Consider the following 72,089-nt stretch of genomic DNA (forward strand, 5'->3'; position numbering starts at 1 on the left):
TACCTTACACTATGCTAACCAAGATGCTTGGTGTTGTTGAGATCAAAAGGTCCTCAGTGCAATCCCTAACCCTAACCCTAACCCCAACCCCAACTCTAAACCTAACCCTAAACCCTAAACCCTAAACCCTAACCCTAACCTCAACCCCAACCCTAACCCTAACCCTAACCAACTCTTTTCTTTATGCCAAACCCTAACCCCAACCCCAACCCTAACCCTAAACTCCAAACCCTAAACCCTAACCCTAAACTTTAAACCCTAACCCTAACCCCAAACCTAACCCCAACCCCAACCCTAGCCAACTCTTTTCTTTATGCCTAATCCTAATCCTAACCCTAATCCTAACCATAACCCCAACCCAACCCTAACCCCAACCCCGACCCCAACCCCAACCCTAACCCTAAACTCTAAACCCTAACCCTAACCCTAAACCGTAACCCTAAACCCTAAACCCTAACCCCAACCCCAACCCTAGCCCTAACCCTAACCAACTCTTTATCTTTATGCCTAACCCTAATCCTAATCTTAAACCTAATCCTAACCCTAACCCCAACCCCAACCCCAACCCTAACCGTAACCCTAAATTCTAAACCCTAAACCCTAATCCTAACCCTAACTCTAACTCTAAACCCTAACCCGAACCCAAACCCCAACCCCAATCTTAGCCCTAACCCTAACCAAGTATTTTTCTTCATGCCTAACCGTAACCTTAACCCTAACCCTAACCCTAACCTAACCCAACTCTTTTTTTATGCCTAACCCTAACCCCAACCCCAACTCTAACCCTAACCCTAAACTCTAAACCCTAACCCTAACCCTAACCCCTAACCCCTAACCCCAACCCTAACCCTAAATTTTAAACCCTAACCCCTAACCCTAACCATAACCCCTAAACCCTAACCCTAACCCCAACCCCAACCCCAACCCCAACCCAACCATAGCCCTAACCGCAACCAACTCTTTTTCTTTATGCCTAACCCTAACCCTAATCCTAATCTTAAACCAAATCCTAACCCTAACCCCAACCCCAACCCCTACCCTAACCCTAACCCTAAATTCTAAACCCTCAAACCTAACCCTAACCCTAACCCTAACCCTAACTCTAACTCTAACTCTAAACCCTAAACCCTAACCCTAACCCTAACCCTAACCCAACCCCAATCTTGGCTCTAACCCTAACCAACTCTTTTTTTTAAGCCTAACCATAACCCTAACCCCAAACCTAACACTAACCCTAACCCTAAACTCTAAACTCTAAACCCTAACCCTAACCCTAACCCCAACCCCAACCCCAACCCTAACCCTAAACTCTAAACCCTAACCCTAACCATAACCCCTAAACCCTAAACCCTAACCCTAACCCCAACCCCAAACCCGACCCTAGCCCTAACCCTAACCAACTATTTTCTTTATGCCTAACCCTGAACTTAATCTTAAACCTAATCCTAACCCTAACCCCAACCCTAACCCTAACCCTAACCCTAACCCTAAATTCTAAACCCTAAACCCTAACCCTAACCCAAATCTAACTCTAAACCCTAAACCCTAACCCTAACCCTAACCCCAACTCCAATCTTAGCCCTAACCCTAACCAACTCTTTTCTTTATGTCCAACCCCAACCCTAACCCTAAACTCTAAACCCTAACCCTAACCCTCAGCCCTAAACCCTAACCCTAACCCCAACCCCAACCCTATCCCTAACCCTAACCCTAAACTCTAAACCCTAACCCCTAAATCCTAACCCTAACCCCAACCCCAACCCTAACCCTAGCCCTAAACTCTAAACCCTAACCATAACCCCTAAACCCTAAACCCTAGCCCTAACCCCAACCCCAACCCCAACCCCAACCCTAGCCCTAACCCTAACCAAGTCTTTTTCTTTATGCCTAACCCTAACCCCAACCCCAACCCTAACCCTAACCCTAAATTCTAAATTCTAAACCCTAACCCTAACCCTAACTATAAACCCTAAACCCTAAACCCTAACCCTAACACTAACCCCAACCCCAATCTTAGCCCTAACCCTAACCAACCCTTTTCTTTATGCCTAACCCTAACCCTAACCCCAAACCCAACCCTAACCCCAACCCCAACCCCAACCCTAACCCTAAACTCTAAACCTAATCCCAACCCCAACCCTAACCCCAACCCCAACTCTAACCCTAACCCTAAACTCTAAACCCTAACCCTAACCCTAACCCCTAACCCCTAACCCCAACCCTAACCCTAAATTTTAAACCCTAACCCCTAACCCTAACCATAACCCCTAAACCCTAACCCTAACCCCAACCCCAACCCCAACCCCAACCCAACCATAGCCCTAACCGCAACCAACTCTTTTTCTTTATGCCTAACCCTAACCCTAATCCTAATCTTAAACCAAATCCTAACCCTAACCCCAACCCCAACCCCTACCCTAACCCTAACCCTAAATTCTAAACCCTCAAACCTAACCCTAACCCTAACCCTAACCCTAACTCTAACTCTAACTCTAAACCCTAAACCCTAACCCTAACCCTAACCCTAACCCAACCCCAATCTTGGCTCTAACCCTAACCAACTCTTTTTTTTTAAGCCTAACCATAACCCTAACCCCAAACCTAACACTAACCCTAACCCTAAACTCTAAACTCTAAACCCTAACCCTAACCCCAACCCCAACCCCAACCCTAACCCTAAACTCTAAACCCTAACCCTAACCATAACCCCTAAACCCTAAACCCTAACCCTAACCCCAACCCCAACCCCGACCCTAGCCCTAACCCTAACCAACTATTTTCTTTATGCCTAACCCTAAACTTAATCTTAAACCTAATCCTAACCCTAACCCCAACCCTAACCCTAACCCTAACCCTAACCCTAACCCTAACCCTAAATTCTAAACCCTAAACCCTAACCCTAACCCAAATCTAACTCTAAACCCTAAACCCTAACCCTAACCCTAACCCCAACTCCAATCTTAGCCCTAACCCTAACCAACTCTTTTCTTTATGTCCAACCCCAACCCCAACCCTAACCCTAAACTCTAAACCCTAACCCTAACCCTCAGCCCTAAACCCTAACCCTAACCCCAACCCCAACCCTATCCCTAACCCTAACCCTAAACTCTAAACCCTAACCCCTAAATCCTAACCCTAACCCCAACCCCAACCCTAACCCTAGCCCTAAACTCTAAACCCTAACCATAACCCCTAAACCCTAAACCCTAGCCCTAACCCCAACCCCAACCCCAACCCCAACCCTAGCCCTAACCCTAACCAAGTCTTTTTCTTTATGCCTAACCCTAACCCCAACCCCAACCCTAACCCTAACCTTAAATTCTAAATTCTAAACCCTAACCCTAACCCTAACTCTAACTATAAACCCTAAACCCTAACCCTAACACTAACCCCAACCCCAATCTTAGCCCTAACCCTAACCAACCCTTTTCTTTATGCCTAACCCTAACCCTAACCCCAAACCCAACCCTAACCCCAACCCCAACCCCAACCCTAACCCTAAACTCTAAACCTAATCCCAACCCCAACCCTAACCCTAAACTCTAAACCCTAACCCTAACCCCAACCCTAACCCTAAACTCTAAACCCTAACCCAAACCCTAACCCCAACCCCAACCCTAACCCTAACCCTAAACTCTAAACCCTAACCCTAGCCATAACCCCTAAACCCTAAACCCTAACCCTAACCCCAACCCCAACCCCAACCCTAGCCCTAACCCTAACCCTAACCAACTCTTTTTCTTTATGCCTAACCCTAACCCTAATCCTAATCTTAAACCTAATCCTAACCCTAACCCCAACCCCAACCCTAAATTCTAAACCCTAACCCTAACCCCAACCCCAACCCTAACCCTAACCCTAACCCTAAACTCTAAACCCTAACCCTAGCCATAACCCCTAAACCCTAAACCCTAACCCTAACCCTAACCTTAACCCCAACCCCAACCCTAGCCCTAACCCTAACCAACTCTTTTTCTTTATGCATAACCCTAACCCTAATCCTAATCTTAAACCTAACCCTAACCCTAAATTCTAAACCTTAAACCCTAACCCTAACCCTAACTCTAACTCTAAACCCTAACCCTAACCCTAGCCCTAACCCTAACCCTAACCCTAACCCAAATCTTAGCCCTAACCCTAACCAAGTCTTTTTCTTTATGCCTCACCCTAACCCTAATCCTAATCTTAAACCCAAAACTCTAAACCCTAAACCCTAACCCTAACCCTAACCCCAACCCCAATCTTAGCCCTAACCCCAACCAAGTCTTTTTCTTTATGCCTCACCCTAACCCTAATCCTAATCTTAAACCCTAAACTCTAAACCCTAAACCCTAACCCTAACCCTAACCCTAACCCCAACCCCAATCTTAGCCCTAACCATAATCAACTCTTTTTCTTTATGCCTAACCCTAACCCCAACCCTAACCCCAACCTCAACCCTAAATTCTAAACCCTAAACCCTAACCCTAACCCTAACCCTAACTCTAACTCTAAACCCTGAACCCTAACCCTAACCCTAACCCTAACCAACTATTTTCTTTATGCCTAACCCTAACCCTAACCCTAACCCCAACCCTAACCCTAACCCTAAACTCTAAACCCTAACCCCAACCCCTAAACCCTAAACCCTAACCCCAACCCCAACCCTATCCCTAACCATAAACTCTAAACCCTAACCCCTAAATCTAACCCCAACCCCAACCCTAACCCTAACCCTAGCCCTAAACTCTAAACCCTAACCCTAACCCTAACCCCTAACCCTAACCCCAACCCCAACCCCAACCCTAGCCCTAACCGTAACCAACTCTTTTTCTTTATGCCTAACTCTAACCCTAATCCTAATCTTAAACCTAATCCTAACCCTAACCCCAACCCCAACCCTAACCCTAACCCTAACCCTAAATTCTAAACTCTAAACCCTAGCCCTAACTCTAAACCCTAAACCCTAACCCTAACCCTAACCCTAACCCCAACCCCAATCTTAGCCCTAACCCTAACCAACTCTTTTCTTTAAGCCTAACCCTAACCCTAACCCCAACCCCAACCCCAACCCTAACCCTAACCCTAAACTCTAAACCCTAACCCCAACCCTAAACCCTAACCCCAACCCCAACCCTATCCCTATCCCTAACCCTAAACTCTAAACCCTAACCCTTAAACCTTAACCCTAACCCCAACCCCAACCCCAACCCTAACCCTAACCCTAAACTCTAAACCCTAACCCTAACCATAACCACTAAACCCTAAACCATAACCCTAACCCCAACCCCAACCCTAACCAACTCTTTTTCTTTATGCATAACCCTAACCCTAATCCTAATCTTAAACCTAATCCTAACCCTAACCCCAACCCCAACCCCAACTCTAGCCCTAACCCTAACCAACTCTTTTTCTTTATGCCTAACCCTAACTCTAATCCTAATCTTAAACCTAATCCTAACCCTAACCCCAACCCCAACCCCAACCCTAACCCTAACCCTAAATTCTAAACCCTAAACCCTAACCCTAACCCTAACCCTAACTCTAACTCTAAACCCTAAACCCTAACCCTAACCCTAACCCCAACCCCAATCTTAGCCCTAACCCTAACCAAGTCTTTTTCTTTATGCCTCACCCTAACCCTAATCCTAATCTTAAACCCTAAACTCTAAACCCTAAACCCTAACCCTAACCCTAACCCTAACCCCAACCCTAACCCTAACCCTAACCCTAAACTCTAAACCCTAACCATAACCACTAAACCCTAAACCCTAACCCTAACCTTAACCCCAACCCCAACTCTAGCCCTAACCCTAACCAACTCTTTTTCTTTATGCATAACCCTAACCCTAATCCTAATCTTAAACCTAACCCTAACCCTAAATTCTAAACCTTAAACCCTAACCCTAACTCTAACTCTAAACCCTAACCCTAACCCTAGCCCTAACCCTAACCCTAACCCCAACCCAAATCTTAGCCCTAACCCTAACCAAGTCTTTTTCTTTATGCCTCACCCTAACCCTAATCCTAATCTTAAACCCAAAACTCTAAACCCTAAACCCTAACCCTAACCCTAACCCCAACCCCAATCTTAGCCCTAACCCCAACCAAGTCTTTTTCTTTATGCCTCACCCTAACCCTAATCCTAATCTTAAACCCTAAACTCTAAACCCTAAACCCTAACCCTAACCCTAACCCTAACCCTAACCCCAACCCCAATCTTAGCCCTAACCATAATCAACTCTTTTTCTTTATGCCTAACCCTAACCCCAACCCTAACCCCAACCCCAACCCTAACCCTAATCCTAAACTCTAAACCCTAACCCTAACCCTAACCCTAACCCCTAAACCCTAAACCCTAACCCCAACCCCAACCCTAACCCTAACCCTAAACTCTAAACCCTAACCCTATCCATAACCACTAAACCCTAAACACTACCCCTAACCCCAACCCCAACACCAACCCTAAACCCTAACCCTAACCCTACCATTCAAATTCCTATTTCATGCAATGGTCTCCCAAGTGGGGGTTCAATCAGCTCCACCAGTAAATTCCTACCCTTAATATAGGAGCCATGCAGCCTAATGACCACACCCGAGAAGACGCTCCGATTGGGAGCCTAAATGAATCTGGGATTAGACTTAGACTTAGACTTAGACTTAGACTTAGACTTAGACTTAGACTTAGACTTAGACTTAGACTTAGACTTAGACTTCTTTTTATTGTCATTCAAATGTGAACTTTGCAGTACAGATAATGAATGTGAGATGGCAGTAGGAATGGCTCCAGGGGCATACCCCAGTGGAAGCGGTTCTTAGAAAGTGGTGGACGGGCCTCTGATGAGCTCATGAGCAGATGAGCGGAGCCACATGGTATGTCACCCTGTTGGGTAAGTTCTTGTTCAAGCGCTCGTCAGCAGAGCAAGACAACTGTGAGATCTGGTGCACACATTCCCTCTCGGTATGCACACCCACACATGTCTACAGTTATTGTGGGGTTTTGCTTTTTTTCTGAAACGAACAGAAAACATTTGGGAACTTTTTCCTCGCTTTCTGGTCACAGAAAGCGGTCCTGATCCGTGGACAGGATAGAACTGGTCCAGCATTGATGAACACAGCCTGGGTCTGAAGCCAGCATGCATGAGTTCAGTCAGGATCTTCAGACCGTTGTTTCCTGCTAGATGCTTTCCCCTCATTTGGCTTTGTGTCCTGTACACAATCTGCAAAATACTTTCTGATCCTGGCTCAGATTACACTGGCACCAAATTTAATTTTTTTTAATTTTTTTGCTGTCAAGTGACACAGATCTGATTTAAAAATATATATATTTTAACCAGTCTAAATGCTCCAAAGTGCTTCAAAACTGATATTTTTTGTATCAACTTTGGATCACATCAATCCTGACTAGGGTTGTACGGTATACCGATACTAGTATAGTACCGCGATACTAATGAATCATATTCGGTACTATACCGCGTCTAAAAAGAACCAAGTCCAAATGCCGTTTTAGTTTTCTATTGTACTTTTATTTGTATTTACAGATAAATGAATGCATTCGGAAATGGATGAATTGTGTTCAACTTTGGAGTTGCCATTGTCTGTACGAGTATACTTTACCTTCTGACAAAACAAATGAGCAAACTCCTTCTAAAATTGCACGTGCTGATCCAGGGGTATATTTATGTATGTGCAAATATATATATATATATATATATATATATATATATATATATATATATATATATATATATATATATATATATATATATATATATATATATATATATATATATATATATATATATACATACACATACATATATATGCATACATATATATATACATATATATATACTATATATATATATATATATTTACATATATATATATACTGTACATATATATATATATATATATATATATATATATATACATACAAATATATACATACATATATATACATATATATACACATATATACATACATAAATATATATATATATACATACATATATTTTACATACACACACACACACACACACACACACACACACATGTATATATATGTATACATACATACATATATATATACATATACACATCTATATATATTTTAAATACATTTATATATATACATATATATATTTTACATATATATATATATATATACGTATACACATATATATTTTACATACATAGATACATATATTTATATATATATATATATATATTTATATATATATATATATATATATATATATATATATATATATTTATATACACACACATATATATGTGTATATATATATATATATATATTTATTTATACACGTATATATATGTGTGTGTATATATACACGAATACATATCCACGTGTGTGTGTATGTATATATATATATATATATATATATATATATATATATACACATACACACATAGAAAAAAAAATATATATATATATATATATATATATATATATATATATATATATATATATATATATATATATATATATATATTTTTTTTTTTTTTTTTTTTTTTTTTTTTTCTTTTTTACATAAGCTGCAAAAAATAATTTAATTTTACTTTAAAAACTGTCAGCTCAGTCACCAGAATTTTACTGTAAAAGCAGTGGGGTTTTTTCAGCATATAAAAAAAATGGAATGGAATGGAGAAACAATACCACTGTTTTTAGCGGTAAAATTCAAGCAACAGAGCTGCCAGTTTTTTTTTTTAATCTTAAAATCTTGTTTAATTTTTTTTGTTTGTTTGTTTAATGCTATAGTGTCTTACTGTATAGGGAAAAAAAACAGTACCAAAGTTGATTTTACGGTTAAAAAAACTCAGTCGACGGAATTTAACCGTAAAATATATTATGAATTTTACAGTCTACAATTTGATTGATCTTTTTTTTTTTTAAATCATAAGTCAAGCAAATATTTAAGTACAGTATTTATCTTTATTTGAACAAAAAACATTTTTGGAATACATGATAATATTTAGATTTTGATATTGAATTTTAAAAGATACGCAATTGCATGCAGTGCATGATTTTTTATGTCAAAAGAGAAAGAACAAATATATTTAGTAAGAAAAGATTAAGCATTTTATTAACGCATATTTTTTCCAGGCTTTCGTGGGCCACATAAAATAATGTGGCGGGCCAGATTTGGCCCCCGGCTTTGAGTTTGATACCTGTGTGGTAATCGTATAAGCTTGCTAGATGGGTGACAAGTATGTTGGGTATGACGGCAGACAGCCGGGAAGGTGTGTCATACAACTTCTTGTCGGATGTAATGTAGGCTGCATCGTCAATAACTGACACCGTTATGTCTGCGTTGCTTAAATTCTGGATTTAACACAGCAAATTAGGACACACGCTGTTGTTTTATCTTGGAAACATTATGACATAAAGAGCAAATGGAATTTTAGAAATGAATATTTGATGAGTTTGCTGCAGAAATGTACAAATAATTCTGGTACTGTGTTCTCCTCTTATACAAAATGGTGTGTGAACAGCCTAGAATGGAAGGGATTTGCGATATATCTTTAGCGCCGCCCTAGTGGCTCCCTGGACCTCTTTCAGAGATGTGTGAAAATAGAAAAAGATGAAGAAAAAAAAATGTTTTAATATATTTTCTGTAGGAGAACAAACATTACACAATAAATCCCACTGTTTATGTTAAACGTGCTTCACTGATGAGAGGATTTGGCAAGCGTCGTTTTGTCCTACTAATTTCAGCGATCCTTAAACTCATCATAGTTTGTTTACATGTATGACTTTCTCCGATGCTGCCACGGAAAGACGTGTTTTATGCCACTCCTTTGTCTCATTTTGTGCACCAAACGTTTTATTCTGTGCGCGAATACACAAAAGCGAGCTGTGTTGATTTAATTTATTTGCTGGAGTGCTAATCAGTGTTCAATCAATGTTTTTGCTATCATATAACAGGGTTTTCTTTAACAAAAGGGCATAAAAAAATAAGTAAATAGAAGATTACAACTTTATATCGACAGATAGATCTGAAGTTGATGCAAAGATTTAAGCGTTAAAAGTAAAAAAAAGAAAGTTTAAATAATGTACATTATGACTTATTTTTAACACTTTTGAGTAGGGCCATTTTGGATCCTTAAGAACTTTAGTGTAATGTTTTTTTTTAACAGTATTTGCTCAAAATATAATAATGAAGCATATTATGAATTGTTGAGCTAATTAAGGCTCCAATTAATTTCCAGCAAATATTCCACTTGAAATTTTTTTGGGGGAAAATGTTGCATAATTTGTGTTTTTGCTATAAATAAAAACAGGATTTTCTTCAACAAAAGGGCATAAAACATAAAATAATAAATATAATATTCCAACTTTATATCGACAGATAGATCTGAAGTTGATGTAAAAAGATTTAAGTGTTGAAAGTAAAAAAAACATTTTTAAGTAATGTACATTATGACTTATTTTTAACACTTTTGAGTAGGGCCATTTTGGATCCTTAAGAACTTTAGTGTAATGTTTTTGTTTTTTTTAACAGTTATTGCTCAAAATATAATAATGAAGCATAAAGAATGTTATGAATTGTTGAGCTAATTAAGGCTCAAATTTATTTTCCATCAAATATTCCTCTTGAAATATTTTTTGGGGGGAAAATGTTGCATATTTTGTGTTTTTTTGCTATAAAAAAACAGGGTTTTCTTCAGCAAAAGTGCATAAAACATAAAATAATAAATACAATACTACAACTTTATATCGACAGATAGATCTGAAGTCAATCTAGAGACTTAAACGTTGAATAATAATTTAAAAATTACTTATTTTTAAAATTTTTAGGACTGAGACCCTTCCGGGTTTCTGGGGCCAAACTTGAAGGGGGCCCTAAAGGTTTAACCAAATCTATATATTGTAATATAATAATGAAACATAAATAACGTTATGAATTGTTGAGCTAATTAAGGCTCCAATTAATTTCCAGCAAATATTCCTCTTGAAAAAAAATTTCAAGTGGAAAATGTTGCATATTTTGTGTTTTTGCTATAAAAAAAAACCCCAAAAAACGGAGGTTTCTTTAACAAAAGGGCATAAAACATAAAATAATAAATATAATATTACAACTTTATATCGACAGATAGAGCTGAAGTCAATCTAGAGACTTAAGCGTTTAATAATAATTTAAAAATGACTTATTTTTTTAACATTTTTAGGACTGAGACCCTTCCTGGTCTCTGGGGCCAAACTTGAAGGGGCCCCTATAGGTTAAACCATATCTATATATTGTAATATAATAATGAAGCATAAACAATGTAATGAATTGTTGAGCTAATTAAGGCTCCAATTAATTTCCAGCAAATATTCCACTTGAAATGTTTTTGGGGGGGAAATGTTGCATATTTTGTGTTTTTGCTATTAAAAAAAACAGGGTTTTCTTCAACAAAAGGGCATAAAACATAAAATAATAAATACAATATTACAATTTTATATCGACAAATAGATCTGAAGTTGATGTAAAGATTTAAGCGTTGAAAGTAAAACAAAAAATTAAAATAATGTACATTATGACTTATTTTTAACACTTTTGAGTAGGGCCATTTTGGATCCTTAAGAACTTTAGTGTAATGTTTTTGGGTTTTTTTAACAGTTATTGCTCAAAATATAATAATGAAGCATAAACAATGTTAATTAATTGTTGAGCTAATTAAGGCTCCAATTTAATTTCCATCAAATATTCCTCTTGAAATATTTTTTTGGGGGAAAATGTTGCATATTTTGTGTTTTTTTGCTATAAAAAAAAACAGGGTTTTCTTCAGCAAAAGGGCATAAAACATTAAATGATAAATACAATATTACAACTTTATATCGACAGATAGATCTGAAATTGATGTAAATATTTAAGCGTTGAAAGTAAAAAAACATTTTTTTTAAATAATGTACATTATGAATTATTTTTAACACTTTTGAGTAGGGCCATTTTGGATCCTTAAGAACTTTAGTGTAATGTTTTTTTTTAACAGTCTTTGCTCAAAATATAATAATGAAGCATAAAGAATGTTATGAATTGTTGAGCCAATTAAGGCTCCAATTAATTTCCATCAAATATTGCATATTTTGTGTTTTTGCTATTTAAAAAAAGGGTTTTCTTTAGCAAAAGGGCATAAAACATAAAACAATAAGTACAATACTACAACTTTATATCGACAGATAGAGCTGAAGTCAATCTAGAGACTTAAGCGTTGAATAATAATTTAAAAATTACTTATTAACATTTTTATGACTGAGACCCTTCTGGGTCTCTGGGCCAAACTTGAAGGGGCCCCTATAGGTTAAACCAAATCTATGTATTGTAATATAATAATGAAGCATAAACAATGCTATGAATTGTTGAGCTAATTAAGGCTCCAATTAATTTCCAGCAAATATTCCACTTGAAAATTTTTTTGGGGAAAATGTTGCATATTTTGTGTTTTTACTATTAAAAAAAACAGGGTTTTCTTCAACAAAAGGGCATAAAACATAAAATAATAAATACAATATTACAACTTTATATCGACAGATAGATCTGAAGTTGATGTAAAGATTTAAGCGTTGAAAGTAAAAATAAAAAAAAAATTAAATAATGTACTTTATGACTTATTTTTAACACTTTTGAGTAGGGCCATTTTGGATCCTTAAGAACTTTAGTGTAATGTTTTGGGGTTTTTTAACAGTCATTGCTCAAAATATAATAATGAAGCATATACAATGTTATGAATTGTTGAGCTTATTAAGGCTCCAATTAATTTCCATCAAATATTCCACTTAAACATTTTTTGGGGAAAAATGTTGCATATTTTGTGTTTTTGCTATAAAAAAAAACAAAAAAACAGGGTTTTCTTTAACAAAAAGGGCATAAAACAAGGGGCCCCTATAGGATTAAACCAAATCTATATATTGTAATAAAATAATGAAGCAGTCTTTTCTCAAAATATAATAATTAAGCATAAACAATGTTATGAATTGTTGAGCTAATTAAGGCTCCAATTAATTTCCATCAAATATTGCATATTTTGTGTTTTTGCTATATAAAAAAAAAAGGGTTTTCTTTAACAAAAGGGCATACAACATAAAATAATAAATACAATAATACAACTTTATATCAACAGACAGATCTGAAGTCAATCTAGAGACTTAAGCGTTGAAAAATAATTTTAAAATGAATTATTTTCAAAAAATGTTACGACTGAGACCCTTCCAGGTCTCTGGGGCCAAACTTGAAGGGTGCCCTAAAGGTTAAACCAAATCTATATATTGTAATGATTTTGAACATTTTAAATATCAAAATGACCCCCGCACGCTTTGATTTTCACCGACAAAAGTTCGGACCCCCCCCTGCATCAGACAAATATTAACGCTACATTATTTTGTAGATGTTAAAACAAAAAGGGCAATATCAGAGTGACTGTTCATAACTTCTGTCTTGTGTCGCCAACAATCGTGTGGTTTTTCCCCGCAGCTCCGTCTTATCAACAAGTCCTTGGACTGCCGTAGACTAAATAGTCTAGTTCTGTTTGACACACACTGCTTTTTCCCCCCTCCTGGTTTCCTCTCCCTTAATATGTCTGGTCAATGGCCTCGTGAACAGGTAAATTACCACCATCCCAATATTTCCTTCTATTGGACATCTGGTCAGTGAGACCAGGAAGATAGACGTGCGGGCTTCAAAAACCGACACATTGGCTGGAAGATGACAGAAGAACGCTGAAGGCAAAGGAGTACTAATATCACCACAATATGCTTTATCATCATCTGTGAGCAAACAATTGATGTTTAAGACTCAACAATGTGCCCTAAACTGCTCTGCTTGTACCGTGCTAACCTCAAATCTACTACTTTTGTGGAAAAAAAGCAGTCGGTATCTGGTGTGACCAACTCACCACCTCACACAGTGCAACACATTTCCTTCGCATAGAGTTAGTTGATCAGGTTGTTGATTGTGGAATGTTGGTCCACTCTTCAATGGCTATGCCAAGTTGGTGGATATTAGCAGGTGTCATGTCTGTGTAATCATGTTTTGTTTTAGTCATGTCATGTTTTGTTTTGTTCATTATTCAGACACTATTGAAATGCTCTCACATAAATAACTGAACTGTTTTTCTCTCACACACACTACTGAAACACTCTCATACACACTACTGAAACACGTATACACACTACTGAAATGCTCTCACATAAACAACTGAAAGGCTTTTCTCTCACACACTACTGAAACATTCTTATACACACTACTGAAATGCTCTCACATAAATAACTGCATTTTTTTTCTTTAACACCCTACTGAAACACTCTCATTCACACTACTGAAACACTTATACACACTATTGAAATGCTCTCATATAAACAACTAAAAGGTTTTTCTCTCACACACTACTGAAACATTCTTATACACACTACTGAAATGCTCTCACATAAATAACTGCATTTTTTTTTCTCTAACACTACTGAAACACTCTCATTCACACTACTGAAACACTTATACACACTACTGAAATACTCTCACATAAATAACTGAAATGTTTTTCTCTAACACTACTGAAACACTCCCTGCGATGAGGTGGCGACTTGTCCAGGGTGTACCCCGCCTTCCGCCCGATTGTAGCTGAGATAGGCTCCAGCGCCCCCCGCGACCCCAAAGGGAATAAGCGGTAGAAAATGGATGGATAGTTATTGGACTCTTTAGTTTCTGGCTTTTCACTCCATTGTCTTGTTTCCATAGTTACCCATTAGTTTCAGCTGTTCCACGTTTGGACTCATTGTGCACTCTTGTTTGTCACCATAGCAACCCATTAGTTTTCATCTGTCACGTCACGTACCTGTTTCGCGTTTTGAGTCACGCGCCTGTTTTCACTAATCATGTCACTAGTATTTAAGTTCATTGTTTTCAGTTTGTCGTTCTGGCGACATCCGGATTCATACCCCTGTCACACTCTGTTTACCTCTGCGCAAGTCCAAGTAAGTTTTTTCGATTCATGCCACAGTTAGCAACTTTTGTTCATGTCCTTAGTTTTTTGCCCATGTGCAAGTATTGGTTTCATTTGTCAAGTTTGTACTTCCGCCTTGTGCGCGCCTTTATTTTGTTCTTTTTGTAGTAATAGTGTTTAAATAAATCATGTCTTCACCTACCGCTGCTGCCCACTGCTCCCCTCAAGGGTGATGGGTCAAATGCAGAGAATAATTTCGCCACACCTAGTGTGTGTGTGACAATCATTGGTACTTTAACTTAACTTTTAATAATGGATATTAATCATCGGCGGTTACTCGAAACGAGTATGACGATCCTCCTGGTAGGGGGGTATCCCTTTATGGAGGATGCCTGTGCGTGACTTTGTTTAACGTGGGGGAGACTGGTGCACAGACAGTCACCACACGATCCTTGACAGATCCGAGTCAGGGTCCAGTGGCATGGAGTCCAAGACGACCGGGGACCCTTTTCTGCTGGAGCCTTCATCCGCCATCCCAACCGTTGTGACGGTCTTGGGTTGTTATTTCCCCATAACTGGGCCCACATATATGTGGGGGTGCCTTCTTCCGCCATCGCAGACGTTGTGGTAGTTCTTACATCTACCGTCTTCCGTCAGGTACTAGGCCTTTGCCAAGGACCACCTGGGGTAACAGTAGTAAAGGGGTTAACCTCCTAGTGCCCCAAGACCTCATAGAGGAGCCTCCACTGCCGGATGCACTTTAACGTCACGCCCAGGACATAAAAATTTAAAAATGGATAAATAAAACTGGATATTATAAAAGCGGATATCATTGTTTACATCCAGAGCCGCCATCTTTGGAAAAAAAACTCGGGGATGGTTAGAATGTTACGACTTCCCGAGTCTGAAATCCGACTTCGTGGGGTGTTCCAGTTGAAATTCCGACTCGGAACTCGGAAATGTCGACTTCCCATTACAAATGGATCGCACGATAAAGTAACGGTCGGCTACTCCTACTTGAGAACATGTTTTGGCGACTCATATATAAAACCCTCAAATGTTGATCGTCAACAGTCGTGTCCTGATCGGCAAAAGTAGGCCGATGGGTGGCAGTGGAACCACTCAGAAAGTGGAAAAAACGGGGAGGAAGGAGCGCTGACACTGAAACCAACACAAAACACTGGGAAATAATCCACTAAGCCAAAACAGTCATGAAGGATCACAACCTTTGGTCCTTTATTTACTCGACCTCGGGATCGTTATGCGATTATTACATCCCAAAAATCTCAAACTTGACCGTCCGCAAAGTTCTTTCTCCCTTTACTCGACCTCGGGATCCCTGGCTAGGGGGCAGTCAGGTACTAGGCCTTTGCCAAGGGGCACCTGGGGTAACAGTAGTAAAGGGGTTAACCTCCTAGTGCCCCAAGACCCCATAGAGGAGCCTCCACTGCCGGATGCACTTTAATGTCATGCCCAGGACATAAAAATGGATAAATAAAAATGGATATTATAAAAGCGGATATCATTGTTTACATCCAGAGCCGCCATCTTTGGAAAAAAACTCGGGGATGGTTAGAATGCTACGACTTCCCGAGTCTGAAATCCGACTTCGTGGGGTGTTCCAGTTGAAATTCCGACTCGGAACTCGGAAATGTCGACTTCCCATTACAAATGGATCGCACCATAAAGTAACGGTAGGCTACTCCTACTTGAGAACATGTTTTGGCGACTCATATAAAACCCTCAAATGTTGATCGTCAACAGTCGTGTCCTGATCAGCGAAAGTAGGCCGATGGGTGGCAGTGGAACCACTCAAGAAGTGGAACAACGGGGGAGGAAGGAGCGCTGACACTGAAACCAACACAAAACACTGGGAAATAATCCACTAAGCCAAAACAGTCATGAAGGATCACAACCTTTGGTCCTTTATTTACTCGACCTCGGGATCGTTACGCGATTATTACGTCCCGAAAATCTCAAACTTGGCCGTCCGCAAAGTTCTTTCTCCCTTTACTCGACCTCGTGATCCCTGGCTAGGGGGCAGTCAGGTACTAGGCCTTTGCCAAGGGCCACCTGGGGTAACAGTAGTAAAGGGGTTAACCTCCTCGTGCCCCAAGACCCCATAGAGGAGCCTCCACTGCCGGATGCACTTTAACGTCACGCCCAGGACATACAAATTTAAAAATGGATAAATAAAAATGGATATTATAAAAGCGTATATCATTGTTTACATCCTGAGCCGCCATCTTTGGAAAAAAACTCGGGGATGGTTAGAATGTTACGACTTCCCGAGTCTGAAATCCGACTTCGTGGGGTGTTCCAGTTGAAATTCCAACTCCGAACTCGGAAATGTCGACTTCCCATTACAAATGGATCGCACGATAAAGTAACGGTCGGCTACTCCTACTTGAGAACATGTTTTGGCGACTCATATATAAAACCCTCAAATGTTGATCGTCAACAGTCGTGTCCTGATCGGCAAAAGTAGGCCGATGGGTGGCAGTGGAACCACTCAGAAAGTGGAAAAAACGGGGAGGAAGGAGCGCTGACACTGAAACCAACACAAAACACTGGGAAATAATCCACTAAGCCAAAACAGTCATGAAGGATCACAACCTTTGGTCCTTTATTTACTCGACCTCGGATCGTTACGTGATTATTACGTCCCGAAAATCTCAAACTTGGCCGTCGGCAAAGTTCTTTCTCCCGCTCTGTTGACAAGTGGTCGGACACAACGGGAGGAAGACATGTTCCTTGAGACAGAGTAATGAGCCGATAAGAGCTGGGAAAGGATCCCGATAGACCTGTGAAGTGTGAGGAGAGCGAGGCGCTTTATTTACACGGCACAGCTGGGGGCTCCGTTCTCCCTGCGAGTCCCGCTAACCGAGCAGGGAGGAGAAGACGCAAATAAACACGCCGTCTTGGACACGCAACGGCTCGCGGGATTTGTCTGTGCTGCAAATGCGAAACAAGAAACATAAGCGGGGAGATTGGGGTCATGGAACAAAAAGTCTCAACGAAAGAAGTGTTTCGGCCGTCACTAATTAACATAATTACACTTTTGACCCCACCCACCTGAACAATTATGTGTCAGGTATTCGAAATACTCGGATAATCGGAAGACCTCATCTTACACTATACTACACAAGTCAGTATCCATGTGACATCTTAAGGCAGGCCTGGGCAATTATTTTGGACTATGGACTGGACTCTCACTATTATGTTAGATCCACTATGGACTGGACTCTCACAATATTATGTTAGATCCACTATGGAATGGATTCTCACACTATTATGTTAGATCCACTATGGACTGGACTCTCACTATTATGTTAGATCCACTATGGACTGGACTCTCACACTATTATGTTAGATTAACTATGGACTGGACTCTCACTATTATGTTAGTTCCATTATGAACTGGACTCTCACTATTATGTTAAAACCACTATGGACTGGACTCTCACTATTATGTTAGATCCACTATGGACTGGACTCTCACTATTATGTTAGATCCACTATGGACTGGACTCTCACTATTATGTTAGATCCACTATGGACTGGACTCTCACTATTATGTTAGATCCACTATGGACTGGACTCTCACTATTATGTTTGATCCACTATGGACTGGACTCTCACTATTATGTTAGATCCACTATGGACTGGACTCTCACACTATTATGTTAGATCCACTATGGACTGGACTCTCACACTATTATGTTAGACACTATGGACTGTACTCTCACACTATTATGTTAGATCCACTATGGACTGGACTCTCACAATATTATGTTAGATCCACTACGGACTGGACTCTCAGAATATTATGCTAGATCCACTATGGACTGGACTCTCACAATATTATGCTAGATCCACTATGGACTAGACTCTCACAATATTATGCTAGATCCACTATGGACTGGACTCTCACAATATTATGCTAGATCCACTATGGACTGGACTCTCACTATTATGTTAGAGCCACTATGAAATGGACTCTCACTATTATGTTAGATCCACTATGGACTGGACTCTCACTATTATGTTAGATCCACTATGGACTGGACTCTCACACTATTATGTTAGATCCACTATGGACTGGACTCTCACTATTATGTTAGATCCACTATGGACTGGACTCTCACTATTATGTTAGAGCCACTATGAAATGGACTCTCACTATATTTTGTTAGATCCATTAAGGACTGGACTCTCACAATATTATGTTAGATCTACTATGGACTGGACTCTCATTATTATGTTAGATCCACTATGGACTGGATTCTCACACTATTATGTTAGATCCACTATGGACTGGACTCTCACACTATTATGTTAGACACTATGGACTGTACTCTCACAATATTATGTTAGATCCACTATGGACTGGACTCTCACAATATTATGTTAGATCCACTACGGACTGGACTCTCAGAATATTATGCTAGATCCACTATGGACTGGACTCTCACAATATTATGCTAGATCCACTATGGACTAGACTCTCACAATATTATGCTAGATCCACTATGGACTGGACTCTCACAATATTATGCTAGATCCACTATGGACTGGACTCTCACTATTATGATAGCTCTACTATGGACTGGACTCTCACAATAATATGCTAGATACACTATGGACTGGACTCTCACAATATTATGCTAGATCCACTATGGACTGGACTCTCACAATATTATGTTAGATCCACTATGGACTGGACTCTCACTATTATGTTAGATCCACTATGGACTGGACTCTCACTATTATGTTAGATCCACTATGGACTGGACTCTCACTATTATGTTAGATCCACTATGGACTGGACTCTCACACTATTATGTTAGATCCACTATGGACTGGACTCTCACTATTATGTTAGATCCACTATGGACTGGACTCTCACTATTATGTTAGAGCCACTATGAAATGGACTCTCACTATATTTTGTTAGATCCATTAAGGACTGGACTCTCACAATATTATGTTAGATCTACTATGGACTGGACTCTCATTATTATGTTAGATCCACTATGGACTGGACTCTCACACTATTATGTTAGATCCACTATGGACTGGACTCTCACACTATTATGTTAGATCCACTATGGACTGGACTCTCACACTATTACAGTATGTTAGATCCACTATGGACTGGACTCTCACACTATTATGTTAGATCCACTATGGACTGGACTCTCACACTATTATGTTAGATCCACTATGGACTGGACTCTCACACTATTACAGTATGTTAGATCCACTATGGACTGGACTCTCACAATATTATGTTAGATCCACTATGGACTGGACTCTCTCACTATTATGTTAGATCCACTATGGACTGGACTCTCACTATTATGTTAGATCCACTATGGACTGGACTCTCACAATAGTATGTTAGATCCACTATGGACTGGACTCTCACTATTATGTTAGATCCACTATGGACTGGACTCTCACTATTATGTTAGATCCACTATGGACTGGACTCTCACACTATTACGTTAGATCCACTATGGACTGGACTCTCACAATATTATGTTAGATCCACTATGGACTGGACTCTCACACTATTACGTTAGATCCACTATGGACTGGACTCTCACACTATTACGTTAGATCCACTATGGACTGGACTCTCACAATATTATGTTAGATCTACTATGGACTGGACTCTCACTATTATGTTGGATCCACTATGGATTGGACTCTCACACTATTATGTTAGATCCACTATGGACTGGACTCTCACTATTATGTTAGATCCCAGGGGGTCCCCTCCAAGGTTTCTCATTGTCATCCCATTGGGTTGAGTTTTTTCTTGCCCTGATGTGGGATCTGAGCCAAGGATGTTGTTGTGGCTTGTGCAGCCATTTTTATTTTTGTATTTACGTTAGGTCAGGCAAAAACACAAGAGGCTATATCATCCCTACAAGCCTGTTTTGCAGGTTTCCCTGCTCGTCATGGGATTTGATGAAATCAGGCTTGTAGGGATGATATAGCCTCTGTGCCTCTGCGCCGCGCCCGGGAATCATTTTTGGTGATTTAACCCCCAATTCCAACCCTTGATGCTGAGTGCCAAGCAGGGAAGAATGCTGGTATGAGCTTTTAAACATAACCCGTTAACTGCTGCCAATCAAATGGTGAATAAGATACTCTTTAGGGTTCATATGTTTGTAAATCTGACTGTGATGAAGTCAGTGCCTCACCAGCCATCAACCTCACCGCACGTCACTGGCATCATACAGTATCACTCGTGTTCCCGTTGGACACACATCTGCATCGCATCAATCCAAACCCCACCACTAAGTACGGATTTGACGTTTGCGCTTCTTTGCAGCATGTTCCTGTTTTGACAGTTGACATCTGGATTAGCAGCTATTAGCGGGATTAGCGGGATTAGTTCTCCAGTATGACGTCTACGACTGGAATGGGGAAAATGGTGGATGACTCCAAAAACACATCAGATGCTGAAGGAGCCAAGCTAGAGAATGTATGCACTAAGACTCTTGGGTGTTCTAATTAGGGTTGGGCATGGATGGGAATCGGGTGTTGTATTCGGATTCCCGTTTTCTATGCCAAGTCTGCTAACTGTGCGTAGCCGCTCCTGTAAATCAATAATCCTCCATTGCCATTGAAAGCTCTAGACCGGGGGTTGGCAACCCGCGGCTCTAGAGCCGTTTTAGCGCCGCCCTGGTGGCTCTCTGGAGCTTTTTCATAAATGTATGAAAAATGGAAAAAGATGAGGGCAAAAAAAAAAATTTTTTTGTGTTAATATGGTTTCTGTAGGAGGAAAAACATGACACAAACCTCCCTAATTGTTATAAAGCACACTGTTTATATTAAACATGCTTCACTGATTCGAGTATTTGGGGAGCGGCGTTTTGTCCTACTAATTTTGGCGGTCCTTGAACTCACCTTAGTTTGTTTACATGTATAACTTTCTCCGACTTTCTAGGACATGTTTTATGCCACTTCTTTTTCTTTCTCATTTTGTCCACCACACTTTTCACGTTGTGCGTGAATGCACAAAGGTGAGTTTTGTTGATGTTATTGACTTGTGTGGAGTGCTAATCGGGCATATTTGGTCAATGCATGACTGCAAGCTAATCGATGCTAACATGCTATTTAGACTAGCTATATGTACATATTGCATCATTATGCCTCATTTGTAGCTATATTTGAGGTCATTTAGTTTCCATTAAGTCATATTAATTCAATGTATATCTCATGACACACTATCTGTATGTAATATGGCTTTTAATTGTTTGTGGCTCCAGACAGATTTGTTTTTGTATTTTTGGTCCAATATGGCTCTTTCAACATTTTGGGTTGCCGACCCCTGCTCTAGACCCACTTCCGGTAATTTAAAGGGGAACATTATCACCAGACCTATGTAAGCGTCAATATATACCTTGATGTTGCAGAAAAAAAGACCATATATTTTTTTAACCGATTTCCCAACTCTAAATGGGTGAATTTTGGCTAATTAAACGCCTTTCTATTATTCGCCATTTTCTCAAACACATTACAAACACCGAGTCAAATCAGCTCTGTTATTTTCCGTTTTTTTTACAGTTTTCCGTACCTTGGAGACATCATGCCTCGTCGGTGTGTTGTCGGAGGGTGTAACAACATGAACAGGGACGGATTCAAGTTGCACCAGTGGCCCAAAGATGCGAAAGTGGCAAGAAATTGGACGTTTGTTCCGCACACTTTACCGACAAAAGCTATGCTACGACAGAGATGGCAAGAATGTGTGGATATCCTGCGACACTAAAACCAGATGCATTTCCATACCTGCCAACTACTCCGGTTTTCCCGTAATTAGTACGGTTTTCATCAACCTATTCCGGGTTACGGTTGCAGTGATAAAAAATACGGTTTTTCATTAATTGAAAAAATATATTTTTTTAAAAGTTGAATTCACGAAATCGCGTAACAACAATCAATCAATCAATCAATCAATGTTTATTTATATAGCCCTAAATCACAAGTGTCTCAAAGGGCTGCACAAGCCACAACGACATCCTCGGTATAGCCCACATAAGGGCAAGGAAAAAACTCACCCCAGTGGGACGTCGATGTGAATGACTATGAGAAACCTTGGAGAGGACCGCATATGTGGGTAACCCCCCCCCCCCTCTAGGGGAGACCGAATGCAATGGATGTCGAGTGGGTCTAACATAATATTGTGAGAGTCCAGTCCATAGTGGATCCAGCATAACAGTAAGAGTCCAGTCCAATCGACACTGCTTCCCGTAACTTCCTATCGAGCCATTCCGAATGCCATGCGCGAGGCTATTTATAGCACCGCTGCCAAGCACGAGGCACCAGTTGGCATTGTTTCCAAAGGAGCGAACGATCATGGAATCAGCCGGAGAAATATCGCAAACGAGTCTTAAACCGAAAAGAAAACTGCAGTCATTCCGTGAAGAATATTCAAAAGCCTATCCGGGAATAATTATCCGTTCCAAAAAGGGTGAAAACTACGCGAATTGCACCTTGTGCAGACAAGATTTTTCGATCAGACACGGAGGAATTAGCGATGTAAAAGACCACGTTGGGACAAAAAAACACAAGTCTAATGCCGTTGCTAGCGATACAAGTGGAAAACTTTCAACGTTTTTCGTCGCCCAAACAGATTCTTTGGATGTGATAAATGCCGAAGTTTTATTTACGGAGGCAATAATTGAGCATGGACTTCCAATCGCACTGGCTGATCACATGGGACAGTTATTTCGGAAAATGTTTCCCGACTCGAAAATCGCCAAAAAATATGGATGTTGTCATTAATTTTTCATATTTTGAATTCTTTTGAAAGGCTTACAAAAAAACTACATTTGAATTGTAATTCCATGCTATTGACAGGACTATTAATTTTAATGAAGTTAGCTTACCATGTTTACAGTATGATAATTGTGATAGAAATGTGAATTTTAGGCACAGAATATTTTTTACAATTGAACAAGGCAGTAGATTATACAAGCTTGGACAGAAAGTTAATAATGACACCAATTTGTTTTTTTAATGGAATTGTTTAGTACTGTTTTACCATTTGTTTACTGTAAAAAGTGTTTATACTTTCAATTAACAAATTGAAGTCTTGTGAAAGGTTGACAGGATAACTGGCATTAACTGTCAAAATAATTTCAAACTATTGAAGTTAGCTTACAGAATGAACATGTCAATCAACCCATATGATTTTTGCTGTAATATTTTTGTTTTGAAAAGTCACTGTGACTGATAGAAAAGTGATGGTTTTAGCAACATTTTAACCTGTCTGAATGCTAATAATCATTTTGCGTCGGCCCGAACCCCCCACCAGGACTTTGTCCTGGACCTACCGGGGCCTGCGGCCCCTGGACCCTGGCTACTAGGTTTTTCTGATTTCAAAAGTTGGCAGGTATGCATTTCCAACGATAAAGTCAAAGAAATCTGCCGCCAGACCCCCATTGAATCTGCCGGAGTGTGTGAGCTATTCAGGGACAAAGGACCTCGGTAGCACGGCAAGCGATGGCGGCAGTTTGTTCCCGCAGAAGAGCGAGCTAAACCATACTTGCCAACCCTCCCGGATTTTCCGGGAGACTCCCGAAATTCAGCGCCTCTCCCGAAAACCTCCCGGGACAAATTTTCTCCCGAAATTCAGGCGGACCTGGAGGTCACGCCCCCTCCAGCTGTTGTTGTAATATATTGAGTTGGAGGCAATAAACAGGCGAGGGGATGAAGTACGTCTCTTTACTGTAGACTTCAGAACAGACTCAGACACTTGACGTCAGGTGCGCAACACCACGTAAATCGTTGGCCAACCAAAAAGTAACCCCAGTACGCTATAGCCAACATTCACCAGGAGATGGCAACAGACAAACATAGATCACCCAAACAACCCAACCAAAAAATGCAGCAGCTCAATTAAAAAACTGTACTTAAGCCACATTCTTTTTTTTTTTTAGTACTGAACTCTTAACCCTCATTTGTAAACAATAACATGCTTATTATACAAACAGTATTTGTACATCTTTAACATAGATTTTTATACTGTCTTCAGAGATTCAGTTTTTTTGGTGGCACTCGAAACCTTTCTGGGTAACTGCAGATCACTGGTGGGGTTTTTGTGGTGGGTGATCTGGGTTCTGATGATGGCAACTCAGCAGCCCTTGAATCTGGTTCAATGATGAGACTAGTTTGTGGTGAATTCTAGCTGTAAATATACTCCTCCCCTCTTAGCCACGCCCCCAACCACGCCCCCGCCCCACCCCGACCACGCCCCCCAACCCCCAACCCCCACCTCCCGAAATCGGAGGTCTCAAGGTTGGCAAGTATGAGCTAAACCCCCTGGATGTCTTGGCTCACACCGCTTCTACCGTCCCTTATGCCACCGAAGATGATCAAGAGGAGAATATCGACCCTAGCTTCCCTGGCCTGCTGACATCAACTCCAAAACTGGATGGATCAGCTTTCAGGAAAAGAGAGCGGATGAGGGTATGTCTACAGAATATATTAATTGATGAAAACTTTATTCATTACTCGCGGTTTTACGTAAATGATTATACATAAACTGTGTTTACCAATAATTTAGCTTAAAAACATTACAACACTTAAAAACAAACACATACCAATCGTTGGTTAGAAGGCGATCGCCGAATTCGTCCTCGCCGAATTTGTCCTCGCTTTCATGTCGTTTTCGTCGGTTTCGCTTGCATACGGTTCAAACCGATATGGCTCAATAGCTTCAGTTTCTTCTTCAATTTTGCTTAAGCCGCTGAAATCCGAGTCTGAATCCGAGCTAATGTCGCTATACCTTGCTGTTCTATCCGCCATGTTTGTTTGTATCGGCATCACTATGTGACGTCACAGGAAAATGGACGGGTGTATATAACGATGGTTAAAATCAGGCACTTTGAAGCTTTTTTTAGGGATTTTGCGTGATGGGTAAAATTTTGAAAAAAACTTCGAAAAATAAAATAAGCCACTGGGAACTGATTTTTAATGGTTTTAACCCTTCTGAAATTGTGATAATGTTCCCCTTTAAGACCGGGGCATGGTACGGCCCGTTAAGATTTTCAATCCGGTCCTCCGGAGGTTTCCAAATTATTTTGTTTTAAAACCTTTAAGATCGAAACGGTAGCTATTTTGAAGTGGCGTTCTCAAATTACCGTAAATCTTGAACTCTATTATAATTAATAGAGTTCAAGATTCCAATAGTTGTAATCTGTGCTGTTGATTGACATACAGTCATGCTCATAAGTTGGGTGAATGTATGATTTATTGGCCATTCCTCAGAGAATATGAATGATAACACAAAAGCCTTTCTTCCACTCATGCTTAATGGTTGTGTGAAGCTATTTATTGGCAAACAACTGTGCTTACTCTTTTTAAATCAAAATGACAAAAGAAAGTACCCAAATGACCCCGATCAAAAGTTGACATATCCCAGTGACTTTGATCTGATAACATGCACAAAAGTTGACACAAACAGGTTTGAATGGCTAATCAAGGTTTCAACCCGGGGAGCAGGTGGGTAACGTGTCTTGCCCAAGGACACAACGGCAGTGACTAGGATGGCGGAAGCGGGGATCGAACCTGGAACGCTCAAGTTGCTGACACGGCCGCTCTACCAACCGAGCTATATCGTTCCTATATTTTGGAAAACCTTGTTAGATTGTTGGGGCATCACAACAAAATTAGGCATAATAATGTGTTAATTCCACGACTGTATATATCGGTATCGGTTGATATCGGAATCGGTAATTAAGAGTTGGACAATATCGGAATATTGGCCATTATCAGACGTTTGTAAATTGCACAATTTGATGGATAACTTGCTTTGAAATCATTATTATTAGTATTTATTTCTATTAAAAAAAAAATGGTTTGGATGTTTGATCATATATTTTTGCATAATTAGACCCCGAAAGGGACAAGCGGTAGAAAATGGATGGATGGATGAATAGACAATATTTAAGTTAACATAATTTGCGCTTACATGGAGTACATATATTCTTTTTTCTCCCAAAATAGTAAGAAAGAATACATTTAGTAAGAAATGTTACATTGTTTAATGCATCCAGAGGGGCATCACAACAAAATTAGGCATAATAATGTGTTCATTCCACGACTGTATATATCGGTATCGCTTGATATCGGAATCGGTAATTAAGAGTTGGACAATATCGGAATATCGGCCATTATCAGACTACTTTTACATTGCACAATTTGATGGATAACTTGCTTTGAAATCATTATTATTAGTATTTATTTCTATTTAAAAAAAATGGTTTGAATGTTTGATAGTATATTTTTGCATAATTAGACCCCGAGAGGGACAAGCGGTAGAAAATGGATGGATAGACAATATTTAAATTAACATAATTTGCGCTTACATGGAGTACATATATTCTTTTTTCTCCCAAAAATAGTAAGAAAGAATACATTTAGTAAGAAATGTTACATTGTTTAATGCATCCAGAGGGGCATCACAACAAAATTAGGCATAATAATGTGTTCATTCCACGACTGTATATATCGGTATCGCTTGATATCGGAATCGGTAATTAAGAGTTGGACAATATCAGAATATCGGCCATTATCAGACATCTGTACTACTTTTACATTGCACAATTTGATGGATAACTTGCTTTGAAATCATTATTATTAGTATTTATTTCTATTAAAAAAAAAATGGTTTGAATGTTTGATCATATATTTTTGCATAATTAGACCCCGAGAGGGACAAGCGGTAGAAAATGGATGGATAGACAATATTTAAATTAACATAATTTGCGCTTACATGGAGTACATATATTCTTTTTTCTCCCAAAAATAGTAAGAAAGAATACATTTAGTAAGAAATGTTACATTGTTTAATGCATCCAGAGGGGCATCACAACAAAATTAGGCATAATAATGTGTTCATTCCACGACTGTATATATCGGTATCGCTTGATATCGGAATCGGTAATTAAGAGTTGGACAATATCGGAATATCGGCCATTATCAGACTACTTTTACATTGCACAATTTGATGGATAACTTGCTTTGAAATCATTATTATTAGTATTTATTTCTATTCAAAAAAAAAATGGTTTGAATGTTTGATAATATATTTTTGCATAATTAGACCCCGGAAGGGACAAGCGGTAGAAAATGGATGGATGAATGGATAGACAATATTTAAGTTAACATAATTTGCGCTTACATGGAGTACATATATTCTTTTTTCTCCCAAAAATAGTAAGAAAGAATACATTTAGTAAGAAATGTTACATTGTTTAATGCATCCAGAGGGGCATCACAACAAAATTAGGCATAATAATGTGTTCATTCCACGACTGTATATATCGGTATCGCTTGGTATCGGAATCGGTAATTAAGAGTTCGACAATATCGGAATATCGGCCATTATCAGACATCTGTACTACTTTTACATTGCACAATTTGATGGATAACTTGCTTTGAAATCATTATTATTAGTATTTATTTCTATTAAAAAAAAAAATGGTTTGAATGTTTGATCATATATTTTTGCATAATTAGACCCCGAAAGGGACAAGCGGTAGAAAATGGATGGATAGACAATATTTAAGTTAACATAATTTGCGCTTACATGGAGTACATATATTCTTTTTTCTCCCAAAATAGTAAGAAAGAATACATTTAGTAAGAAATGTTACATTGTTTAATGCATCCAGCGGGGCATCACAACAAAATTAGGCATAATAATGTGTTCATTCCACGACTGTATATATCGGTATCGGTTGATATCGGAATCGGTAATTAAGAGTTGGACAATATCGGAATATCGGCCATTATCAGACATCTGTACTACTTTTACATTGCACAATTTGATGGATAACTTGCTTTGAAATCATTATTATTAGTATTTATTTCTATAAAAAAAAAATGGTTTGAATGTTTGATCATATATTTTTGCATAATTAGACCCCGAAAGGGACAAGCGGTAGAAAATGGATGGATAGACAATATTTAAATTAACATAATTTGCGCTTACATGGAGTACATATATTCTTTTTTCTCCCAAAGATAGTTAGAAAGAATACATTTAGTAAGAAATGTTACATTGTTTAATGCATCCAGCGGGGCATCACAACAAAATTAGGCATAATAATGTGTTCATTCCACGACTGTATATATCGGTATCGCTTGATATCGGAATGGGTAATTAAGAGTTGGACAATATCGGAATATCGGCCATTATCAGACTACTTTTACATTGCACAATTTGATGGATAACTTGCTTTGAAATCATTATTATTAGTATTTATTTCTATTAAAAAAAAAAATGGTTTGAATGTTTGATCATATATTTTTGCATAATTAGACCCCGAGAGGGACAAGCGGTAGAAAATGGATGGATAGACAATATTTAAGTTAACATAATTTGCGCTTACATGGAGTACATATATTCTTTTTTCTCCCAAAATAGTAAGAAAGAATACATTTAGTAAGAAATGTTACATTGTTTAATGCATCCAGAGGGGCATCACAACAAAATTAGGCATAATAATGTGTTAATTCCACGACTGTATATATCGAAATCGGTTGGTATCGGAATCGGTAATTAAGAGTTGGACAATATCGGAATATCGGCCATTATCAGACTACTTTTACATTGCACAATTTGATGGATAACTTGCTTTGAAATCATTATTATTAGTATTTATTTCTATTAAAAAAAAAATGGTTTGAATGTTTGATCATATATTTTTGCATAATTAGACCCCGAAAGGGACAAGCGGTAGAAAATGGATGGATAGACAATATTTAAGTTAACATAATTTGCGCTTACATGGAGTACATATATTCTTTTTTCTCCCAAAAATAGTAAGAAAGAATACATTTAGTAAGAAATGTTACATTGTTTAATGCATCCAGAGGGGCATCACAACAAAATTAGGCATAATAATGTGTTCATTCCACGACTGTATATATCGGTATCGCTTGATATCGGAATCGGTAATTAAGAGTTGGACAATATCGGAATATCGGCCATTATCAGACGTTTGTAAATTGCACAATTTGATGGATAACTTGCTTTGAAATCATTATTATTAGTATTTATTTCTATTAAAAAAAAAATGGTTTGGATGTTTGATCATATATTTTTGCATAATTAGACCCCGAAAGGGACAAGCGGTAGAAAATGGATGGATAGACAATATTTAAGTTAACATAATTTGCGCTTACATGGAGTACATATATTCTTTTTTCTCCCAAAATAGTAAGAAAGAATACATTTAGTAAGAAATGTTACATTGTTTAATGCATCCAGAGGGGCATCACAACAAAATTAGGCATAATAATGTGTTCATTCCACGACTGTATATATCGGTATCGCTTGATATCGGAATCGGTAATTAAGAGTTGGACAATATCGGAATATCGGCCATTATCAGACATCTGTACTACTTTTACATTGCACAATTTTGCTTTGAAATCATTATTATTAGTATTTATTTCTATTCAAAAAAATTGTTTGAATGTTTGATAGTATAATTTTGCATAATTAGACCCCGAAAGGGACAAGCGGTAGAAAATGGATGGATAGACAATATTTAAATTAACATAATTTGCGCTTACATGGAGTACATATATTCTTTTTTCTCCCAAAAATAGTAAGAAAGAATACATTTAGTAAGAAATGTTACATTGTTTAATGCATCCAGAGGGGCATCACAACAAAATTAGGCATAATAATGTGTTCATTCCACGACTGTATATATCGGTATCGCTTGATATCGGAATCGGTAATTAAGAGTTGGACAATATCGGAATATCAGCCATTATCAGACTACTTTTACATTGCACAATTTGATGGATAACTTGCTTTGAAATCATTATTATTAGTATTTATTTCTATTCAAAAAAATGGTTTGAATGTTTGATCATATATTTTTGCATAATTAGACCCCGAGAGGGACAAGCGGTAGGAAATGGATGGATAGACAATATTTAAGTTAACATAATTTTCGCTTACATGGAGTACATATATTCTTTTTTCTCCCAAAATAGTAAGAAAGAATACATTTAGTAAGAAATGTTACATTGTTTAATGCATCCAGAGGGGCATCACAACAAAATTAGGCATAATATTGTGTTCATTCCACGACTGTATATATCGGTATCGGTTGGTATCGGAATCGGTAATTAAGAGTTGGACAATATCGGAATATCGGCCATTATCAGACATATGTACTACTTTTACATTGCACAATTTGATGGATAACTTGCTTTGAAATCATTATTATTAGTATTTATTTCTATTCAAAAAAATGGTTTGAATGTTTGATAGTATATTTTTGCATAATTAGACCCCGAAAGGGACAAGCGGTAGAAAATGGATGGATGGATGGATAGACAATATTTAAGTTAACATAATTTTCCGCTTACATGGAGTACATATATTCTTTTTTCTTCCAAAATAGTAAGAAAGAATACATTTAGTAAGAAATGTTACATTGTTTAATGCATCCAGAGGGGCATCACAACAAAATTAGGCATAATAATGTGTTCATTACACGACTGTATATATCGGTATCGCTTGATATCGGAATCGGTAATTAAGAGTTGGACAATATCGGAATATCGGCCATTATCAGACATCTGTACTACTTTTACATTGCACAATTTTGCTTTGAAATCATTATTATTAGTATTTATTTCTATTCAAAAAAATGGTTTGAATGTTTGATAGTATATTTTTGCATAATTAGACCCCGAGAGGGACAAGCGGTAGAAAATGGATGGATAGACAATATTTAAGTTAACATAATTTGCGCTTACATGGAGTACATATATTCTTTTTTCTCCCAAAATAGTAAGAAAGAATACATTTAGTAAGAAATGTTACAGTACTTTATTGATACATATTATTTCCAGGGCCACACATCTGGCCCCCGGGCCTTGAGTTTGACACCCGTGACATAGAAGTGAAAAAAGTGTCAGGGACTGACACAGAAGCAGATTTCTACAACAAAGTGACTATTATTGACTGCGTGGGTATTTTTTTACCCTTTACGTGTATGTTTTGTTGCACCTTTCTTGTGTTTTGTTTCATCGTACACGATGTCAGTGTCAGGTTATGTCATGCCTGACCTTATTTTCTACTTTTGGTATTCTGTTCCTGAGGTTACTGTTATTTCCTGTTCCAGCGCTCTTATTTCACTTCACTTCCTGTTTGGCTCTACCACCCCGGCCTGAGCGTCGTCTCCCTCAGCTGGTTCTGATAGCTGTACAGTCCTGGTCAAAAGTTTACGTACACTTGTAAAGAACATCATGTCATGGCTGTCTTGAGTTTCCAATCATTTCTACAATTCTTTTTTTTTTGTGATAGAGTGATTGGAGCACATACTTGTTGGTCACAAAAAACATTCATGAAGTTTGCTTCTTTTATGAATTTATTATGGGTCGACTGAAAATGTGAGCAAATTTGGAGGTAATCCTCCTTTTTTCACTCTCTGTAAAGCAGCAGTTCCATTGGCAGCAAAACAGGCCGAAAGCATAATACTACCACCGCCATACTTGACGGTAGGTATGGTGTTCCTGGGATTAAAGGCCTCACCTTTTCTCCTCCAAACATATTGCTGGGTATTGTGGCCAAACAGCTCCATTTTTGTTTTATCTGACCACAGAACTTTCCTCCAGAAGGTCTTATCTTTGTCCATGTGATGTCAGATGAAACAAAAATGGAGCTGTTTGACCATTCAATCATTCAATGTGGTCTCTTCAACATTATTTACCATGGTCTGCCACATCATTTAATGTGGCCCCTCACGTTATTAGCGAGGTCCGCCACATCACTTAATATGGTCCATCACGTCATCGTATATTTTTAGCTAGAATTCACTGAAATTCAAGTATTTCTTATATATATATATATATATATATATATATATATATATATATATATATATATATATATATATATATCCATCCATTTTCTACCGCTTATTCCCTTTGGGGTCGCGGGGGGCGCTGGAGCCTATCTCAGCTACAATCGGGCGGAAGGCGGGGTACACCCTGGACAAGTCGCCACCTCATCGCAGGGCCAACACAGATAGACAGACAACATTCACACACTAGGGCCAATTTAGTGTTGCCAATCAACTTATCCCCATATATATATATAAATATATGATTTTATATATATATATATATATATATATATATTTTATATATATATATATATATATATATATATATATATATATATATATATATATATATATATATATATATATATATATATATAATACAAACCCCGTTTTCATGTGAGTTGGGAAATTGTGTTAGATGTAAATATAAACGGAATACATTATTTTTTGCAAATAATAATTAACTTAGAATTTCATGGCTGCAACACGTGCCAAAGTAGTTGGGAAAGGGCATGTTCACCACTGTGTTACATGGCCTTTCCTTTTAACAACACTCAGTAAACGTTTGGGAACTGAGGAGACACATTTTTAAAGCTTCTCAGGTGGAATTCTTTCCCATTCTTGCTTGATGTACAGCTTAAGTTGTTCAACAGTCCGGGGGTCTCCGTTGTGGTATTTTAGGCTTCATAATGCGCCACACATTTTCAATGGGAGACAGGTCTGGACTACAGGCAGGCCAGTCTAGTACCCGCACTCTTTTACTATGAAGCCACGTTGATGTAACACGTGGCTTGCTATTGTCTTGCTGAAATAAGCAGGGGCGTCCATGATAACGTTGATTGGATGGCAACATGTGTTGCTCCAAAACCTGTATGTACCTTTCAGCATTAATGGCGCCTTCACAGATGTGTAAGTTACCCATGTCTTGGGCACTAATACACCCCCATACCATCACACATGCTGGCTTTTACACTTTGCGCCTATAACAATCCGGATGGTTCTTTTCCTCTTTGGTCCGGAGGACACGACGTCCACAGTTTCCAAAAACAATTTGAAATGTGGACTCGTCAGACCACAGAACACTTTTCCACTTTGTATCAGTCCATCTTAGATGAGCTCAGGCCCAGCGAAGCCGACGGCGTTTCTGGGTGTTGTTGATAAACGGTTTTCGCCATGTATAGGAGAGTTTTAACTTTCACTTACAGATGTAGTGACCAACTGTAGTTACTGACAATGGGTTTCTGAAGTGTTCCTGAGCCCATGTGGTGATATCCTTTACACACTGATGTCGCTTGTTGATGCAGTACAGCCTGAGGGATCGAAGGTCACGGGCTTAGCTGCTTACGTGCAGTGATTTCTCCAGGTTCTCTGAACCCTTTGATGATATTACGGACCGTAGATGGCGAAATCCCTCAATTCCTTCCAATAGCTGGTTGAGAAAGGTTTTTCTTAAACTGTTCAACAATTTGCTCACGCATTTGTTGACAAAGTGGTGACCCTCGCCCCATCCTTGTTTGTGAGTGACTGAGCATTTCATGGAATCTACTTTTATACCCAATCATGGCACCCACCTGTTCCCAATTTGCCTGCACACCTGTGGGATGTTCCAAATAAGTGTCTGATGAGCATTCCTCAACTTTATCAGTATTTATTGCCACCTTTCCCAACTTCTTTGTCACGTGTTGCTGGCATCAAATTCTAAAGTTAATGATTGCAACAACAACAAAAGTTTATCAGTTTGAACATCAAATATGTTGTCTTTGTAGCATATTCAACTGAATATGGGTTGAAAATGATTTGCAAATCATTGTATTCCGTTTATATTTACATCTAACACAATTTCCCAACTCATATGGAAATGGGGTTTGTAGATATAAATAAAAGAAATACTTGAATTTCAGTGTCCATTTATGTAGCGACATAGCACTCATCTACTCATTGTTGTATTTGAAAGTGCAATGCTTTGCAGCCAGTAGCACAGCCTTTGAAGGAGCATAGGTATGGGCAGCATCTGTGAAATTTGATTTGCAGGAAAGGAGTGAGTTTAGGGTTGCTTCCACATCATTTAAAGTGGCCTGTAGCGTCATTCAATATGATGCGTCATGTCATTCAATGTGGTCTCCCACATCTAATCTGGGTTCCATTCCTGGCCAGGCTTGCATCAGGAAGGGTAATGTGAATGACTTGACACTGACAAATTAAAGACACGTGTTCCCCATCTATAGCTGCAATTTCGAAGAACCCTCTCAAACAGAATTCGCTGAAGCGAGAACATAGTTTGGATTCACATTCTCATGACGTCAGTTCATTGTCGTCGTGGAATATTCCGCGAAGGTATCGTACCGTTTATGTGCCGAGGTTTACGCCAGCGAGTGACGTAATGACAGAGGAAAGTTACTGCCTGTGGTGGCCCTCAGTTAAGAGCCAACGAGGGCCAAAGTTTGAGGCTTTTGTCTCCACCAGCAGGTCCCAATCAGCAGGTCTCAAACATGAGCTCCACTCTCCACACTCCAGTGTCAGTACAATAATCCCTTCATGTGCTTTCAGCCTGCATCTCATCACTCGACACTTCCTTCTGCAACCAAAGGGGCGACGGCGGGGGGAGCGAAGCCTCAACACTTAAAACACTAGAACAGGGGCGTCCAAACTTCTTTCCACTGCAAAATGAAGGCATGCGAGGCCCATTTTGATATTTTTCACGTTCATAACTATTAGGCCACCCCTCAGTTTTGGTGAAGGTTAAAGCATACTTGCCAACCTTGAGACCTCCAATTTCGGGAGGTGGGGGGTCGGGGGTGTGTGCGGGGGGCGTGGTTGGGGGCTTGGTTAAAAGGGGAGCAGTATATTTACAGCTAGAATTCACCAAGTCAAGTATTTCATATATATATATATATATATATATATATATATATATATATATATATATACCGTATTTTCCGCACCATAAGCCGCCCTGGGTTATAAGCCGCGCCTTCAATGAACGGCATATTTCAAAACTTTGTCCACCTATAAGCCGCCCCGTGTTATAAGCCGCATCTAACTGCGCTAAAGGGAATGTCAAAAAAACAGTCAGATAGGTCAGTCAAACTTTAATAATATATTAAAAACCAGCGTGATGTGGGCGCGCATGGAGTCGTATATCAACATGGACGGAGCTGCGTGAAAAAAGCCACCCGGCCTCTTCGCGTAAACTTCCCTTAACCACTCGCTCATCTTTTCTTCATCCATCCATCCCTTCGAGTTAGCTTTTATGATGACGCCGGCTGGAAAGGTCTCTTTTGGCAAGGTCTTCCTTTTGAATATCACCATGGGTGGAAGTTTCTGGCCATTAGCATGGCAAGCTAGAACCACAGTGAAGGATGACTTCTCATTCCCTGTGGTGCGAATATTCACCGTACGTGCTCCCGTTGTATCCACAGTGCGGTTCACAGGAATATCAAAAGTCAGTGGAACCTCGTCCATGTTGATAATGTTCTCTGGCCGGATCTTTTTTTCAGCTATCTTGTTTTTACAATATGCACGGAAAGTAGCCAGCTTTTCTTGAAAGTCTTTAGGCAGTTGCTGTGAAATAGTAGTCCGTGTGCGGATGGAGAGATTGCGTCTTTTCATGAACCGGAAACCTGTCGCTTAGTAGGAGCCATTTTGTGGTCTTTACAGATGTAAACACACAAAGGAAATGAAACGTAATATCCGCGCGCTTCTTCTTCTTCTACGGGGGCGGGTGGTTGCTTACAGTAGAAGAAGAAGCGCTTCCTCTTCTATGGGGGCGGGTGCTTACCTTGGCGGTTGCTTGCCGTAGAAGAAGAAGCGCTTCCGCTTCTACGGGGAAAAAAGATGGCGGCTGTTTACCGTAGTTGCGAGACCTAAACTTTATGAAAATGAATCTTAATATTAATCCATATATAAAGCGCACCGGGTTATAAGCCGCACTGTCAGCTTTTGAGTAAATTTGTGGTTTTTAGGTGCGACTAATAGTGCGGAAAATACGGTATATATAAATAAAACAAATACTTGAATTTCAGTGTTCATTTATTTACACATATACACACACACACAACACTCATCTACTCATTGTTGAGTTAAGGGTTGAATTGTCCATCCTTGTTCTATTCTCTGTCACTATCTTTCTAACCATGCTGAACACCCTCTCTGATGATGCATTGCTGTGTGGCACGCACAAAAGTGCTTTCATCAAATGCACTAGATGGCAGTATTGTCCTGTTTAAGAGTGTCACAACATTGCTGTTTACGGCAGACGGACTGCTTTACTGTAGACGTTCTTTATATTGTGGGAAAGCGGACTCAGGTCCGCATGGAGCTGGAGGGGGCGTGGCCTCCAGCTCCGCCTGAATTTCGGGAGATTTTCGGGAGAAAATTTGTCCCGGGAGGTTTTCGGGAGAGGCGCTGAATTTCGGGAGTCTCCCGGAAAATCCGGGAGGGTTGGCAAGTATGGGTTAAAGGTCTCGCTGTTAGAAATAAGTCATGTATTAATATCTACGGATCAAATTCAGATCTATCCACTGCCATATAGTTCATGCCCTTTTTTTTCTCCCCAAAGTAAACTGGTAAATTGTTTTTTTTATGGCAAAAACACAAAATATGCAATATTTTCCCCAAAATAAAATATTTGATGTGAAGTAATTGGAACCTTAAATACGTGAAATATTCATAACTGCTTTTGATTCACTTTTTTTTTTTTGAACGATGACAATTTAAAAAAAAAAAAAAATCAGACTAAAAATTTTAGGGATCCAAAAGGCCCCCACTCATAAGTGTTCAAAAAAGTCATATCAATATATCATTTTTACATTCAATATGTACGATATTATCGGCCCATAAATGCTTTAAAATGTAATATCGGAAATTATCGGTATCGGTTTCAACCTCCCAAACTTCAGTGGCCCTCCCGGTAATCTCCCGGGGCAACCATTCTCCCGAATTTCTCCCGATTTCCACCCGGACAACATTATTGGGGGCGTGCCTTAAAGGCACTGCCTTTAGCGCATCCTTGCCAACCCTCCCGAATTTTTCGGGAGACTCCCGAAATTCAGCGCCTCTCCCGAAAACCTCCCGGGACAAATATTTTCCCGAAAATCTCCCGATTTTCAGCCGGAGCTGGAAGCCACGCCCCCCTCCAGCTCCATGCGGACCTGAGTGAGGACAGCCTTTTTTTATGACGGGAGGACAACAGGCTGACAAGAACTAAATCATCCAGACTAGAGATAAATTGTATTATTATGTTTATCTTACCTAAAAATAAATATATTTATTAATTTAAAAAATAAATAAATAAATACGTTTTTACTATATTTTGCTAAAAACATCAAAATTAATTGTATTTTTATTTGTATTTTTTCGTGACTCCTTATTACATCCAGCCATAGAATTATACATTAAAATAAACATATTTGAAATAATAGATTTTAAATTATCATAATAATTCATTTAAAATGACCATATTTGATTATTAAAATAATTGCTTGTTTATCAACAACTTTAGCATTTTATTCATTACATTTTGAAACTCTCAGAAGCCAAGTTATGTTATATTCCTTAATATTTATTTATGCAAGTTTGTAGTATCAATTATCTAAACACAATTTGTTTGCATATTTTCAGGATGTATATATATATATATATATATATATATATATATATATGTATGTATATATATATATATATGTGTATGAAATACTTGACTTGGTGAATTCTAGCTGTCAATATACTCCTCCCCTCTTAACCACGCCCCCAACCACGCCCCGCCCCACCCCCGACCACGCCCCCAACCCCCACCTCCCGAAATCGGAGGTCTCAAGGTTGGCAAGTATGCCTTTAGCGTTCTCTAAAACCTGTCGTCACGTCCGCTTTTCCTCCATACAAACAGAGTGCCGGCCGGCCCAGTCACATAATATATGCGGCTTTTACACACGTAAGTGAATGCAAGGCATACTTGATCAACAGCCATACAGGTCACACTGAGGGTGGCCGTATAAACAACTTTAACACTGTTACAAATATGCGCCACACTGTGAACCCACACCAAACAAGAATGACAAACACATTTCGGGAGAACATCCGCACCGTAACACAACATAAACACAACAGAACAAATACCCAGAACCCCTTGCAGCACTAACTCTTCCAGGACGCTACAATATACACCCCCCCCCCCCCCCCCCCCTCAAACTCGAGGCCCAGGGCTCAGATCTGGCCCACCATGTCAATTTGTTTGGCCCCCGAAAGCATGGAAATGTGTAAATAAAGTACCTTATCTTTTCCTAATAAATGTGTTATTACATATATTTACACTTTAATCATCTCTAATAATAAAACAAAATATATCATCATGCATTTCAAATAGAGGTAAATACTTAAATATCTGCTTGACTTGTGATTTCAAAGCATACAATCCAACAAACTGTTCATGTAAAAATTTTACAGTAACATTTTTTTTTACAGTAAAATCCACTTTCAATATAGAGTAATAATACATTCTAAAACAACAACCATAGATTTTACAGTATAAAAACTTGCATAAATTGTTATATTAAAAAAAACAAAACAGTGGTACCGTTTTTCCATTCCATTTAATTCTTTATTATTTATTTATTTTTTATTATATTAATCAATCCAACAAAACAATACCCAACAATACCATAATAATGCAATTCCAATTCCAAAACCAAACCCAGCAACATTCAGAATAGCAATAAACAGAGCAATTGAAATTCCATTTATTTTAATTCCATGTATTTTTTTTATTTTATATGCTGTAAAAAAAAAAACTGCAAATATTACAGTAAAATTGTGGCCACTGAGCTGCCAGTTTTATACAGTACAATCTAAAGATTTGCTTTTGTACAGCGTACGCAAAAAAAGACAATTATACACATGTTTTATATGTACGCATTTATCTTCATACTGTATATTATTCACTGTTAAAATCGGCCCTCTGAGGGCCACCATAACTGCGATGTGGCCCTCAATGAAAATGTGCTTAACACGCCTGCTCTAGATCCATCAGTATACGTTTTTATTTATTTATGAGCAATGACAGTTTTAAAACAGGCAGCTTTGTGTTATTAGTGACAATATCGCTATGTTTGCTCTTTTTACACTTAAACGGGTTTTTTTTAATATATTTTTTAAAATGGGCCGTGTTGCGTCTGACCAGTCTTCCTCTCAGGGAATTAAAGTCACTGGTCAATCCCAAGTTCTTTCAGATGACATATATGTTGAGTAAGAAGGACCACCAAGACAGAATAGGAATATTATCAAGTTTTACTAAAGCTTTAGGAGACCAGTCCTACAGTGCGTTAATACCAGCATCTAGAAGAGGTCTGAAAATCAAACGGGAAGAGACAACTTATTGAATACGAAAACAGCCCCCACCCTGCCTAGAAAGGAATACAGCCTCTTTGTTCTAATACTGATAAGGTAAAAAGGGAGAATTCTATACTCCCACATTCCAACCCTTCAAGGTAAAGCACAGAGTTTACTTGCGGACAAAAGATACGAGCATAAGGAGTACACATGGGAAAATATTAGTTGCTTTAAACATGACTATGAATAAAGGAAGAACTCTTAAAAATATATGGATTCTCCACAGCCGTTAAAAACCTATCTGCCGGCCGAAATAGGCCCCGGGCCGAGATCAATGAAAGATCACCCACAGCCACGATGTTCTATTAAAAACTACCAACCATTAAATTGTTTTCCACCTATAGATTAAACATGACTAACATCTTCTATGGGGTGGGTGATGAAAAAAAAAGAAAGAAAGCGGTGGTACCAGAGAGGAAGATGAAAAGCTTTGTGGGCTGATAAGGAAGTTAAGCAGACAGAAGGATGAGAAAGTGTACAGAAGAGCTGGCCTCTAATGGGCAAGCAGCAATTTACAGAGTCTGATGTTGATCTCCTGCCTGTGCTTGACTGCTGGGACAAGAAATGCTGCAATACCATGTTTAGACTATAGACACAGCAGGGGTGCTCAATTACTAGTCTTTCTTAGCAGACACTGTAGAAAAATCTAATAATATAAACATGATACAAATATGATTAGAATAAAAATAATATGTAAATAAAACCAGCACTAATGTCGGTCACCACAGGAGACAGTGCGACTGGGAAGGCAATGTTGTCAATAAGTTCTTGGCAGTGACTGAACGAGAAGCGGCTTGGAATGAGTTTGTGGAGAAATGTCATATTAGGTGTCGTGTCAGTCTTTGACATTTTACACGCTTACCCACACAACACAACCCTCCCCCATGCATCGCGGGGACCTAAGCATTGTGTGGTGAGTCCAAACTACAGACAGCAAAAGTTGAACATGAAGACTGGAAACTGCACACACACACACATTATATATATATATACATATACAGTATATATATATATATATATATATATATTTATATATATATATATATATATATATATATATATATATACATATATACAGTATATATATATATATATATATATATATATATTATATATATATATATATATATATATATATACATACAGGTAAAAGCCAGTAAATTAGAATATTTTGAAAAACTTGATTTATTTCAGTAATTGCATTCAAAAGGTGTAACTTGTACATTATATTTATTCATTGCACACAGACGGATGCATTCAAATGTTTATTTCATTTAATTTTGATGATTTGAAGTGGCAACAAATGAAAATCCAAAATTCCGTGTATCACAAAATTAGAATATTACTTAAGGCTAATACAAAAAAGGGATTTTTAGAAATGTTGGCCAACTGAAAAGTATGAAAATGAAAAATATGAGCATGTACAATACTCAATACTTGGTTGGAGCTCCTTTTGCCTCAATTACTGCGTTAATGCGGCGTGGCATGGAGTCGATGAGTTTCTGGCACTGCTCAGGTGTTATGAGAGCCCAGGTTGCTCTGATAGTGGCCTTCAACTCTTCTGCGTTTTTGGGTCTGGCATTCTGCATCTTCCTTTTCACAATACCCCACAGATTTTCTATGGGGCTAAGGTCAGGGGAGTTGGCGGGCCAATTTAGAACAGAAATACCATGGTCCGTAAACCAGGCACGGGTAGATTTTGCGCTGTGTGCAGGCGCCAAGTCATGTTGGAACTTGAAATCTCCATCTCCATAGAGCAGGTCAGCAGCAGGAAGCATGAAGTGCACACACACACACACACACGCACACATATATATATATGCATATATGCATGTTTATATATATACATATACACACACATATATATATATATATATATATATATATATATATATATATATAAATATAAATACATATATACATATATATATACACACATATATACATATATATATTTAAATACATATTTACATATATATACACGTATATACACATATATACACATACATAAACATACACATACATGTATATATATATATATATACACATATATACACATACACATATATATACACATACACATACATATATACACATATATATACATATATACACATATATATATATACATTTACATATACATATACATATATATACATATATATACATATACATATATATATACATATACATATATACATATACATATATATATACACATACACACATATATACACATATATATACACAAATATACACATATATTTACATATATACACATATATATATACATATACATATATATATACATATACATATATATACATATACATACATATACATATACATATATATACATATATACATACATACATATATACATTCATACATATATACTACTTACATACATATATACATACATACATACATATACACATACATACATACATATATTTACACGCATACACACATTTATATACATACACACATAAATACATATACACACATCCATCCATCCATCCATTTTCTACCGCTTATTCCCTTTTGGAGTCGCGGGGGGCGCTGGAGCCTATCTCAGCTACAATCGGGCGGAAGGCGAGGTACATCCTGGACAAGTCGCCACCTCATCGCAGGGCCAACACAGATAGACAGACAACAATTCACACTCACATTCACACACTAGGGACCATTTAGTGTTGCCAATCAACTTAGCCCCAGGTGCATGTCTTTGGAGATATATACATATATACACACATACTGTATATATAGATGATATATACACATTTATATGTATTCATATATACATATATACACACATACTGTATATATAGATGATATATACACATTTATATGTATTCATATATACATATACACATACATATACTGTATATATGTGTACACACATACATACATACACAGACACACACACACACACACACACAAATGAATGTGTATACCTGCACGCCCACACAATTGTATATCCCAATGCAACCCCCCAAAGTCAAAAAGTTTATACAACCCTGTCATAGTGCATGTGCTGCCCATAGGGCGGGGCCTCCCTGCTACAAGATTACTTTCGATTTGTCGTAGCTGCTTCTTCTTCTTCTCCTTGCGTATGCGATCAGATCCTCAGCTCCGTAGCAGCGAGCCAGTCCAGCGTCTCCTCCTCATCCAGGTTCATCAGACCGAGGTCGCCATGTGGTGGGCGGTGTTTGGGGCAGCTGGTCATAATGTGTCCCACAGTCTGTAGGGGGTCTCCACATTCACAGAGAGCACTGTCCGTGAGGCCCCACCATTGCATGGCTTCACCAAAGCGTCCTTTGCCTGTCCTCAGGCGGTTGAGGGTCACGGGGCAGATGCTGGCTAGGGACATCTGTTGGATAGTTGAGAAGCCTGGATGGTTTTGCTACTTTCCATTGTTCCCTCCACTGGTGTGGTACTGAGCATCTCCTGGGCCTGTATCGCAAAACAACGCTCTTCTGTGCCTTCCGAGCATGGCTCCTTACCGTCTGACCTCTGCTAGGACAGGTAGTTGGTGAGTTGGAGTGGCTGGTAGACATCCATGGACAGTTCGTAAGGCAACCAGGGCAGACTCCGGCTTCTTCACGTGAAGACCAGGGTCTTTTGGTGTGGAAATCTGAATTCCAGCAGAGGTTTTCTGTCTATATAGATTTTCACTCAGTGTTTGATTCAGTTAATTGTGCAGTCCTTTGGGATATCCTACTGCTGGACATGTCTACGGTCTCAGGAGTCCATCTGGGAGGAGTTCTTCCTCCCACATTCTCAGGGCATTCAATCGATCGCAACTGACAGTTGGGTCTGTCTTAGAAGACGTTTCGCCTCTCATCCAATTAGCCTTCATCAGTTCATGCTCAAAGACTTCGATTGGCCACAATCCAGTCTGGATGCCGGTGGCAAAGCCCCAACGATTTTGGGCCGGCATTGACATCCAGTCTTCTGGTGACTGGGCTCATGAAAATGTCAAGGACAGCCTAAAACAACACAAGCGTGAGGGGATTTTTACTTCGAGAAAAATTCCGTCCAACACTTGGAATCGCACATATTTAATGAGCCGGACGTGACATTGGGTGAATACAACATCTAAAGCAGGGGTGCTCACACTTTTTCTGCAGGCGAGCTACTTTTCAATTGATCAAGTCGTGGGGATCTACCTCATTCATATATATATAATTTATATTTACTTATTTATGAAATATATGTTTTTGTTAACAAGTTAAAGGTGTTTAATAATAATGCAAGCATGTTTAACACATATAGTTAATATTGTTAAAAAATTAAAGGTGTTTAATGATAATACAAGTATGTTTAATATATATAGTTAATATTGTTAACAAGTAAAAGGTGTTTAAAGATAATGAAAGCATGTTTAACACACATAGTTAATATTGTTAAAAAAATTAAAGGTGTTTAATGATAATACAAGCATGTTTAATACATATAGTTAATATTGTTAACAAGTTAAAGGTGTTTAATGATAATACAAGTATGTTTAACACATAGTTAATATTGTTAAAAAATTAAAGGTGTTTAATGATAATACAAGAATGTTTAATACATATAGTTAATATTGTTAACAACTTAAAGGTGTTTAAAGATAATACAAGCATGTTTAACACATATAGTTAATATTGTTAACAAGTTAAAGGTGTTTAAAGATAATACAAGCATGTTTAACACATATAGTTAATATTGTTAATAAGTTAAAGGTGTTTAAAAATAATACAAGCATGTTTAACACATATAGATTCCTTTCTTTCATGAAGACAAGAATATAAATTGGTGTATTACTTGATTCTGATGACTTGCATTGATTGGAATCAGACAGTGGTGATGATAATGTCCGCATTTTCGAATGGAGGAGAAAAAAAGTCCTCCTTTCTGTCCAATGCCACATGAAAGTGGTTGGTTTTTGGCATCTTATTTGTCCAGCTTCCGTACTCCTTTGTATACACTTTACAAGAAATACATTGTCGGCAAACTCCGTAGCTTGCTAGCTTGTGCACGCCAGCTTTCTGAGACTCTTATTTTGTTAGCGCAACTGTGCAGTCGATCTTTGGAGTTTTGACGACAGGTACGGCGCCAGAGTCTGTTGAAATAAAGTGTTTCTCGCCTTCCAGTCGGTAATTTTAATGAGCTGGCAGCAGCCAGCGTCATCTCAGAAGACCCTCGGGTGCCGTGAATGTCAATCAAGTGACGAAAGCGACGTCATAGTGAAGATTTATGATCGCTCATTTTTAGGACTATTTTTTTAATGCCTGGCTGGTGATCGACTGACACACCCTCCGAGATCGACCGGTAGCTCGCGATCGACGTAATGAGCACCCCTGATCTAAAGAAATGTGTGGATTACGAACTCCAAAAATGAGTACATGCTCAAATCCAGAAAATGTACGCACAAAAAAATTCAGGTGTGCACACATTAATCTAAGAACATTTATTTGATACATCCCAATCCCCGTGGATATGAGGGCACATGTTGGAGTGGTTGTGTCACGCCCATATTTAAATATGCAAATCATATTCAAATTAGCCCTGTTCTTGAGATTTCCCACCCAAAGATAATGAGCAAGATAGCAAAATAAAGAAGCATTTCATCGACAATGAGTTGGAAGTAGGGTTGCCCCGATACCAATATTTTGGTACCGATGTATTTCGATACTTTGATACTTTTCTAAATAAAGGCATACTTGCCAACCCTCCCGGATTTTCCGGGAGACTCCCGAAATTCAGCGCCTCTCCCGAAAACCTCCCGGGACAAATTTTCTCCCGAAAATCTCCCGAAATTCAGGCGGAGCTGGAGGCCACGCCCCCTCCAGCTCCATGCGGACCTGAGTCCGCTTTCCCACAATATAAAGAACGTCTACAGTAAAGCAGTCCGTCTGCCGTAAACAGCAATGTTGTGACCCTCTTAAACAGGACAATACTGCCATCTAGTGCATTTGATGAAAGCACTTTTGTGCGTGCCACACAGCAATGCATCATCAGAGAGGGTGTTCAGCATGGTTAGAAAGATAGTGACAGAGAATAGAACAAGGATGGACAATTCAACCCTTAACTCAACAATGAGTAGATGAGTGTTATGTATGTGTATATGTGTAAATAAATGAACACTGAAATTCAAGTATTTCTTTTATTTATATATATATATATATATATATATATATATATATATATATATATATATATATATATATATATATATAGCTAGCTAGAATTCACTGAAAGTCAATTATTTCACATATATATATATATATATATATATATATATATATATATATATATATATATATATATATATATATATATATATATATATATATATATATATATGTATATATATATATATATATATATATATATATATATATATATATATCCATCCATCCATCCATTTTCTACCGCTTATTCCCTTCGGGGTCGCAGGGATATATATATATATACATATACATATATATGAAATACTTGACTTGGCGAATTCTAGCTGTAAATATACTCCTCCCCTCTTAACCACGACCCCCCCCCCCCCCCCCCCCAACCACGCTTGAAAGATGCGACTAATGAAAGTCACCGTTGTAGCCTTTAAAGCCCTTTATCAACTATTTATATGCACACTGCAAGTCTATATAAAATGTAGTAACAGACATATTCATAACAATATGTAATAAATTCAATATTTTGATCATTGTAATAATTTCCGGAACTGACTTCTTCAGCGCATTGATTTCTGTCTACATAGCATTCTGGCAACAAATGTGTGTTCCTTCTTCCGGAAACAAACGCGTGTGTACTGTAAATATGGCAGACGTGCTAACTGACAACAAAGATGACTATTTTTGGACAAATGCGGATTCACAACCTTATCTTTTTGAAGCTGAATATACGGAGGACGAACTGCTGGTTGTAGAAGCGAGCACAAAAGAAGGGTGACACGTTGGAGCAGACGGAAGCTAAGAGAGTGAGGTGAAAGTAACTTTGACGATATAAATCTGGAACTTGGAGCCAAGCTATTTCGACATGAATAGAGTGCTTACCCAAATAAACTGGAAAAAACGTCCCCGGCCAGCTGGACCAAACGCACAACTGTACATCAAGTGAGTCACACTATAATAACGATCATGATAATGGAATACCTGAAAAAGCGCGTGTATATATTCAAGATTTTAGTGCCAGGTCCTGGGGCCCCACTTATAGGTTGTATTCCGTCACGTGACCTTTGAACGGAAGTGAATATATATATATATATATATATATATATATATATATATATATATATATATATATATAAAACAGACACGTTCATAAAACTGTGTAATATGTTCAATATTTACCATATTTTGATCATTTAAATAATTCCTGGAAGTGACTTCTTCAGCGCATTGATTTCTGTTTCCATAGCAGCGCACACCCGAATTCTGGCAACAAATGTGTGTTCCCACTTCCGGAAACAAACGCGTGTGCATTGTGATCATGGCAGACTTGCTAACTGACAACGAAGACGACTACTTTTGGACAAATGAGGATACACAACCTTATCTTTTTGAAGCTGAATACACGGAAGACGAACAGCTGGTTATAGAAGCGAGTACGAAGGAAGGGTGAGACGGAAGCTAAGAGAGTAAAGTGAAAGTAACTTTGACGATATAGATCTGGAACTTGGAGCCATGCTATTTCGACATAAATAGAGTGCTTACCCAAATAAACTGGAAAAAAAAAACATGAAATGTGGGCTAACACTTTACAGATACTGTGATATGATTGTTCAACAAATGTGTAATTCCGGAAACAAACGCGTGTGCATTGTGATCATGGCAGACTTGCTAACTGACAACGACGACGACTGTTTTTTGGACAAATGAGGATTCACAATCTTATCTTTTTAAAGCTGAATATACGGAGGACGAACTGCCGGTTATAGAAACGAGCACGAAGAAAGGGTGAGACGGAAGCTAAGAGAGTAAGGTGAAAGTAACTTTGACGATATAAATCTGGACCTTGGAGTCAAGCTATTTCGACATAAATAGAGTGCTTATCCAAATAAACTGGGAAAAAAAACTTTCCCGGGCAGCTGGACCAAACAAACAACTGTACATCGAGTGACTCACACTATAATATTGATCATGATAATGGAATACAACATTCAAGATTTTAGTTCCAGGTCCTGGGGCCCCACTTATAGGTTGTATTCCGTCAGTGCAGCAAACAATCTGAGTACTCAACAGCTTAGATAGATAGATAGATAGATAGATAGATAGATAGATAGATAGATAGATAGATAGATAGATAGATAGATAGATAGATAGATAGATAGATAGATAGATAGATAGATAGATAGATAGGAAAAACAGACACATTCATAAAACTATGTAATATGTTCAATATTTACCATATTTTGATCATTTAAATACTTCCCGGAACTGACTTCTTCAGCGCATTGATTCTGGCAAGAAATGTGTGTTCCTACTTCGGAAAACAAACGTGTGTGCATTGTGATCATGGCAGACTTGCTAACTGACAACGAAGACGACTACTTTTGGACAAATGAGGATTCACAATGAGGATGTCAACATGGAACGTGTTTGAGTTTGTAATGCACAACACAGCGATACAACACCAGTCTGTACTGACTGAAAAACATGAACAATCATATTACAGTATATGCAAAGTATTAGACAAATGTCATGTTTTTTCCAGTTTATTTGGGTAAGCGCTCTATTTATGTCGAAATAGCTTGGCTCCAAGTTCCAGATTTATACCGTCAAAGTTACTTTCACCTTACTCTCTTAGCTTCCGTCTCACCCTTCCTTCGTGCTCGCTTCTATAACCAGCAGTTCGTCCTCCGTATGTTCAGCTTCAAAAAGATAAGGTTGTGAATCCTCATTTGTTTCACGTTTCATGTTGAGATCGAAGCGAGCTTATCTCTTGCCATAGTTAGCTTTGATGGACTCCGCCTGCAAGGGATGGAGGCCACATTGGCCTTAACATTTTACTTGCATGGTAAATAGTCAGCTGGAAAAAAAAAAAATCAGATTTTAAAAAACTCTGCAGCATCGCGTGGACATCGGGGGCGGTACCACTGGATTTGCAGACCGGGGTGGTGGTTCCTCTCTTTAAGAAGGGGAACCGGAGGGTGTGTTCTAACTATCGTGGGATCACACTCCTCAGCCTTCCCGGTAAGGTCTATTCAGGTGTACTGGAGAGGAGGCTACGCCGGATAGTCGAACCTCGGATTCAGGAGGAACAGTGTGGTTTTCGTCCTGGTCGTGGAACTGTGGACCAGCTCTATACTCTCGGCAGGGTCCTTGAGGGTGCATGGGAGTTTGCCCAACCAGTCTACATGTGCTTTGTGGACATGGAGAAGGCATTCGACCGTGTCCCTCGGGAAGTCCTGTGGGGAGTGCTCAGAGAGTACGGGGTATCGGACTGTCTGATTGTGGCAGTCCGCTCCCTGTATGATCAGTGCCAGAGCTTGGTCCGCATTGCCGGCAATAAGTCGGACACGTTTCCAGTGAGGGTTGGACTCCGCCAAGGCTGCCCTTTGTCACCGATTCTGTTCATAACTTTTATGGACAGAATTTCTAGGCGCAGTCAAGGCGTCGAGGGGATCTGGTTTGGTGGCTGCAGGATTAGGTCTCTGCTTTTTGCAGATGATGTGGTCCTGATGGCTTCATCTGGCCAGGATCTTCAGCTCTCACTGGATCGGTTCGCAGCTGAGTGTGAAGCGACTGGGATGAGAATCAGCACCACCAAGTCCGAGTCCATGGTTCTCGCCCGGAAAAGGGTGGAGTGCCATGTCCGGGTTGGGGAGGAGATCTTGTCCCAAGTGGAGGAGTTCAAGTACCTCGGAGTCTTGTTCACGAGTGAGGGAAGAGTGGATCGTGAGATCGACAGGCGGATCAGTGCGGCGTCTTCAGTAATGCGGACGCTGTATCGATCCGTTGTGGTGAAGAAGGAGCTGAGCCGGAAGGCAAAGCTCTCAATTTATCGGTCGATCTACGTTCCCATCCTCACCTATGGTCATGAGCTTTGGGTTTGACCGAAAGGACAAGATCACGGGTACAAACGGCCGAAATGAGTTTCCTCCGCCGGGTGTCGGGGCTCTCCCTTAGAGATAGGGTGAGAAGCTCTGCCATCCGGGAGGAGCTCAAAGTAAAGCCGCTGCTCCTCCGCATCGAGAGGAGCCAGATGAGGTGGTTCGGGCATCTGGTCAGGATGCCACCCGAACGCCTCCCTAGGGAGGTGTTTAGGGCACGTCCGACCGGTAGGAGGCCGCGGGGAAGACCCAGGACACGTTGGGAAGACTATGTCTCCCGGCTGGCCTGGGAACGCCTCGGGGTCCCACAGGAAGAGCTGGACGAAGTGGCTGGGGAGAGGGAAGTCTGGGCTTCCCTGCTTAAGCTGCTGCCCCCGCGACCCGATCTCGGATAAGCGGAAGAAGATGGATGGGTTTTAAAAAATAAAGAAATAAGAGAATGTAGAAGCTAGTCATTTTATGACAGCCAGACTCCATATTGACTCATTATCTCCCCCAACAACAGCGTTACTTTTATCCAAGAAGGCACCAAAGAGTGTTTTCTGCACAAACATCTCTGACCTCATTGTTCAGTGTGTAAATAGTGGAGACGCTCATTAAAACCCAGACAAGCAGATGAAACGACGATACCTCTGATATGGTCTGATATGGTCTGATATGGTCCTGATATGCTGCTGCTATGTGACAAATAGCCCACAAAAAGACTAAAGAACAATATGCCGATTGCCATCATGGCGTGCTGATGTAGATGCCGATGCAGCAAATGTGTCAGCGTGGTTAAGTTCTGGTCCACGTTAGACTCCGGAACACTCTGGTCAGGGATAGGACAATCCCGTGGTTGAGTTCATGCTGTGACTTAACACTTAACACATCCAACATCTCAACTCCTTATCAACCGCTTGCCATTGTGTGACTCTCCGTCAAGGAATTCATTGTCTCCAACAAAGAAACAACTTTTTTTTGTTTTCCCCGTGGACATTGTTGCGCTGATGCTTGTCATGGACAGTTATCATCACACGAAGTTGTTTGGTCATTGGAGATCATGTCGTTAAGATCAAGCCGACTCAGCCGGTATTTGCGGTGAATGACGAGCAATAGACCAGAACTCCCTGAGAGCTGATGCTTCACTAATCAATGCTTTGATACGACACATGGAAGTTTGACAGCTCAAATTGTAACGTCAAATACTTTGTCAACTTCATCATCTACCTCAGTAGAAGCATTTAAGTCCCATCTTAAAACTCATTTGTATACTCTAGCCTTTAAATAGACCCCCCTTTTAGACCAGTTGATCTGCCGTTTCTTTTCTGCTCTGCCCCCCTCTCCTTCGTGGAGGGGCACAGGTTCGGTGGCCACGGATGAAGCGCTGGCTGTCCAAAGTCGGGACCCGGGGTGGACCACTCGTTTGTGCATCGGTTGGGGACGTCTCTGCGCTGCTGACCCGTCTCCGCTCGCGATGGTCTCCTGCTGGCTCCACTATGGACTGGACTCTCACTATTATGTTAGATCCACTATGGACTGTACTCTCACTATTATGTTAGATCCACTATGGACTGGACTCTCACACTATTATGTTAGATCCACTATGGACTGGACTCTCACACTATTATGTTAGATCCACTATGGACTGGACTCTCACTATTATGCTAGATCCACTATGGACTGGACTTTCACTATTATGTTAGATCCACTATGGACTGGACTTTCACTATTATGTTAGATCCACTATGGACTGGACTCTCACTATTATGTTAGATCCACTATGGACTGGACTCTCACAATATTATGTTAGATCCACTATGGACTGGACTCTCACTATTATGTTGGATCCACTATGGACTGGACTCTCACTATTATGCTAGATCCACTATGGACTGGACTTTCACTATTATGTTAGATCCACTATGGACTGGACTCTCACTATTATGCTAGATCCACTATGGACTGGACTCTCACATTATTATATTAGATCCACTATGGACTGGACTCTCACACTATTATGTTAGATCCACTATGGACTGGACTCTCACTATTATGTTGGATCCACTATGGACTGGACTCTCACTATTATGCTAGATCCACTATGGACTGGACTCTCACTATTATGTTAGATCCACTATGGACTGGACTCTCACAATATTATGTTAGATCCACTATGGACTGGACTCTCACAATATTATGTTAGATCCACTATGGACTGGACTCTCACTATTATGTTGGATCCACTATGGACTGGACTCTCACTATTATGTTAGATCCACTATGGACTGGACTCTCACACTATTATGTTAGATCCACTATGGACTGGACTCTCACAATATTATGTTAGATCCACTATGGACTGGACTCTCACAATATTATGCTCGATCCACTCGACGTCCATTGCACCGGTCGCTCAGTGGGGGGCGGGGGGGTTTGGAGGGCAGGGGGGACCAATCTAAGTCTAAGACTAGATCTGACCAATCTAAGTCTATGAGCATACACTGCTGAAGCCTGCTGAGGTATTGGCACCAGCCGCTAGACTTGATCTGACCAAACTAAGTATAAGTCTAGATCTGACCAATCCAGGTCTAAGTCTATATCTGACCAATCCAAGTCTAAGTCTAGATCTGACCAAACCAAGTCTAAGACTAGATCTGACCAATCCAAGTCTAAGACTAGATCTGACCAATCCAAGTCTAAGACTAGGTCTGACCAATCCAAGTCTAAGACTAGGTCTGACCAATCCAAGTCTAAGACTAGATCTGACCAATGTAGGTTTATGAGCATACACTGATGAAGTCTATTGAGGTATTGGCACCAGCCGCTAGACTAGACCTGACCAATCTAAGTCTCAGACTAGACATGACCAATCTAAGTCTAAGACTAGACATGACCAATCTAAGTCTCAGAATAGACATGACCAATCTAAGTCTAAGACTAGATCTGACCAATCTAAGTCCAAGACTAGACCTGACCAATCTAAGTCCAAGACTAGATCACACTTTGAACACATAAGGAAGTACTGAAAATTGGTACCGTTGAGTATAGGTATTGATTCCCAGGTACCGGGAATTGGCACGGTACCAATTCAAATGTGAAAGGTACCCCACCTAAGTCCCAAGAAGCTAATGCCCCCCCCAAACCTACAATGCATTAGAAACTATAAGCGCTTCTTGTTTGTCACAACATCTCAGGGCTCCTGGCAATCATCAAAACCGCACAGGGGGCTCACATCGAAAATCCCTTTTGCACCGCAGTCCCTGACATCAAAGTCAAAGGTCAGCTGAAAAAGCCTGGTGGAGAAAAAGCATACAAAGACGACACACACAAAACACGACGGTGAACCCTGGGGGCAGAGGGTCTGTTCATGCTCAAGGGTGACTTCGTCCTGGCGGTCCAAGCGTGGGCGGGATGCTGAGTCAGCGCGGGGCGGCTTATTTGACTACTGTCAGTCTGATGGGGGCGCCCTTCTACTCAAGGCCTAAGCTGCTCTGATGGCAGGTTGTGATAACCCCTGACGACCCCTTGCTGACATCACTACAACCAGACAGAGTTCAACCGAAAGGTCGACCCTGGGGAAACCACCTGGGTTGCGTTCCGAGGTTAATGCATGTTCCTGTTTTGTACCAAGATTGTACGTACTAAACAGAAAACGTGTGTGAGTACAGTTAGGAAAATATTTCAACAGTTGAAATCAATCAAGACGTGATAAGAATGTATTTTTAGCTCTAATCAATGTCAAATAGGGATGCAACTAAGGATTATTTTAATAGTCGACTAGTCAGCGATTATTTTTTGATTAGTCGACGAGTAACTCCGCAACTTGATTTTAACTCTTTTTTAAAACCTGTTACAGTAAATTAATTTGGAACAAAATAAACAAACTAGATGAGGCAATTCCTGAAGTAATTGCATGTGAATGCTCCAATGCTGAAGTTGAACTGAAATGCTGAGTTGATTGTTTGAATGTTGGAATGGTTTGAATCTTAAAGAGTTTGAATTTCCAGGAAAATCGGAATTTGGTTTGGAACTTGGGAAAGTGTTAGTTTGAATGTCCGGGATGAGTGGGATGTGTTGATGTTGGAATGGTATGAATAAGTTGAAAAATGTGGGAATTGTGCAACTTGGAAAAATGTCCAATTCATTTCAATGGGGACTTCCTGGAAATTTAAGAATTTAGGGAAAAGCGGGATTTTTGAAAAAAATATTAGGAGCGTGAATGTCCTGAATGAGATGAATTGGTGGGTGTTGGAATTGTTTAAATGGGTCAAGAAATGTTGAAGTAGTAACGTGTTGAATTGAGAAATTGTATAACGAATTCCTGGAATTTTGGGAAAACCGGGAATTTTTCCAGTTCAAAAAACAACTTATTTGCGTGTGAAAACTCCAATGCTGAAGTTGAACTGAAATGCTGACAGAATGTTGTGTGAATGTAAGAATAGTTACTTAGGTTTGAATGTTGAAGAGTTTGAATTTCCAGGAAAATCGGAATTTGGTTTGGAACTTGGTAAAGTGTTAGTTTGAATGTCCAGTATGAGTGGAATGGGTTGATGTTGGAATGGTTTGAATAGGTTAAAAAATGTAGGATTTGTGCAACTTGGAAAAACAGGGACTTCCTGGAAATTTGAGAATTTTGGGAAAAGCAGGATTTTTTGAAAATGATTAGGAGCATGAATGTCCTGAATGAGATGAATTGGTTGGTGTTGGAATTGTTTAAATCGGTCCAGAAATGTTGAAGTAGTAACATGTTAAATTGAGAAATTGTATTATGGAATCCCTGGAATTTCGGGAAAACCGGGAATTTTTCCAGTTCAAAAAAACAACTTCTTTGCGTGGGAATGCTCCAATGCTGAAGTTGAACTGAAATGCTGACAGAATGTAGTATGAATGTAAGAATAGTTTGAATGTTGGAATGGTTTGAATGTTGAAGAGTTTGAATTTCCAGGAAAATCGGAATTTGGTTTGGAACTTGGTAAAGTGTTAGTTTGAATGTCCAGTATGAGTAGAATGGGTTGATGTTGGAATGGTTTGAATAGGTTAAAAAATGTAGGATTTGTGCAACTTGGAAAAATGGGAATTTCCTGGAAATTTGAGAATTTGGTGAAAAGCAGGATTTTTTTGAAAATGATTAGGAGCATGAATGTCCTGAATGAGATGAATTGGTTGGTGTTGGAATTGTTTATATCGGTCCAGAAATGTTGAAGTAGTAACGTGTTGAATTAAGAAATTGTATTACGGAATTTCGGGAAAACCGGAAATTTTTCCAGTTCAAAAAACAACTTCTTTGCGTGGGAATGCTCCAATGCTGAAGTTGAACTGAAATGCTGACAGAATGTAGTATGAATGTAAGAATAGTTTGAATGTTGGAATGGTTTGAATGTTGAAGAGTTTGAATTTCCAGGAAAATCGGAATTTGGTTTGGAACTTGGTAAAGTGTTAGTTTGAATGTCCAGTATGAGTAGAATGGGTTGATGTTGGAATGGTTTGAATAGGTTAAAAAATTTAGGATTTGTGCAACTTGGAAAAATGGGGATTTCCTGGAAATTTGAAAATTTAGGGAAAAGCAGGATTTTTTTGAAAATGATTAGGAGCATGAATGTCCTGAATGAGATGAATTGGTTGGTGTTGGAATTGTTTAAATCGGTCCAGAAATGTTGAAGTAGTAACGTGTTGAATTAAGAAATTGTATTACGGAATTCCGGGAATTTCGGGAAAACCGGAAATGTTTCCAGTTCAAAAAAAAACTTCTTTGCGTGGGAATGCTCCAATGCTGAAGTTGAACTGAAATGCTGACAGAATGTAGTATGAATGTAAGAATAGTTTGAATGTTGGAATGGTTTGAATGTTGAAGAGTTTGAATTTCCAGGAAAATCGGAATTTGGTTTGGAACTTGGTAAAGTGTTTGAATGTCCAGTATGAGTAGAATGGGTTGATGTTGGAATGGTTTGAATAGGTTAAAAAATTTATGATTTGTGCAACTTGGAAAAATGGGGATTTCCTGGAAATTTGAGAATTTAGGGAAAAGCAGGATTTTTTTGAAAATGATTAGGAGCATGAATGTCCTGAATGAGATGAATTGGTTGGTGTTGGAATTGTTTAAATCGGTCCAGAAATGTTGAAGTAGTAACGTGTTGAATTAAGAAATTGTATTACGGAATTTCGGGAAAACCGGGAATTTTTCTAGTTCAAAAAACAACTTATTTGCGTGAGAATGCTCCAATGTTGAAGTTGAACTGAAATGCTGACAGAATGTAGTATGAATGTAAGAATAGTTTGAATGTTGGAATGGTTTGAATGTTGAAGAGTTTGAATTTCCAGGAAAATCGGAATTTGGTTTGGAACTTGGTAAAGTGTTAGTTTGAATGTCCGGGATGAGTGGAATGTGTTGATGTTGGAATTGTTTGAATAGGTTAAAAAATTTAGGATTTGTGCAACTTGGAAAAATTGGGATTTCCTGGAAATTTGAGAATTTGGGGAAAAGCAGGATTTTTTTGAAAATGATTAGGAGCATGAATGTCCTGAATGAGATGAATTGGTTGGTGTTGGAATTGTTTAAATCGGTCCAGAAATGTTGAAGTTGTAACGTGTTGAATTAAGAAATTGTATTACGGAATTCCGGGAATTTCGGGAAAACCGGAAATTTTTCCAGTTCAAAAAACAACTTCTTTGCGTGGGAATGCTCCAATGCTGAAGTTGAACTGAAATGCTGACAGAATGTAGTATGAATGTAAGAATAGTTTGAATGTTGGAATGGTTTGAATGTTGAAGAGTTTGAATTTCCAGGAAAATCAGAATTTGGTTTGGAACTTGGTAAAGTGTTTGAATGTCCAGTATGAGTAGAATGGGTTGATGTTGGAATGGTTTGAATAGGTTAAAAAATTTAGGATTTGTGCAACTTGGAAAAATGGGGATTTCCTGGAAATTTGAGAATTTGGGGAAAAGCAGGATTTTGTTGAAAATGATTAGGAGCATGAATGTCCTGAATGAGATGAATTGGTTGGTGTTGGAATTGTTTAAATCGGTCGAGAAATGTTGAAGTAGTAACATGTTGAATTGAGGAATTGTATTACGGAATTCCTGGAATTTCGGAAAAACTGGGAATTTTTCCTGTTCTACTTTGTTTTAGCAATCAAGAATATTTGAGTTGTTTTCATCCTTTGTGGGGACATTGTTGATTGTCACGTCAAGTTCGGATGTACATTGTGGACGCCGTCTTTGCTCCACAGTAAGTCTTTGCTGTCGTCCAGCATTCTGTTTTTGTTTACTTTGCAGCCGGTTCAGTTTCAGTTTCGTTCTGCATAGCCTTCCCCAAGCTTCAATGCCTTTTCTTAGGGGCACTCATCTTTTGTTTATTTTTGGTTTAAACATTAGATACCTTTTTACCTTCACTCTGCCTCCCGCTGTTTCTGACATCTACAAAGCAGTTAGCTACCTGCTGCCACCTACTGATATCGAAGAGTCAGTGTTCAAAAACAAGAAAAAAAAATACAAAAATTAGGGGTATTTTATTTGAACTAAGCAAAATTATCTGCAAATAGAACAAGAAAATTTGGCTTGTCAAGACTTTCCAAAACAAGTAAAATTAAAGCTGCAAGCAGCATTGGTCGGGCCCGCATATTTGGCAGGCGCTAGTCCTAAGTGTCCCAATACTATTGTCCAGTTTTAGTCCTAAGTGTCCCAATACCTTTGTCAAGTTGTAGTCCTAAGTGTCCCAATACTTTTGGCCAGTGTAGGTGTCCCAATACTTTTGTCCAGTGGTAGTCCTAAGTGTCCCAATACTTTTGTCCAGTTGTAGTCCTAAGTGTCCCAATACTTTTGTCAAGTTGTAGTCCTAAGTGTCCCAATACTTTTGGCCAGTGTAAGTGTCCCAATACTTTTGTCCAGTGGTAGTCCTAAGTGTCCCAATAGTTTTGTCCAGTTGTAGTCCTAAGTGTCCCAATACTTTTGTCCAGTGTAAGCGTCCCAATACTTTTGGCCAGTGTAAGTGTCCCAATACTTTTGTCAAGTGGTAGTCCTAAGTGTCCCAATACTTTTGTCTACGTTTAGTCCGAAGTGTCCCAATACTTTTGTCCAGTTCTAGTCCTAAGTGTCCCAATACTTTTGTCAAGTTGTAGTCTTAAGTGTCCCAATACTTTTGGCCAGTGTAAGTGTCCCAATGCTTTTGTCCAGTGGTAGTCCTAAGTGTCCCAATACTTTTGTCCAGTTGTAGTCCTAAGTGTCCCAATACTTTTGTCCAGTGTAAGCGTCCCAATACTTTTGTCCAGTGGTAGTCCTAAGTGTCCCAATACTTTTGTCCAGTTGTAGTCCTAAGTGTCCCAACACTTTTGTCAAGTGGTAGTCCTAAGTGTCCCAATACTTTTGGCCAGTGTAGGTGTCCCAATACTTTTGTCCAGTGGTAGTCCTAAGTGTCCCAATAGTTTTGTCCAGTTGTAGTCCTAAGTGTCCCAATACTTTTGTCCAGTGTAAGCGTCCCAATACTTTTGGCCAGTGTAAGTGTCCCAATACTTTTGTCAAGTGGTAGTCCTAAGTGTCCCAATACTTTTGTCTACGTTTAGTCCGAAGTGTCCCATACTTTTGTCCAGTTCTAGTCCTAAGTGTCCCAATACTTTTGTCAAGTTGTAGTCCTAAGTGTCCCAATACTTTTGGCCAGTGTAAGTGTCCCAATACTTTTGTCCAGTGTAAGTGTCCCAATACTTTTGTCAAGTGGTAGTCCTAAGTGTCCCAATACTTTTGTCTACGTTTAGTCCGAAGTGTCCCATACTTTTGTCCAGTTCTAGTCCTAAGTGTCCCAATACTTTTGTCTAGTTGTAGTCCTAAGTGTCCCAATACTTTTGGCCAGTGTAAGTGTCCCAATACTTTTGTCCAGTGGTAGTCCTAAGTGTCCCAATACTTTTGTCCAGTTGTAGTCCTAAGTGTCCCAATACTTTTGTCCAGTGTAAGCGTCCCAATACTTTTGTCCAGTTGTAGTCCTAAGTGTCCCAATACTTTTGTCAAGTTGTAGTCCTAAGTGTCCCAATACTTTTGGCCAGTGTAAGTGTCCCAATACTTTTGTCCAGTGGTAGTCCTAAGTGTCCCAATACTTTTGTCCAGTTGTAGTCCTAAGTGTCCCAATACTTTTGGCCAGTGTAGGTGTCCCAATACTTTTGTCCAGTGGTAGTCCTAAGTGTCCCAATACTTTTGTCCAGTTGTAGTCCTAAGTATCCCAATACTTTTGTCAAGTTGTAGTCCTAAGTGTCCCAATACTTTTGGCAAGTTGTAGTCCTAAGTGTCCCAATACTTTTGTCCAGTGTAAGTGTCCCAATACTTTTGTCCAGTGGTAGTCCTAAGTGTCCCAATACTTTTGTCCAGTTGTAGTCCTAAGTGTCCCAATACTTTTGGCCAGTGTAAGTGTCCCAATACTTTTGTCCAGTGGTAGTCCTAAGTGTCCCAATACTTTTGGCCAGTGTAAGTGTCCCAATACTTTTGTCCAGTTGTAGTCCTAAGTGTCCCAATACTTTTGGCCAGTGTAAGTGTCCCAATACTTTTGTCCAGTGGTAGTCCTAAGTGTCCCAATACTTTTGGCCAGTGTAGGTGTCCCAATACTTTTGTCCAGTGGTAGTCCTAAGTGTCCCAATACTTTTGTCCAGTTGTAGTCCTAAGTGTCCCAATACTTTTGTCAAGTTGTAGTCCTAAGTGTCCCAATACTTTTAGCCAGTGTAAGTGTCCCAATACTTTTGTCCAGTGGTAGTCCTAAGTGTCCCAATACTTTTGTCCAGTTGTAGTCCTAAGTGTCCCAATATTTTTGGCCAGTGTAGGTGTCCCAATACTTTTGTCCAGTGGTAGTCCTAAGTGTCCCAATACTTTTGTCCAGTTGTAGTCCTAAGTGTCCCAATACTTTTGGCCAGTGTAAGTGTCCCAGAACAAGAACATTTGGCTTGTCAAGACTTTCCAAAACAAGTAAAATTAAAGCTGCAAGCAGCGATGGGCGGGTCCGACTTTGAGGGCTCATAAAATCCAAACCGGAGCAGTAATTAAAACTCTTTCATCAACTTTTAATCAGAAGGGTTCAATCTCTCTCCTGTGCTAATTTGAAGCCGACACGACAAACGCACTCAGAGGAGATAATGTTTGAAAAGAGGTGACCGGTTTTTACAAAACTTTTGTTTTGAAGGGGGAATTGCAAACTTCCTGTTAATTTTTACTGGGGGTGGTCAATGTATGAAATGTAGGTATAAGTGAGAGCTACATAGAGGTTTTTGTTTCATGTCTCTAAGATATTCTTACTGGAAGTTACAGGCAGTTTTGTCTGAGTTTTCTTCCTAGGAGCAGTTGTGTCTGTGTTTTGTTCCTAGGGGGCGCTAGAGCGCAATTTTGAGTTTTGGGGTTGGGTTTTTTCATTAGATCGCAATTTCTGCCAGTCCTGATGTGTGTGTCCAGTTTGGTGAGTTTTGAAGCATGTTAAGGGGGTCAAATTACAGCTCAAAGAGGCAAAAGTGACTGTTTTTACTAACTTTTTGTTTTGAAGGGGGAATTGCCAACTTCCTGTTGATTTTTGCTGAAGGATGCCAATGTAGGAAATCTAGGTCTAATGCAGACCTACATAGAGGTTTGTATTTCATGTCTCTTTGACATTTCTACCAGAAGTTACAAGCAGTTTTGTCTGTGTTTTTTTCTTGGGGGCGCTAGAGCGCAATTTTGAGTTTTGGGGTTTGGTTTTTTGATTAGTTGGCAATTTTTGCCAGTCCTGATGTGTGTGTCAAATATGGTGAGTTTTGCAGCATGTTAAGGGGGTCAAATTACAGCTCAAAGAGGCGGCGGAATAATAATAATAAAACCTTACAAATACAATAGGGTCCTCTGTCCCAAAGGGACATTGCGGTCCCTAATTAAAGCTGCAAGCAGTGATGGACGGGACCGACTTTGAGGGCTCATAAAATCCAAACCGGAGCAGTAATTAAAACTCTTTCATCGACTTTTAATCAGAAGGGTTCAATCTCTCTCCTGTGCTAATTTGAAGCCGGCACGACAAACGCGCTCAGAGGAGATAATGTTTGAAAAAAAGGTGACTGTTTTTACACAACTTTTAGTGAAGTGTGTGAAGTGAATTATATTTATATAGCGCTTTTCTCTAGTGACTCAAAGCGCTTTACATAGTGACACCCAATATCTAAGTTACATTTAAACCAGCGTGGGTGGCACTGGGAGCAGGTGGGTAAAGTGTCTTGCCCAAGGACACAACGGCAGTGACTAGGATGGCGAATGCGGGGATCGAACCTGCAACCCTCAAGTTGCTGGCACGGCCGCTCTACCAACCGAGCTATACCGTTTTGAAGGGGGAATTGCAAACTTCCTGTTGATTTTTTGCTGGGGGTTGTCAGTGTATGAAATATAGGTATAAGTGAGACCGACGTAGAGGTTTTTGTTTCATGTCTCTACGACATTCCTACTGGGAGTTACAGGTAGTTAGGGCCCGCATGGCCCATTGCATAAGGGCTCCCACAGGGAGTCCTTATGCAATGGGACATAAGGACCTATTGAATTTGTAAGGTTTTATTCTTTATTCTTCCGCCGCCACATTAAACTGTAATTTGACCCACTTAACATGCTTCAAAACTCACCATATTTGACCCACACATCAGGACCTGCGAAAATTGCCTTTTTTAAAAAAAAAAACGAACCACAAAACTCAAAATTGCGCTCTAGCGCCCCCTAGGAAAAAAACAAACTAGACTGCCTATATCTCCCACTAGGAAGATCGGAGAGACATGAAACAAAAACCTGTATGTAGGTCTGACTTAGACCTAGTTTTCATAATTGTATATCATCGGGCAAAAATCAACAGGAAGTTGGCAATTCCCCCTTCAAGACAAAAAAGTACTAAAAACAGTCACTTTTGCCTCTTTGAGCTGTAATTTGACCCCCTTTAACATGCTTCAAAACTCACCGAACTGAACACACACATCAGGACTGGCAAAAATTGCGATCTAATAAAAAAAACCTAACCCCAAATCTCAAAATTGTGCTCTAGCGCAATTTTTTAATGAAACGCACAAAAAACTGCTCCTCGGATGAAAAAACTGACAAAACTGCCTGTAACTCCCACTGGGAAGGTCGGAGAGACATGAAACAAAAAACCTCTATGTAGGGCTCACTTAGACCTACATTTCATAAATTGACAACCCCCAGCAAAAATCAACAGGAAGTTTGCTATTCCCCCTTCAAAACAATTTTTTTGTAAAAACCGGTCACCTTCCTTCAAAAACTATCTCCTCTGAGCCCGTTTGTCGTTTCGGCTTCAAACTAACACAGGAGAGAGATTAAACCCTTGTGTATAAAATAACTGAACAGCGTTTTAATACCTGCTCCGGTTTTGATTTTATGACCCTTCAAAGACCCGCTGCGCTGATGCTGCTGCGCTGCTGTTTTTTTTTAAGATGGCTGCTTGTTGCTCTCCACTCTGCTCTGAACCACCTGGAGCAGCAGCAGAGCTACGTCCGGATGCTCTCTGTGGACTATAGCTCTGCCTTCAATACAATAATCCCGGACAGACTCTGCAATAAACTGGACACTCTTGGCCTCCCCCCTCTCACAAACGCCTGGATAAGGGACTTCCTAACGGACCGACCCCAGAATGTGAGACTTGGCCCGCACCTCTCATCCTCCCGCACGCTGAGCATCGGCTCCCCACAGGGCTGTGTGCTGAGCCCCCTCCTCTACTGCCTTTACACCCATGACTGCAGTCCGGCCCACAGTGACAACCTTACCGTCAAGTTCGCCGACGATACCACAGTGGTCGGGCTCATCTCCAGGGGTGACGAGGCTGCCTACAGAGAGGAGGTCCTGAAGCTGACGGCCTGGTCTTCGGAGAACAACCTCGCTCTCAACACCAGCAAGACCAGAGAGATCATCGTCGACTTCAGGAGGAGCAGCACCGACCCTGCCCCCCTCTACATCAACGGCGAGCGTGTAGAGAGGGTCCATACCTTCAGGTACCTTGGAGTCCACATCTCTAATGACTTCTCCTGGACAGTCAACACCACATCAATCATCAAGAAGGCTCAGCAGCGGCTACACTTCCTTAGAGTCCTCGGGAAGTACAACCTGAAGCCTGACCTGCTGCTGACCTTCTACCGCTCGTCCATCGAGAGCCTGCTGACCTACTGTATTACGGTATGGTACGGCAGCTGCACTGCAGCAGACAGGGAGAGGCTGCAAAGAGTGGTCAAGACGGCTCAGAAGATCATCGGCCGCCCTCTCCCCTCTCTGACGGACATCTACACCTCCCGCTGCCTCAACAGAGCCAGTGCCATCATCAAGGACAGCACCCACCCTGGCTCTGACCTGTTCCACCTGCTGCCCTCTGGGAAGCGCTACAGGTGCATTAAAACCAAAACAAACAGGCTAAAGAACAGCTTCTTCCCCAGGGCCATAACCATCCTGAACGGACTGCCCCATTGTCCCTCATAACTGCCTTCTCTTCGGTGCAATAACCCATTCCACCAACCACCCTGTTTTTGTTTTTGTTTTTTTCATGTATATATTCATTTCACACCATATTCATTGCACTTCTACATTTTTTATATTTTTATATATTTGCACATTGTTTTTCTAGCATGCACACATCGCACTGTATGGAATGGCCTCAATCTCGTTACCTTGCGTAATGACAATAAAGCTGATTCTGATTCTGATTCTGATTAAAAGCAGGAAGCACCAGCGTGCCTACACAATGCAGACAAGGTAGGTACACTAGACAAAAGTATTGGGACACTTATGACTACCACCGGACAAAAGTATTGGGACACTTAGGCCGAAAACTGGACAAAAGTATTGGGACACTTAGGCCGAAAACTGGGCAAAAGTATTGGGACACTTGGGACTACAACTTGACAAAAGTATTGGGACACTTAGGACTACAACTTGACAAAAGTATTGGGACACTTAGGCCGAAAACTGGACAAAAGTATTGGGACACTTGGGAATACAACTTGACAAAAGTATTGGGACACTTAGGACTACAACTTGCCAAAAGTATTGGGACACTTGGGACTAAAACTGGACAAAAGTATTGGGACACTTAGGACTAGCACCTGCCAAATACGCGGGCCCGACCAACGCTGCTTGCAGCTTTAATTTTGTCTGTGTTTTCTTCCAAGGGGGCGCTAGAGCGCAATTTTGAGTTTTGGGGTTTGTTTTTTTTGATTAGATCGCAATTTTTGCCAGTCCTGATGTGTGTGTCCAATTTGGTGAGTTTTGAAGCATGTTAAAAGGGTCAAATTACAGCTCAAAGAGGCAGCGGTATAATAATAAAACGCTAGAAATTCAATTGGGTCCTCTGTCCCAAAGGGACATCGGTCCTTAATTAGCAAACCTCAATGAACCCAAAAATACCTTAAAATAAGTATAGTCTCACTAATAACAACTGTACTACTATATGAGTACGTATTTCAGTGTAGACAGCACCGACACTCAACTACAACACAATTTTCAGACTATAATTACTGGTTTGCAAAAAATATTTTTAACCCAAATAGGTGAAATTAGATCATCTCCCACGGCACAACAGACTGTACCTCACGGCCGCGGCACAGTGGTTGAAAAACACTGCTTTATTTCACTCACAAGTGAAGCTAAAGCTGCTACAATAATGACATTAACTTTAGGTAGTCATGTTTTGACTCATCCACGCATGTTGACATTTAAGTGCACTTCTCCTGACGTCATTGTCCTGGAGAGCGTTGGCAAGCTGGTGGCGTAAGCACGAGCGGGAAATATTGGGCAGACATGAGCCTGTGTGTACTCCCTCAACGCAGGATGGACTCTGGAGAGGCATGGGAAGCATCACCGCTACTTCATGACTGTCGCCCAACGACACAATGAAAGTGACTTGTGCTGAACAAAGTCCACGCCGACACAGTCCTAAATCATCCATTTCAGAGTGAGAGAGCAGGACTTTGGGGTTTTTTTTTTTTACTGCAAAGCGTCCTCAGTGGTCTTTCCCTGGAGAAGACCGCAGGGGTCACGGAGCATGCTCAGTGCCATTTTCCCACAGAATTGTTGCGGTAAGCCCCCTGGCTCACGCTGTGAGACCCGGTCTTGCCCCATACTGTTCTCTCATAGACCTGCCTACTGGCCTGGCCTGGCCCCGATAGCCCTAAACCTTTGCAAGCCTTGCTTCTTTTACAAAACATTCCAGCCCATGAAGTGATAATATGACACCACCATCGTCCCTTGCTACATCGCCCTTCTGATATTGTAGCGAGGGATGTAACGATATGAACATTTTATATTATGGTTATTGGGACCAAAACTATCAGGGTTATTATAATTGCGGAACTGTTGAATTTGCTCAAAAATACTTTTTCTGAATAAAATTAATTGAACCACTGTTAGAGATAGATAGATAGATAGATAGATAGATAGATAGATAGATAGATAGATAGATAGATAGATAGATAGATAGATAGATAGATATACACACACACATACACATATACATATGTATACACATAAATATACATATACACATATACATACTGTACATATATATATATATATATATATGTATATATATATATATATAATAATAAATAATAAATAAACATATAAATAAATACATGAATAAATAATAATAATATTTATTATTATTTATTTATTTATTTATTCATGTATTTATTTATATGTTTATTTATTATTTATTATATATATATATATATATAATGCTATATATATATATATATATATATATATATATATATATATATATATATATATATATATATATATGTATATATATATATATATATATATATATATATATATATATATATATATATATATATAATGCTATATATATATATAATAAATAATAAATAAACATATAAATAAATACATGAATAAATAAATATTAGTATTAAGACAATCCTACAGCAAATATTCTACTTTATGTAAATTAGTTTGCCGTAATCTGGCTCGGAAGCAATTGGCTGCAATAAACAAATAAATAAAAATAAATGATTAATAATAATAATAAATAAATATATAAATAATAATAATTAAATAATTAATAAATAAATAAATATTGGTATCAAGACAACCCTACAGCAAATATTCTACTTTATATACATTTGTTTGCCATAATCTGGCTCGGAAGCAATGGGCTGCGATAAACAAATAAATAAATAAATAATAATAAATAAATAATAATAAATAAATCAATAAATAAATATTGGTATCAAGACAACCCTACAGCAAATATTCTACTTTATGTAAATGTGTTTGCCGTGATCTGGCTTGGAACCAATGGGCTGCAATAAACAAATAATTAAACATAAATGATTAATAATAATAAATAAATAATAAATAAATACATAAATAATAAATACATAAATAAATATTGGTATCAAGGCAACCCTACAGCAAATATTCTACTTTATATAAATTTGTTTGCCATAATCTGGCTCGGATCGGAAGCAATAATGGGCTGCAATAAACAAATAAATAAATAAATACTAATAAATACATAATAATAAATAAATCAATCAATAAATATTGGTATCAAGACAACCCTACAGCAAATATTCTACTTTATGTAAATTTGTTTGCCGTGATCTGGCTCGGAACCAATGGGCTGCAATAAACAAAATAAATAGATAAATAAATTATAATAAATAAATAAAAATATAAATAATAATAAATAAATGAATAAAAAAATTAATAAATAGTAATAAATAAATAAATATTGGTATCAAGACAACCCCACAGCAAATATTCTACTTTATGTAAATGTGTTTGCCGTAATCTGGTTTGGAACCAATGGGCTGCAATAAACAAATAATTAAACATAAATGATTAATAATAATAATAAATAATAAATAAATACATAAATGAATAAATATTGGTATCAAGACAACCCTACAGCAAATATTCTACTTTATATAAATTTGTTTGCCATAATCTGGCTCGGATCGGAAGCAATAATGAGCTGCAATAAACAAATAAATAAATAAATAATAATAAATCAATCAATAAATATATATTGGTATCAAGACAACCCTACAGCAAATATTCTACTTTATGTAAATTTGTTTGCCGTGATCTGGCTCGGAACCAATGGGCTGCAATAAACAAACAAAACAAAACAAATATTATAATAAATAAATATATAAATAATAATAAATAAAAAATAATAAATAGTAATAAATAAATAAATAAATATTGGTATTAAGACAATCCTACAGCAAATATTCTACTTTATGTAAATTAGTTTGCCGTAATCTGGCTCGGAAGCAATTGGCTGCAATAAACAAATAAATAAAAATAAATGATTAATAATAATAATAAATAATAAATAAATATATAAATAATAATACTTAAATAATAAATAAATAAATATTGGTATCAAGACAACCCTACAGCAAATATTCTACTTTATATAAATTTGTTTGCCATAATCTGGCTCGGAAGCAATGGGCTGCAATAAACAAATAAATAAATAAATAATAATAAATCAATCAATAAATAAATATTGGTATCAAGACAACCCTACAGCAAATATTCTACTTTATGTACATTTGTTTGCCGTGATCTGGCCCGGAACCAATGGGCTGCAATAAACAAAAAAATAAATAAATAAATTATAATAAATAAATATATAAATAATAATAAATAAATAAATAAATTATAATAAATAGTAATAAATAAATACATATTGGTATCAAGACAACCTTACAGCAAATATTCTACTTTATGTAAATTTGTTTGCCGTAATCTGGCTTGGAACCAATGGGCTGCAATAAACAAAAACATAAATAAATAAATAATAACAAATAAATATATAAATAATAATGAATAAATAATAATAAATAGTAATAAATAAATAAATATTGGTATCAAGACAACCCTACAGCAAATATTCTACTTTATGAAAATTTGTTTGCTGTAATCTGGCTCGTAACCAATGGGCTGCAATAAACGAGGGACGACTGTACTGTATTTCTCTCTTCATTATTTCCAACGGGAAACTGGTTAAGAACCCAAACATTTCCGTTACGTGACCGTGCTCAACCTTGTAGTTTTCCCACTCGTGTTCACCCAGAACGTGTGGGACATTTCTTACCCACCAGGTAAGAGACTGTCAACCAACCATCCTGTTAATGAATCAGCATTGTTCTACACAGGATGGGGGTCACCTTTCCTCTTCTGAAACGCCCTGACACACACCCTCACACACACACACCCTTTATTCAGCACTTCACTACACCTCGTCAGATCCTGGACACACAAATGCTTACTCACTGTGCCTCTCAGAGGATGCCGTGAAGAATTCATGGAAGGAACACACACACACACACACACACACACACCCGCCCAGAACTCATTACAAGTGGACGTCATGACTGGTTGAGCTTTATTGCCCAAGAAAAGTTGCGACTTCCAACTTTTGGAACAACGTGACACAGGAAATTATTTTGTTTGTACTTCCCGTTCTTTCACAAGTTTCTAACGTTCCCAACTGAGTCACGATTTATGGTCGATCCCTGCCTACTTCCAGTTGTAATCCACCCATTCTACCACAACGCTTCCTGTCTATATATTGTACCAATATACAAAAATACCTCTGAATATTACCATGCTTGTTGGTTGCAAAAACATTCATGAAATTTGGTTGCTTTATGATTTTATTATGGGTCTACTGAAAATGTGAGCAAATGTGCTGGGTCAAAAGTATACATACAGCAATGTTAATATTTAATACTACATGTCCCTTGGCAAGTTTACCTGCAATAAGACGCTTTTGGTAGCCATCCACAAGCTTCTGCTTGAATTTTTGACCACTCCTCTTGACAAAAATGGTGCAGTTCAGCTAAATTTGTTAGTTTTCTGACATGGACTTGTTGGACTTGGCCAAACTGACCATTTTTTGTTTCATCTGACGTCACATGGACAAAGATAAGACCTTCTGGAGGAAAGTTCTGTCATCAGATGAAATGCCACAATACCCCAGCAATAAGTTTGGAGGAGAAAAGGTGAGGCCTTTAATCCCAGGAACACCATTCCTACCGTCAAGCATGGTGGTGGTAGTATTATGCTCTGGACCTGTTTTGCTGCCAATGGAACTGGTGCTTTACAGAGAGTAAATGGGACGATGAAAAAGGAGGATTACCTCCAAATTCTTCAGGACAAGCTAAAATCATCAGCCCGGAGATTGAGTCTTGGGCGCGGTTGGGTGTTCCAACAGGACAATGACCCCAAACCCACATCAAAAGTGGTAAAGGAATGGCTAAATCAGGCTAGAATGAAGGTTTTAGATGGATGGACGGATTGTACAAATACAATAATTATCGTAATTATGATGGATGGATGGATCGTACATATAATCGTAATCATAACGGATGGATAGATGGATCTTACAAGTAACATTATTATCGTAATTAATCATGGATGAATGGATCTTACAAATACAATAATTATCGTAATTATAATGGATGGATGGATCGTACATATAATCGTAATTATATCGGATGGATGGATGATAGATGGATTGTACAAATATGATAATTATCATAATTATAATGATGGATGGATCTTACAAATACAATAATTATCGTAATTATGATGGATGGATGTATAGATGGATCGTACAAATAACAATTATCGTAATTATGATGGAGGAATGGATCTTACAAATACGATAATTGTCGTAATTATAATGGGTGGATAGATGGATCATACAAATACGATAATTATTGTATTAAAATGGATGGATGGATGTAGAAATATGATAATTATCGTAATTATAATGGATAAATGTATTGCACAAATACGATAATCATCGTAGTTATAATGGATGGATGGATCTTAAAATACGATTATCGTAATTATAACGGATGGATAATGGATGGATGGATCGTACAAATAAGATAATTATAGTAATTATAATGGATGGATGGATCTTAGAAATACGGTAATTATCGTAATTATAATGGGTGGATGGATGAATGGATAGATGGATCTTACCAATACGATAATTGTCGTAATTATAATGGAAGGATGGATCTTACAAATACAATAATTATCATATTATAATGGGTGGATGGATGTACAAATATGCTAATTATCGTAATTATAATGGATAAGGAAATAAGCGGTAGAAAATGGATGGATGGATAATGGATAAATGGATTGTACAAATACGATAATCATCGTAATTATAATGGGTGGATGGATCTTACAAATACGATTATCGTAATTATAACGAATGGATGATGGATAGATGGATCATACAAATAAGATAATTATCGTAATTATAATGGATGGATGGATCTTATAAATACGATTATCGTAATTATAACGGATGGATGATTGATAGATGGATAGTACAAATAAGATAATTATCGTAATTATAATGGATGGATGGATCTTACAAATACAATAATTATCGTAATTATAATGGATGGATGAATCGTACAAATACGATAATTGTCGTAATCATTAGGGATGGATGGATGGATAGATAGATGGATCTTACAAATACGATAAATGTCGTAATTATAATGGATGGATGGCTCTTACAAATACGGTAATTATTGTTTTATAATGGATGGATGGATGTACAAATACGACAATTATCGTAGTTATAATGGATGAATGGATTGTACAAATACGATAATCATCCTAATTATAATGGATGGTTGGATCTTACAAATACGATTATCGTAATTATAACGGATGGATGATGGATAGATGGATCGTACAAATAAGATAATTATTGTAATTATAATGGATGGATGGATCTTACAAATACCATAATTATCGTAATTATAAGAGATGGATGAATCGTACAAATACGATAATTATCGTAATTATAAGGGATGGATGAATCGTACAAATACGATAATTATCGTAATTATAATGGATGGATAGATGGATCATACAAATACGATAATTATTGTACTCTAATGGATGGACGGATCTTACAAATACGATAATTATCGTAATTATAATGGATAAATGTATTGCACAAATACGATAATCATCGTAATTATAATGGATGTATGGATCTTACAAATACGATTATCGTAATTATAACGGATGGATGATGGATAAATGGATCATACAAATAAGATAATTATTGTAATTATAATGGATGGATGGATCTTACAAATATGATAATTATCGTAGTTATAATGGATAAATGGATTGTACAAATACGATAATCATCGTAATTATAATGGATGCATGGATCTTACAAATACGATTATTGTAATTATAACGGATGGATGATGGATCGTACAAATAAGATAATTATTGTAATTATAATGAATAGATGGTTCTTACAAATATCATAATTATCGTAATTATAAGTGATGGATGAATCGTACAAATACGATAATTATCGTAATTATAATGGATGGATAGATGGATCATACAAATACGATAATTATTGTACTATAATGGATGGGTGGATCTTACAAATACGATAATTATCGTAATTATAATGGATAAATGTATTGCACAAATACGATAATCATCGTAATTATAATGGATGGATGGATCTTACAAATACGATTATCGTAATTATAACGGATGGATGATGAATAAATGTATCGTACAAATAAGATGATTATCGTAATTATAATGGATGGATGGATCTTACAAATACGATAATTATCGTAATTATAAGGGATGGATGAATCGTACAAATACGATAATTGTCGTAAATATAACGGATGGATGATCTTAAAACTACGATAATTATCGTAATTATTATGGATAGATGGATGCATAGGTGGATCTTACAAATACGCTAATTATCGTATTTATAATGGATGGATAGATGGATCATACAAATACGATAATTATTGTAC

This window comes from Nerophis lumbriciformis, linkage group LG38 (genome assembly GCF_033978685.3).
Source record: "Nerophis lumbriciformis linkage group LG38, RoL_Nlum_v2.1, whole genome shotgun sequence".
Classification (NCBI taxonomy): domain Eukaryota; kingdom Metazoa; phylum Chordata; class Actinopteri; order Syngnathiformes; family Syngnathidae; genus Nerophis; species Nerophis lumbriciformis.